The sequence below is a fragment of the Protopterus annectens genome, chromosome 16.part0 (assembly GCF_019279795.1).
Source record: "Protopterus annectens isolate FY-2018-M chromosome 16.part0, PAN1.0, whole genome shotgun sequence".
Taxonomy (NCBI): Eukaryota; Metazoa; Chordata; order Ceratodontiformes; family Protopteridae; genus Protopterus; species Protopterus annectens.
Window position 1 is genome coordinate 390,451,485 of NC_056750.1, and position 72,089 is coordinate 390,523,573.

A 72,089-nucleotide genomic window follows, 5' to 3' on the forward strand; every position below is an offset into this window, starting at 1 on the left:
CAACAATAGAACATGAACAAATGTGAATAAAACTTAGCACATAATATTTTAGAAAATTTAAATTAATCCTGAAAACAGAATTGGCATCTAGGAACAAAATTCAAGCTATAAACCAATTTGCTCTTCCTATCCTAACTTATAGTTTTGGAGTGATTGAAGGTGTTGAATAGATTAGACAGGAAAACAAGGATGCTTCATGCTCATCAAATGATTTATAAAAAATCTGTGCATACCAAGGTTATATATTCCCCATTCCAAAGGAGGCATGAACCTACTTGAAAATGATTACATTTATAGATCTGCAATAGTGGGACTGCAAACATATCTGCTGACCTCACAAGACCCAAACATAATGAAAGTTTTGAAACATGAGGAGAATAAATCTAAGATGACTTCCCTTCTAAGTCTAGCAGAAGCATATCAGCATCAAGCAGGAATGAAAATCAAACCAGAAGTAGATAAAAATCAGGCAGCAACTGAATGTCCCAAAAAACAAAAGAATATAAGGTGAAAGATCAGATGACAAGGCAAGAAATGTGGAAAATGCATAAATATAGTTGCAAGTATAGAAAACTCCTAGAAGAACCTATTGTTGATAAGGATCAAATGCAGGAATGGTTAAGGAGAGGCGAATTCAAACAAAAAGATGAAAGGTTAATATTTGGTGGCCCAAGAAAGTGGGCTACATACACATTGGTTTACAAAGTCCATTGAACATGAGGAAGAGACAAATAAATGTAGGTTTTGTAAAACAGAATTGGAAACAGTTGTACACATCATTGCCGGTTGTGACATATTAATAGCAGAAGGACTGTATACTGAAAGGCATAATATGAGGCAAGACTGTTGCACTGGGGATTGTGCAAACATTATAATACTGAAGTAGCTTAAAAACACTGGAAACATGAACCACAAAGCATCATGGAAAATGATGAAGTCTACATCACATGGGATCACCCATTACCAACAGTTCAAAAGACAGGAGAAAAAAACAGATACAGTGGTCCATGAAAAGACAAAAGTAGCATTGATAATTGAAATTGCCACACCCAGTGATTACAGTGTATTGCGTACAGAGAGAAAGTAATAGAATATCAGGATTTGCAGGCAAAAATGAGAACAATGTGGAAGAAAGATATCCAGACAGTTTCAATAGTAGTAGGAGCAATGGATCTTATAAAAAATAATCTACAATTGTATTTAGATAAGTTACCAATACATGCAACTCCATAAGAGTTGCAGAAGGAGTTATTACTGAGCCCACTGCGGGTGATGTGAAGAGCACGCCTGGCTGACATCAAAGATTGAAACAATACAAATTTCATGTACTTTAAACATACGTTACACCTTGGGAATGGGGTCCACTCCCGTCATGGTATTAGAAACCCACAAGATTTGGAGAAATTAAAAAATAGTGAGAGGCCTTAATTTAACGTCTTATCCAATGAATGGCATATTCAGGAGTGCAGCACCTCCACCCCCCTTTTGCTGTACCGCAGTGTCAGTTTTGCAGAAATAAATCAAACTATGTGGTGTGGAAACAGAACCTACAGCATTATATACACACACACACACACACAATCACACACACACACACACACAAACACACACACACACACACACACCATCAGACTCAGAGCATTTACTAAATTAGACAAGGAATAACCATACTTAAGACATCAGTTTCATTTGTCATTCCTCCAACAACCTAAACATCAGGACTGTGAAGTGTCAGTTCCCCATTAATTGCTGATCTCCCACAAGAATATAGAAAACAAATAGGTTTTTCTACTCCTCCTCCGCTTAGTAGATTACACAACTGTACTTTCCTCAAGACTCCAGTTATTAAAATCTTACCATAACAGTAGATGTCTTTTTCACTGTTACAGTATTCATCAACACTGTGATCATCTGCCAAGGATAGCTAAATATCCAGCCAGTATACCAAAGCCCTTATTACCCAGGGAGTGTTGCATATCAGACGTATGCTCCCCATGCAAGAGTAGGGCATAAAGGTGACATACATATGCTCCCAACTTAGAACTGAGGTGCCCTGGAAGAACTAGGACCTCCAGTGGAAAGGAGGACATGTCCATCCAGGAAAAAGGGAATGAAGGAAGAGAAGAACCTCTCAGCCAGTACTAAAAATATCACCCATGCAAAAGGGAGAGAAAATGGGCAGGGAAGGAGGGAGTGAATACTGCAACAGTGAAAAGGACATTACTGTTATGGTAATATTTTGAACAACTGTACTACATCCTTCCATATCACTGTTTCAGTATTCATCACTTCTTGAAGAGCACAAAAGCTTCAGTAAAGGCAGGGAGGAGGAAGGTAAAGAAAAGCCTTCCACAAACCCATGCAGGATAGCCTTGGCAAAACCTGCCCTGGCCCAGGAAATTATATCCAATCTGTAACATTTTGTGAAAGTGTGAACCAATCAAATTACAAGTAGTAGCTCAAAGGATGGAATTGGTGTCCAGACCTTTCAAGAAAGACCTCAGACAAGCCACTGTTCTAGTAGAATGAGCCCTCATGGAAGCAGACAATTGCTTGTCATGAAAGGAACAAAGAAATAAACTTGGAAATCTAGGAGTAGATGGTTTGCTTACAACTGCCAAACCCAATGTCCTGGCATGAAGAGACAAAAAACTGACCAGAGTTAAGAAAGGCCTTAGTTTTGTCTAAATAATACCTGAGCTGTCTATGCAAATTCAAAATATTCAGAACCTTCTCACTAGCAGATTGTGGACAAGAGAATAAAGAAGGACACTGGATAGACTAAGGGACAGCTGATTAACCAGTCTGGGTATAAAAAAAGAATTCATATGAAAATGCACCCTGTCTCTGTGAAAAAAAACAAAAAAGGAGGGACCACCATCAAGACCTGTAGCTCAGATATCCTTCTGGCAGAGGTTAAACCAACCAATAAGTGTCCCAGGTACAAATGTTGCAAATTAGCTGCAGCCTCAAAAGGGGCCTGAGTCAGCTTTTCAAGGACAAAATTATGATTCCAATGAGGAGGAATGGGCGTTCAATGAGGTCTAATATGAAGGATCCCTTTAAGCAACTGCTTGACCTCATACGCAGAGACCAAAGGAGAAGTAAGTGGCAGACAGGCAGAAATGGCTGACTGGTGGGCTTTCACATAGAATATGCCAAGCCAGCATGTAGCAATTTACACAGATCTGAAAGAAACAGGGGACTCTCACTGAAAAGGGGTACTAGTGACATTTAAGACACCAAACAGAAAATCTCTTCCATTTGGTCATGTATAATTTTCTGGTACTGGGTTTTCTGGCCTCCTGCAGGACCCTAAGCATGTCCTCAGAAAACTGGTGTTGGAAAGGAATCAAAATCCCATCATCCAAAGCATCAGTTGAAGGACAGTGTCTTTGTTCTCTGTGAAGAGATCCATGCAGTGAGGTAACTTGTGATGATTGCCCCTAGCCATATGAAATAAGGGAGGAGGAACCAGTGCAGTCTTGGCCAAAAGGGAATCACCAACAAGATTTCTGGAGAATCCCTCTCAATTTTGTGAAGGACCCTTAGAAGAAGAGTAAGGGAGGAAAGGCATACAGGAATATTCCATTCTAAGAAAAAGGCACAGTGTCCACCTTCCAAGCCAAAGGTTTTGGGATTATGGAAAAGAACTGAGGGAGTTGCCTGTTCAGAGGGGAGGCAAAAATGTGTAATTGAGGAATACCCCACTGATGAACTATGTCCAGAAACACATCCCTTTGAATAATCTATTTGTGAGGCTGTATTCTGGGCCTTCTGAGAGAATCTGCCACAAGATTTTGCTCTGAAGGTATACAGACTGCCTATAGGGTGACATGCACATCAATGGCTATTTTCTATGCTTGAAGGGCCAATATGCAAAAAGGGTAGGACCTCATGCCCCCTGTTTGTTGATGTACTGCATGACTTTGGTGTTCTCCATAAAAGTCTTCAAGGGACCTAGAACCCAGAGTGCATGGAAAGATTGAAAGGCCAGAGTAAGAGCCCTTATTTCCTTGTTGTTTATGTGATACATCCTCTACTGAGGGGGCCAAAGACCCTACACCTACAGGATGCCTAAAGTGTCCCCCCAGCTCTGATATGTCTGTGAAAAGTTCCTCAGATGGCTGTGGAGGGTGGAAAGGAAAACATGGATTGAGAGATGGCTGCCAAATCCACCAGTGAAATTCCAGTTTGAGTCAAGGCAGCAAAAGAATGAGATGGTCTAGCGAGTGCAGGTGCTGAAGCCAGACCGATTTCAGGTACTACTAAAATTCTTTATATGAAACCGGTCCCAGAACAGCAAGGGGATAATAAAGGTCATGAACCCCAGAGCCCTGAGAAACTCCTTGCTGGAAGACAGGCCAAAAGAAGCAGGGACAGGAAATATTTGTGAGGGCTAAAACCTTGGAGGCAGGAAGAGATCCCAGAATTGCAACCATCTGGAACACAATACCTATGAACACATAGTCCTGAGATGGAGTCAACATCGACTTTTGAAGACAGACAGTAAACCCCATGCTGAGCAATAGAAGCCCTGACAAACCATCAAATGGACACTTTGTTGAAAGGTCATATGATCAAAGCCATATGATTGAAAATTCAGTCCATTGAAAAAAAATCCAAATGAAAATATCCACATACAACAGAAAAAATGATTTTGTGGGGGGGGGGGGTTAGGAGGCAAGCACCCCTGTGCCCCCACACCCCCTGCTAATCTATACCAACTATGAGATCGCACTACAGTGGGGTAAACAGCAAATTTCCTGATCCCTACTGTAATGCAAACTTAGTCAGAGCAAGTCAACAGACTGAATTTTCTATCATATGGTTTTGATCACTGGGCTTTCAACAATCTGTTCATTTGATCATTTGATAGGAACCCAAAATGAAGATCTTGAATAGGATGGAGTCTGAAGCATGAAGTCATCCAAATAAGAAAGTATGTGTATGCCCTGAAACCTGCAAAAGGTGACTACAGGGGCTAGGTATCTGGCAATCACTCTTGGGCTACTGAAAGCTGAAAGGGCAAAGGAGAGAACTGAAAAGGAGAGGAACAAAAACAGGGAAATGAAAATATTTCCAGACTAGAGGGTGGATAGAGATGTGAAGGAAAGAGTCCTTCAGGTCCAATGAAACCAGAAAGGCCTAGTGGAAAAACAGAAGAAACAAGAGTCTGAAGAGAGATTATTCGGAAGGAAAGCACTATGAGAAAAGGTGTTTAGAAAGAAAAGATCTAGGATAGGACTCCAAGACTCCTCCTTTCTGGTAACCAGAAACATCTGGAAATAAAAACCCATAACACCTCTCTATCTGCAGAACTGGTTGAATGGTACCCTGGTCCAGCAGATCCTGCAGCACTCCTGAAAAATAATGAAGCTGTTCTGTGGGGGTATGGGTATACCAGAAAACATAGGGAAAGGTTTTCCAGATCATAATATAAACCTGACAGATAATAGAGAAAACCTAGGTGTCTGGGGTAATCACCTGCCAAACAGAGAGTAATATAAAGCCTGAGGGACAAGGGAACCTGGCAAGAGAGGAAAGGAGGGCAGACAGTCAGATGGGTCTATATAATTTCAGTGAACAGCCACATCACTGAATGGCACTGCATCAAAAATGCAATCCGAAGCACACACCCCCCACTAACTATATATACCAACTCCAAGAATGCACTACAGTGGGGGAAAAGGGCAAATTTCCTGATTCTCAGGGCACAATGGTTCAGACTGCATTTTCAATGCAGTGCCATTCAGTGATGTGGCCATTTACTGAAATGATACAGATCCCAGTCAGACAGCTGCATATCTGTCATTAAAGGACTGCTTCTGGGGCCTGGGCATCTGTGTAGTCTGATCAGAAAAAACATGCCTGGGAGCATTCTTATATATGAAAGACTGTCTAGGCAGTCTGCAAAAAAAGGCAGTCTTACTGGGATGGGTTCTCTGAAACTTGGGGGTAGGTGAGACAAAAATCTGCTTCAAATCCTTCATGAACTTATCTTGATCCTGTAATGTCATGAAAAGGTCAGCCACAGCAGTACTAAAAATTCTGGTTATCCAAGTGAGTGTCCAGAAGTTTTGTTTTGATATCATCTGGCAAGGCCTGAAAGGCAAAGCCAGGAATAGCGCCTCATCACAAAGCCAGAGCCAGCAGCCCTACAAGATGCATTAGCTGCATCATAAAGTACAGTTGTGTACCTACCATAAATGTAGCTGTCTGAGTGTATTCACTGTTGCAGTCATTACACTTGGGTTATCCTGCTGGCAGGCTACCCGCAGTCGGCCTGAATTCCAAAGTCCTGGTCTGGCATTGGTTGCTTTCGCCTCTTCCCTGATGTCAGTGCACCAGGGGTATAAAAGATGCAGCCAACACCATTTTCTTCAGTTTTTCTTGCCCCAGATGTCAGGTGCCCCCAAAAGGGTAGGCTAAAAAAAAACATTGCTTATAAAAGCATGCACTAAAATAAACAATACCTTCATCTACAAGCAAATACACCACATAGTTTGTATAGGCTAGAGAAGTACAGATAAGTCCCAGCAAAGAAAGGGGGATGGTGGGTAGGTAACCTGGACTGCAACAGTGAATACACTCGAACATCTACATTTATGGTAGGTACACAACTGTACTATGTTCATCGTGTTTCACTGTTGCAGTCATTACACTTGGGTTGAATCCCAAAGCTGAGGTTGGGCGGCTGGGTCTAAATAGAATTAGAATTAGGAGTGGCTATAAGCCCCTGCAGAACTGCAGTGGCAAAGCCTGCTCTGGATTTAGAATAAAGAGGTAAGTGGTAATGCTTAGTAAAAGTGTGCACTGAAGTCCAAGTTGCAGCCTCCAAAATATCTTTGGTTGGTACTCCTCTGAGGAAGGCTGCTGAGGTGGCTGCTGCCCTGGTAAAATGTGGTCTAATGCCCTTAGGCATTGACTTGCCATGTTGTGAATAGCAGAAATGAATGCAGTGTCCTATCCATTTTGAAACAGTCTGCTTTGAGATAGCCCTTCCTTGTGATCCTGCAGCATATGCCACTAAAATTTGCTCAGTCTTTCCGAAAGCTTAAGTTTTGTCCAAGTAGAAGCGTAGCTGTCTGTGTATGTCCAAAGAATGCAGAAGTCTCTCCCCTTTATTCTGTGGGTTCGGGAAAAAAGTAGGCAAATGAATGGTTTGGTTAAGAGTCACACTGGACACTACCTTAGGCATAAATGTTGGGTTTGTCCTTAGAGAAACCCTGTCCGGATGGAAGATAATAAAAGGTTCCACAGCCATTAATGCCTGTAACTCTGAGACTCTTCTTGCTGAAGTTATTGCTAGGAGCAGAGCCGTTCTCCATGATAAGAATTTTATCTCAGCTGTATTGGCTAGCTCAAAAGGAGGCAGTGTGAGTTTTTCCAAGACAAAATTGAGGTCCCATGCAGGTATTGGTGCTCTCCTTGGAGGTCTTATGTTTTTGGCCCCCCTGAGGAACTGCCTAAGCAATGGATGTGAAAAAAATAGGGGGTCTGTATTGTAATGAGCTGAAATGGCAGAGGCATGGATCTTAATTGATGAGAAGGATAGGCCTTTGTCCAGCATCTCAGTTAGACATTGTAAAATATGATGGAATATTTGGAACAAGCGCGTCAATTCCTTGTGCCTGGTTCCAAGCACAGAATCTCTTCCATTTTTCTGCATAAGATTTTCTGGTGCTGGGCCTCCTGGCCTCCAAAATAACATCCATAACCGCTTTAGAGAGAGGTGTATTCTGAATGGTTACACTATCCACCATGCAGCTAGATTTAGGGTTCTGAGTTGGCTGTACAGGATCGGATTGTTTTGTTGGGTCAGTAAATGAGGAATTTGAGGCAATGTCCAGGCTGGGCCTTGGGACCAGCTCCTTAGGATTGGGTACCAGTGTTGGCATGGCCAATCTGGGGCAATTAGTATCATTTGTGGCTTCTCTTGTCTGACCTTTAGGAGTACCTTGGGGAGGAGAGGCAGTGGAGGAAAGGCATATACTGTAAGGTTGCTCCAGCTAAATGACAAGGCATCCACTTTCCATGCTTGTTTGTGATAAGTCCTTGTGCAGAATCTCTAAAGTTGGCAGTTATGAGGGGAGACAAAAATATCTATGTCTGGGCATCCCCATTTCATTGTTATGTTGAAGATTTGTGGATCTAGTTTCCACTTGTGAGGATCCATGAGGTTTCTGCTTAGTTTGTCTGCCAGAGCATTTGTTTTTCCTGGCAGGAATCGTGCTTGCAGGTGTACTTGGTAGGTCAATGCTGTGTTCCACAAAATCATGGCTTGTCTGCACTGGGAGTAGGAATGTGTGCCCCCCTGCTTGTTTATGTACCACATAACTGTGGTGTTGTCCGTCTTTATCAGCAGCTGTCCTGGATGAAGTAGGTCCTTGAAGGCTGTCAGGGCATTTTGCACAGCTATCATCTCTTTTTGATTGATGTGAAGATGCCTTTGGCTTGGGGCCCATGTGCCCTGAATACATTTTCCTGCCATGTGGGCCCCCCAGGCATAATCTGATGCATCCATTGTTAGTGTTTGCCTAGCTGTGGGTAAAGTGAATGGCTGTCCCTTGTTGTGGTGACAGGCCTGTTCCCACCATCAAAACTCCTGTTGCAGGCAGGGAATGAGTGAAATTAATAATTCAAGGCTGTGGCAATGTTGAGTCCAAACACTTTTTAGATACCATTGTAGTTTCCTCATATGCAGTCTTGTATATGGAATTAGCACAATGCAGGAGGCCATGTAGCCCAGAGCCTGCAGAATTTTTCTTGCAGATAACTGGGTCTTTGTTGCCATGCTTTCAAAGTAAGAAGTCAGTTGCCTTTGTTTGTCTGGCGTGAGTAAAGCCATCTGGGCAGTTGTATTTAAGCTTGCACTGAGAAATATTATCTCTTGAGAGGGTACTAGTTTTGATTACTTTTCGTTTACTGTGTACCCTAGGCAAATTAGTAATCTTTTTACAAACGCCAGATGCTTTAGTAGAATGTCTTTGGTCTCTGCTTGAATAAGGCAGTCGTCCAAGTAGGGATATATTTGAATTCCTCTTTGTCTGCAAAATGCAATTACTGGTGCCAGGCATTTTGTGAAGACCCTGGGCGCAGTAGATAAGCCAAAGGACAGTGCAGAGAATTGGTAGTGCATTAAGCCAGCTATGAATCTGAGGTATCTTCTGCAAGATTGTCTGATTGGGACATGCAGGTATGCCTCTTTGATGTCCAAAGTTACAAGCCAAGCCTTCTTGCCCAGCATGGGCAGAAAATGCTGCAGAGTCAACATTTTGAATTTCGGAACGTCCAGAAAAGTATTTAGAATAGACAGGTCCAGAATCGGTCTCCATGCTTTGTCCTTTCTTGATATTAAGAAAAGTCTTGAATAAAATCCTTGTCCCTGCTCTTGTTGTGGCACTGGCTGAATAGCCCTCATGTCCATGAGAGGTGAAACTTATTTTTGTGCCTCTGCCCTTTGATTGTGCGGCAGGTCTGGCATACCTTTTGCCTTTGGAAGGGTGTGAAAGTGGAACCTGTAGCCCTGAGAGACTATATCTAGGACCCATTTGTCCTGGGTGATCGTGTGCCAATTTTGTGAAAAAAGTGCTAGCTTTCCCCCTAAGGGTGCTGCCAAAAGATAAATGCTTGGCATTGACAGAGGGAAGTCATTGGGACTATTTCCTATATGGCTGTGATTTGTCTTCTCTGCTTTTGGAGGTAGAAGCACCCCATTATTTGGGCCTGTATGAACCCTGGGGCTGTTGTCTGCCTCTAGGGCATCTGTATCTGCCTCTTAGTGGCCTGTCTGACATGGGAAAGGACCAATTCTTAGAAGACCAGTTCCTGCTAAATCTGGGTGGTTGTACCTGTAAGAAATCCTTCACTGTCTGCATAGATTTAGCTTTATCCTCCATTTTCTTCAACACCTCTTCTGCCTTAACATCAAACAAAGTATCATGTTGTAATGGAGCATCCATTAATTTTGCTTTAACATGATCAGGCAGAGTCTGTTCCTTTAACCAAGTATGCCTTCTAATAACAGAACCTGTTACAGCGGTCCTGCAAGAGGCCTCCAGTGAATTATAACCAAATTGCAAAGTATGTTTTCCCACTTGTTCAGCTGCATGCAATAAATCCTGCAATTCCTTGTTCTCAGAACATTCAGAATTTGTCAACATTTTCTGTTTTAACAGACATTAAGTATTGCTGATATTTAAGCATATGAAACTGACAATTTAAAGCCCTTACAGCCAAGGTAGCAGAAGTGTAAACTTTTTTCCCCCATCTGTCCAGTGCCCTAGAATCTCTATCTGAGGGGACAGGGTTTTTTGCAGTAGCAGCCTTGACCCCTTTGGGACCCTGAGAAATAGTTTCTGAGTCAGCAGCAGGGTTTTTATATAGACATTTATGAGAATCTGGAACCCTGTAGTATCTGTCTGGCTTAACAGGTGCAGGAGGTAAAGAGTCGGGAGACAGGCTGGACTCTAAAAATACATCATCTACAATGTCTAGAACAGGTGGAATAGCAAGAGGTCTGTGCTGAGGTAGTAGAAGAAAGTCTGAGCCTTTTCTTAGAATCTGAATAATAATCTTGGCTCTCCCAGTGGAAATGCTCCCTCATGGTATGCAGGGTTTCCCCAAATGAGTAATCCTCAGGAGGAGAAGCTGAAGGAATATATTCTTCAGCATCAGAATCCTCATAGGGAAGAATAGAGTATTCCTGTTCTGAAGAGGAGTCAGAGGAAATGGAAACCGGATCAGAGGAACCATATTCAGTAGCTTGCCTAGGCCTCTTATCAGGAGGGGGGATGGGCACCCCTGATCAAAGTAATTAGGTCTTCGGCCATTTTGAGCATCTGTTTCTTAGGCATGGAAGTCTGTCCTGGAGAATGCTGTACTTGTTTCCTTGCCTTCAAAATTGTTTTAGTCTTCGTCTTGAATGCTGAAGTTGGCTTGATATAAAGCTGTGTAGGCCTGAAAACACCCTCAGAAGCCGATGCCTGCTCAGCAGCGCTGGACCCATCTGAGGGATTAGTTTCCAAAGGCCCAATACCTTGAGTATCCAGAGGCCTAGTTGTCTCCACGTGGGAGTCGGAGGTGGCCTGTGGCTCTGAGGTAGCAGGTGTCAGGGGCCGCGAAAGAGCCTCACTGAGAACCGGCGAACCGGCAACTGGCCTAGAAGAGGCTTCGTCATCGGTTTTGGACCTCGGATGCCTGTCCTTTTCCCTTGCGCTTTTTATGAATTCCAGTCAGTTGTTCCTACGGCATTATATAGTTAAACCTTCGGCCAAAGTAATGAAAAGCAAAATAGTACCAACGCTTAATAGTGCGTTGGTTAAATCTAGTACAAAACCAACAACTAGCAATGTCGTGGTCAGGGCCTAGGCAAGGAATACAGTAAGAATGAAAATCCTTATGAGGTATTTGCTTCCCACAAGAAATACAATTGTTAACTTTTTCTGACATCGGTCTGGAGCAAGAAAAAAAGTTTCCCCAATGGGGTACTTAGCTTTATAGAAGACTTCGGATCTGAAATTCAATTTCGAAAATCTCAGGAGTCGGACGACCGGCACTTGCGAACTGCTTTTGCTTCGGGCACAGCGCAGCAAGAAAGACTGAAGAAAATGGTGTCGGCTGCATCTTTTATACCCCTGGTGCACTGACATCAGGGAAGAGGCAACAGCACCCGATGCCGGACCAGGACTTTGGAATTCAGGCCGACTGCGGGTAGCCTGCCAGCAGGATAACCCAAGTGTAATGACTGCAACAGTGAAACATGATGAACATCTGCTTTTAATAGACTGACAGGCAACCAGAGGGGTGGAACTGAGCCAGGAAAGAGCTGAGGCCTTTCCCTCAGACCCACACATAATCAGAAACAATCTTCCCAATCTGGGAAAGAAAGACAGGATGTACCATGTCATAACTGATCACACCAACTGATAGCCCTAAAGGCTAAAGTAGCCAAAGTGTATACCATTTTACAATCCTTTCCATGGATCTACCGCCTTTATCTGAAGGAAAGAGCTTGGAAGGCTTGTCAGTAGATATAGAAATCACTGCAGGATCAGAGGACAGGCACTTGTACAAAAACCCACAGGCATCCAGCACCTTATAGAACTTGTAAGGTTTCTTAGGAGCTGGAGGCCGAGATCCTGGTGTCAGGGAAGCAGCAGAGAAGGTATCCAATAGAGTAACCAGCACAGGAGAGATAGCTGAAGGTTTAGGAAAGTCAATTTACCTCTTTGGACAGCCGATACTTCAGAGTAATCCTATTTGAAAAGCTACATCATACACAGGACCGTGTCAAAAGAAAGCTCCGCCAAAGAAAAATCAGGACAGATGGATTCCTCCTCCATAGAGCCATAGTCTAAAGGTGAAGGCAACTGAGAGGAAAACACTAAGGAGTCCATCTCAGAATCCTTGTTCAAAGACTCAAGGTCTCTAGCCATCTTAGGGGTATAGTTCCAAGAAGGTGCAGGAACTGAAACTCCTAAAGGAGGCTTCAATGCCCTCAAGACATTGAACAAGCCTTGAAGAAGTCCTGTCATTCCCACTGCAAATTCCTGGGGACTGACACCACAAGTTTAATTTTCTGCCTTTTCTTCACTGGGGCATCCGCTGTGACAAAATGCAGAGGCACAGACCCCTGCCTGGATTCTACTAAAGTACCCAGCACCTCTTCCCTAACAAGGATTTGAGGAAACTGTCTGGACCCCTCATAAATAATAGCCATGGCTCCTCCTCAATGTACACACCAGACATCTGCAAGGCCTCCAACGACATGCAAGAAGCAGGTTCCGTACTGGCCTCGGAGAAGGTCATGGCAAAAGAAACTGAAGGTAACGCAGACTATCCCCCTGGGTTCTCACTGATCTCAGGAGATGTTCAGTAGAGGTTGGACAGCAGCAGACTCAGGCCTAGACTTCTTGGTCTTCTTTTTAAGTGGTGACTGTATCTTTGGGTGAGCAGATTCTGCCATGGTAACCCTGGCCCAAAAGCTAGAGACGTTGGTAAATGGAAAGTGAAGAAAGGTGGCTACACAAGTTCTTGGGTACAAAGGCAGGAGAGATGGAACACTGTGTGGTTGTGAGATGCACCCAAGCAAAACAAGCACCTATTGTGGTGGTCTTTATGGGGAATCTGCCTCTCACACTGACATTTCCCATTCTTGGAGGACATGTAACCCAGTGAGCAATGTAAGAAAAAGAAAAAAAAAGAACCCCAACAGGGTATTTATCTGAAAATTGTACCAGCAAATGTGAAGGGCATGCAGACCAACAAACACCACTGGTTTTAGGACTGAAGGTAATGAAGGTCTGAGATGGGAGTGTACGTATTTCAGGTCTATATTAAAAGATTGAAGATATATTTTATCAAACACCTCTTGGTCGACACAGAGCGAACGCACTAAAGCGCGAACACTCAAAACAGCGATTTCTTTCCCTGGGAAAAAAATCACTTGGTCATCCCTGTGTGTTTGCCCCTTTCCTCACTGCAGTGAGATCTCGGAGTTGGTATATTTTGTTAGGGGGGATGTGGGGGCCACAGTCCTACACGTTATGTTTGAAAGTGTGCGTGTGTGTGTGTGTGTGTGTGTGTGTGTGTGTGTGTGTGTGTGTGTGTGTGTGTGTGTGTGTGTGTGCGTATGTGTGTGTGTGCGCGCTAGCGATTTCTTTCCCAAGAAATAGCTGTTTTGAGCATTCGTGCTTTAGTCCATTCACTCTTTATGTGTCGACCAAGAGGTGTTCGATGAAACACCTCTTCGGTCTTTTAATATAGACCCCGTATATCACCTTTATGCCCTACACTTGAGCGGTGAGCAAACATCTGACGTACGGTACTCCCTAGGTAATAAAGGCTTTGATATATCCTTGGCAGAAGATCCAGAGGCGATGAATACTGCAAGAATGATATGGAAGGACATCAAAAGTTACCCATGGGTTAGAAGCAAATCAATGCAATATCTAAAAAAAAGGGGCATCATTCCAAAGTGGAACATTATAGACATTTTAGCATATGGAGTCACTTATTAATAATCAGCTGTTTAACAGCTATTAGCTTGTTACCTGAATTACCAGAAAATAGTGACTAAACATGTATAAATTTAGGCTGGGTTGCTGCTATATAACTGCTGTCACAAAGCTGACTACAAGTAAGCATGCATTAACAAAAGCTGCTATGGTGCAGAAACATATTTAATCTATATTCAGTCACCTGCATTACACCACATACTGAACTGGCTGAGAGAAGTCAGGATAATCCTGAGCTACAAGAATAAACAAACTTATTTGGATAAAAAATGTAAATAAATTACAGTATACAGAAACATTACTAGTTCATCTTCAGAGCTTAAGAATACAAGGAGATAATCTGTGGTAGCCATTAATAGTTTAACATTTCAAGACCGTGTATGACTTGTTATTAAGTAAATGCCCGAGGCTTTGTACAGGACAAAGCATCAATCATCACTTGAAATGAGAAGAACCATAGCACAGGCTGTACTCCATCCAAAATGGTTTCATGGAGTAACAGACATCACTAAGTAGTTTTGAGACACTGTAGCGGCTAATATTGTACCTTAAGGGCAGTACAGCAGTGAAACTAAGACAAAAGGATGGAAGAACCATGCAGGCAGACTAAATGCTCATAGCTCATTTGCCTGTAAATTATACCACCTATCTGCAAGCCCCAATTTACTATCCCTTCAAATTTTGAGGTAGCAGCACACCAGACAATGGGGATTTTCAATGGCCTTCCAGATGACCATAATCAAGGCCAGTGCCAAAACTGATGGGAGAGAGAAAAATAGAGAGAGAAACAGTGAGAGAGCAAAGTCCCTCACTACAAATCAAATGTAATTAGCTTATGTATAGGATTACAGGTCTTAAGAATCTTTATTTAAAATGTGCAGTATTTAATTAATGCTTTAAAGAAAAGTTGAAAATGTGTGTGCATATGGTATAATGCATACCATATATGCACAGACAGCTATGTCAGCCACTAAACCATATTAAACACATAATGTGAAAACTAGGTGTGCATCTTAAGTTACTAAAATATCAATATACCCTATATTTATTAATGTAGCTTGTCTCAAGAATACAATAAATACATTGACAAAGAAGTATTTATCAGGAGGACCCCGTAATCTTCTCTTTAAAATCTAACTCTACATTTACTCTCGAACTGTCCAATGTAAAGGCAGATCTTGGCGATAAGAATGAAGGGGGATGGACATATATATACTGTTATTTCTCCTACGTTGCACCGTCTGGAGCCATTCTTTATCCTGTCCTTTATTTTTGTTATACTTTTATGTCTGACTACTGCAAGCTGTATAAATGTTCAGCTTAAATTAAATGTTCCTTCTACCTGCATCTGAATAACAAAGTTTTTAAATTGCAACCTGCTAATTCTTGCCCTAATTACTGTCATACTTTACAATGCTTAGAATATGTTTCACTATGCATACTAGACAACTGGCTGACACACTGTTTTGACAATGTAGATTTCTTCTGCATTGTTATGCACTTGGCACGGAATGTTGTCGCAGTGTTCCTTTAAATGTATTACTCATATGTATACAAACTAGTGTGTAGTACTCTGACTGCAGTTTAGTAGGTTATCTGGTCTACTTTTGAAGCAACAGGCCAGGCATATGTAGCTTCACTGCATGTCATCTGAACAGTTTCAGGCCTTAGTTGACCTTTGTATAACACTGTGTAAGAGTATTAGTTGAGGTCTTCACCTTGTGTCACTTATGCAAATAGACTATGCCTAGCAGTAGTTAACCTTGCATCTCACCTCAGATGAATTGTTTTTATGGCTGCTTACACTATAATGCCTTCATCTATAAGAATCACATAGAACAGCTCTGGGGTACATGGGGATGAAGCCCGGACTTCAACTTAGCTGACCTGAGTTAACATAGCAGCGCTGTCAGAACTGCCCAAAGACAGGAATGATGTAAGATACATGCCAGGTGCAAACCATGTCTAGAATCTCTGGTACATGCTTGTTATCACCAGAGGCATTTTACCCATAAGGTCACAGCCATTAAGTGGACTGCACTCATGGGAGTAGGAGACACTGCATACTATCCCTTGAGATATGGGGACATATGTAGGTGACCTGTTAAGTTTGCATATAAAAAACAGACACAATGATTCCAAAAGGATGGATGATACCATTCATGCCTCTTGAATTTTGCTCCATGAAAGAATAAATGATCCAAATAGGACTGTTGCCTCCTAGGAGAGTGAATGGATCACATAAGTAAGTATGACAGGGAACCCTAATGGTCACCTAGGGACAAAACAAAAAAAATGCATGTCTCTTATGGTAATTGAAATGCTAGTACTATTCCAATCATATGTATAATGTATCGCTTGTACTACCTAATATGCATATCATAATCAACGGTCCTGTTGAACCTCACTGTTACATTTATGTTTGGTTCCTTACATGTGTAGTCATTGCAATAGGTCCTTTTACATCAGAATATTATTACTTTTTTGGCTAGGCTTATATAGGCCCTAGGGCCAATAGCCTACTACCTACCTATGGACCTATGTCAGATGAGTTTAAAAAATGCTGGTTAACAAAATATTATACTGAAACAAACAATAAAAATATCTAATATACAGAAAAAAGTCTTAACTAGGCAGACCAACAATCCAGCAGTCCCTTTTTTGGGGGATGGGGAAGGAAACATACACTAAGTAACTTATTTGGAGTGGACACAAAATGAAGGGTGATTACATGACAGTGAAACACAAAATTACCTTTGTAGCTCAAGATCTTAACTAGAATAGCATACTCCTCCTGAACTTTAAAAATGAAGGTCATAACACTACACACGTTATTGATTAATTTTTATTTCACAAGAAAAAATGTTAATTCCCCTTCCCTAGTGATATATTTAAAACAGTAACTTAGTTCCTAACACATCTGCAGTAGAGATAAGAAAGAAAAGAATTTGTAACCATACTGTAAAATAAAGTACAACGAGCCATGGTGGTACAGCGATTAGCGCTGTCGCTTCACAGCAAGAGTTCTCCCATTCGATTCTCGGCTGGAGCGCCTTCTATGTGGAGTCTGCATGTCCTCCCCGCAGTCGAGTGATGTTAAAGACATGCAGGTAGGTGCGAGCGTGAATGGGCGTGCCTTCGTTGAAGGTTGGGCATTGGGCTGGCAACTATGCACCGTAAAAATCCACTGCCAATCATGAGCGGACCGGAGTTCCGCTGTGGCGACCCCTAACCGGGAAAAGCCGAAAGTCTTTTACTGTAAAATAAAGTACAGATACTGAAACGAGGAAGTCTACAATGAAACATGAATAATTATAAAAATGTAACAAATAATGCAAGCCTGTGAACTTACTGTTTATATTAGTGAAAATGTACCATATTTTGCCTTTGTTTCATTTATGTAGAATGTAGAGAAGGCATACAACTAAAGAGAAGACTAAGAAAAGGTAAAAGAAGAACAAAGTGTGACAAGGATATACAATAAAGCTCACATGTACACACTATATGGTGGATGCAGTCCCTCTGAAAATGTGGGGGGGGGTGCTTTGTAAATTAAAAATACTCTGTGCCCACTGTAACATCTTGCTTGCAATACAGAAGTAATTAGCAAATCTGACTATTTATAGGATACATTTGCAATAAACACACCTGGATTTTTGTCAGATGGTGGAAAAAAGTTGCACTCCAGTTTATCTCCTCAACAAGTTAATACACATTGCAATCCTGACCATACAAAGTATAACGTAACTTTAAAAATCTCAAATGAAAGCAAAGGTTTGTTTTCATACACAGTTCATTCTTAGTTTTGGACACCATAAATTTATACTGGCAACAGTCTGTTTTCTGTTTGTTCATTTTCAAAACACTGGTGGCAGTCCTTTTCTGACAACACATCCTTCAGAAGTACAGATGAACGCAGAAACCACAAAGCAGAAGCAAAGAGCTATATCACATTAACCTGAGTGAGGCACAACTAAAAATTTACCAACAGTGTTCCTTATGTAAAATGGTTCTAATTAGTAGAACCAGATTACATTGTGAAGACTCATTTAAATAATCTGTTTCATCAACAGAGACAATCTTATCTTGGGATCCTTGGGGAATGCCATTGTAAATTGGTGTTCCAATGTCCATTACCATGACAATGAAAGAAGTGTTTACAGACTTATAGAAATCTGTTAATAATGAAACCTAGAAGGCAACATATGGCAGTGACATTCCATCTATATTCTGTGTTAACAGTGGCACTTAATCTCTGACAATACCATGCATAATGCTTACACCTAAACTGTCACTGTCATTTCAAGCAAGAAAACACATTTTCTGTAAATGTAAGTCTTCAAATTGATCCAGATAAAGTGCTGTCATGTCTGCATCTAGGTAACTGAACACATTGAAATAATCTGGTGCAAGATATTAGCAGTAAATGTTTAACTTTATTTTGTATATTTAAAAAAGGTGTACACTAAAATTATGACTGAGCAGCAACAGTGTAATCATCATTATGGTAAATGAATAGGTGCATGCCCTAAAATAAATATCTACTGAAATATGACTTTAACATAGGATGCTTGGTATTTTATCTCCAATACACACTTGATGGGGAACTTTTAGCTTTGGGTGATAACAATAATATGAAAGAACTCTATCATATTAACGTTGGAGCTACTAATTAAACAAATTCCAAGCCATATTATTTTGCTGGCAGTTCTTTTTGCAAATAGAAATGTTCAGGACACAGTTTCTTGATAGTATTTCTATCAAGCTTGCAATAATGACTTTTGAAAAACTACCATTATCCTGTGCTGCTGCCTGTACTGATATCTGTGTTGTTTTTGAAAAATGTAAATGAGGTATTTCACTCTACTGTTTGTTTGTCTTTCGGCTTTTCCCGGTTAGGAGTCGCCACAGTGGAACTCCAGTCCGCTAATGATTGGCAGTTGGTTTTTATGGTGTCAAGTTGCCAGCCCCGACGCCCAACCTTAAACGAAGGCACGCCCATTCACTCTACTGTGAACATTAATTTATTCCACACTGTTGGCAATTACAGCCATGAATCTGATGCATATTATGTCATTTACATTCACTTTAAGCAATAGGTCACTAGACCTGGTGTTGTCTCCATTCAAATGTTCAAGTAGTAAGTTTTTAGACAGAACTCATTCACACTTTGCTTTGTATGTCAAGCAGAGGTTACTTCTATGTCTGTAGGAACAAGCAATAGAGAGGTAATTCCTGCAGTCTGTCAGTGTATTTTTGGATTTCATAACCCTCTATTGTATTAGGACTTCCTGAACTTCCTCCAGCCCACGTTATTTGTTTTCAGGAAGTACAATGTGTTATTCTAATTTCTACAGTTAACCTGATTCAGGATATCCATAGGTATACAGTGACATTGCAGGATTTGTTGGTTATACCTTTGCATTTCTGGCATGCTAAAGAGGAAGCATTCTGACCTTGGTTGCAACACACTAAAATTTTTTTGTTTAAATCAATCCTAGGTCTTTGTCTGTCTGCTTTTAGTGTCTCTCTCGGATAATTATATAAATCAAGGTGTATGTCTTGTGTCCCTAAATTTGACAACAGAAATTGTGTTAATAGTGAGAAAATGGTTATTGCACTGGGTAATGATTTTCTTTCAAATATCTTCATGTATTTCTTGTTTTAATCCTTATTGGTGGTAATGACAGTGCCCATTTTGCAATCATGGATATAGCTTTCCATCCACAACTCCTCAACTAAACTCATAGTTCAGCAAACGAAAATGAAAACAGTAGTGGGCCCAATGCCACATTTCCTGGGACTTCACTGGGCATTTCAGCAAGCTCGGAGAGGCATGTGTAAACCGCACGACTACTGCTACTAAAATGAATGAGTGCAGTGCTTTTAATGTCAAATATGCTTAAATATTCAATCACAGTATGTGAGATCCCACCTACAGTCACTATCAATGCTACGTAAGTAATCCGATCAAATACCAGATTCCCTTTACAAAACCATATTTCCCCTAGGCTAAGAATTTAGGTCACCAGTATCTTTTAAGATAAAAACAGTTGATTACCTACTTTATATGCTTGCAGTGAATAGGAGTGAGGATGATCAGCCTGTAGTTTATTAGGTCTGATGTAGCACTCCACTTAAGTTTTTGCTGCTAGACTTCCACATATGTCCAGTTCTGACAAAATTAAAATAATACTTGAGGGGGGGGGGTTGTACACAATTACATATATTTTACAGGAAATTATTGGGTATGTACTCCAGTCCCATGGAGAGAATATTTTTTTTTTAATGCTTTGGTTACCATTTTATGTACTTTTTTGCACTCGGGGAGAGGTGTCATCCTTAGACAAGGAAGCAGCACTTCTAAATTTCCAAAGACGGTACAAAATGTATCTGCAAAAGTATCTGCTATAAACTGAGTATCATATTACTATTACTATTTATTGAAAGTCTACTGTAGTCACTGTTTTTCCCTTTAGTACTATAGCATAGCTAAAAGAACATCTTGCTGTTGCCCTTCTGTTTTCTTTTGTCATTTTTAAAATCATGTCTACCAACCATCAAACCTGCCCCCAAGTCCGAGACATACACTATCCAAAAGACCTCAGCCAAGCAGCCATGAGGGATGCTGCTTGCTCTTGTTGGCACCCAGGCAGTGACAGCTTTTGCCAAGGTGATGTGAGCTCTTGCATCACCACTAATGCTGTGTCCCCTAGTTCACACATGTGCTGCCAAAGATGCATAGGCAGTGACTACAAGTCACCAACTTGGGTGAGCATGCTCGCATCTTCGCAGTACCAATCTTCCATATTGTGTCATGCCTCCACTCTTCAGGAGAAGCTCATCAGAGCAGCGGCATGACCTGGGCAGGAACCACAGCTCATTTCCCAAGGATGAGCATGCTCATTCTCCCTGCCTGCACTGTCAAATGCCTGATCCGCAAGTCAGAGTCAGGGCTTGATCCCTCTACACCAGCACTGCAAAGCTTACTTTCTCTCAGTTTTAGATGATGGCCTCATTATCTAACTGAACAGACTAATTAACAAAAGATCCTAGTAAACATAATAGGGATTTATTTACAGAGTTAGGATTCATTTAAAATGGTATAATATCTTTTCTTGTTGTATAGTACATTAATTCTATAGTTCCACCATAATGATTTATAGTAACTAGTATATTGCTTGCCAGAAAATAGCTTTGTATGTAGCATGCAATAACGTTAACAAAAAGCTTCCTAGAGAGTAATAGAAGCGTGAATTAACAAGTTTCAATCTGCACAGTGTGGAGTGTGTATCTCTGTGTAGTCATCTTCAGCATAGTCAAGAAAGGAAGAGCCATTTAATTTACATGCATCTATTCTTAAGTTAGATAAGGTAGTCTTATATGGTTTAGCTATACAGGGAGAACTGTGAGTGTGAGTGTGTGTGTGTGTGTGTGTGTGTGTGTGTGTGTGTGTGTGTGTGTGTGTGTGTGTGTGTGTTGGGGGGGGACAATTACAAGGAATGCTTTTACTGTAATGTCAAGTATGTTGTTATCTCTAGCTATACAATGAACAACTAAGTTATTCTGATTAATGAAATCCAATAATAATTGGGAGCCTTTGCCAGTATGGTAATTTTCACAGTCTAATGTTTGCATGACTAAGTCAACAGTAAGACTGCTATTACTTTCCATTATAATATGGGTGGATTTTATGTCTTAGCCCTGACTGGAGAATGAAAATTCTTCAATAGGGTGCTAATGGCAAAAAATGTCCACCTCTTCAGGGCAACGTATTAAGGTACTATGAAGCCTGGACAGAAAAAAGCAAACTGATATTTTTTATGCTCACTAGACATGTTTATGCTGTTTTAGCAAGTACAAAATAATAAAAGGAAAAAGATAAAAAAGTAGTATGTGTGTGTGTGTGTCTCTGCACGTGACAGAAAGCAACAGACAAAGCATATATACACTTTGTACACATTGCCTAAACAATACGTAGGCATCTCTCAATGTCTGGGATTATTTCCCAACTTTGATCCTCTGTTTATCAGCAAATCAAACATTCTACCAGGGAGAGATCAAAACTATCAAAATGTTTTCTTTTTGTTTTGCTATCTTGCTCTTTCTGGAATCATTTTTTTCCCATTTTGGCTGTAAATTGTACTGGGCTGAGCAGCACTATTGTGCAAAAAGCTTTCTGTTCAGTACCTGTACTCCATGGGATGACATGTGCAAACCATTCACTGCTAAGTAGGCAGGCCAGTGAAAAATCATAGGCAGGGATTGCCCTGCTTATGACACCAGGTCCTAAGCCACAAATTAAGGTCTGGATTTTAGATTCAACTTTAAATGCAATTTGAGCAAAAAGTGGCATATCACTAAATCTGTGGGAATTTTCTGACATCCTCAAATTGCTGACCCTACTGTAACTTTAATGTATCACATTTGCCTTGGATTCTATTTAGTTTGTTATCTATTTCATTTAAATGTTTGAACCTAGCAAGTTACTTTAAGGTTTCTGTATGGAATTAATGATTATAAGTGTTTTATGGACTAATGAGTCACTGATCACAAAGCATATTGTTGGGGATGCCTAGTTTTAAAGCAAGGTTATTTTTGTTTTTACAGAACTCTCCCATGTTGCATTTTTCTGATTGTGTGCAATGCTTCCGTATGTAGACTTTCTGTGTTGGCCTGGGACTTTGAGAAGACTTTGAACTATGTGACTGAACTCATTTATATGGTCGAGGTTCCTGAGGTCTGGATGCATTTGGTGGGTCTTCAGGAAAATATATCTTCAGACCCTTGTCATATGGAAAACATACATGTTGATCTGGGGGGGGGGGTCACCAGCTGAGCATTTAATCTGAAGTCCAGCTGCAGTTTTACATCTCCGGATATATCAAGAGACATGTCAAAAAGATGCATGAAATCAGTGGTGTTGCTTAGGCATAGGCCAACTAGGCGACCGCTTAGGGCGCTGCTCTAGCAGGGACACTTTTCCAGTAATCTGGATGGTGTAAATAGACCAGGGTGGTGCTGTGGAGACCTTTTGCCTAGGGCACTAGTTGACCAAAGGCCGGTCCTGGGTGCTGCAGTTTTAATACTGCTTCAGCTAATCGTCATCTATGAGGCAATGAAAAGTACAAGAACAGTCGACACACACAGATCTATTCATAGAGTGTGATGTGAGGAAATTATTCCCCATTCCCCACCCCCATTTTTACAAAGCTATAGAAGTTATATCCCACCCATTAGAGACAAGACATTGACATTTCTTAGATATTTAACTAGTGCATCTTTCTTACAAAACTGAGTGATAAACTAAAAATTAATTTGTTTTTGAAGAAAGTTTCTAGTTAGTTTCACTAGACTTTTTTTTTAATTAAACAATATACCTTTTTGTAGTTTTCTCCTAGACAAGTTCAATTTTCCAGCAACCTACTTTCTTACTATGGATTTGTAGTGGCCTTTTAGAAAAGTTGGGAAATGCTAGTCTTTTGGGTGAGAATAGGTTTACACATTACCAATACCTCTGATATTTTTAGAAAATGCACATTTATGTAGAGAAGGTTTGCATTATCAATATACTATGACAGAATGTAATGGCTGCAGTATTCCTGTTTTGAGTGGTCTGTGTTTACTGACGGACTATGGCAGCAAAGAATTCTTCACAAGACACTCTTTTAAACCTAAGTATCCATCCAGTTTCTGAACACTTTCCTGTGTTCAATGAACAGATTTCATTAATTAGGAAACTGCATAAATGGCTGAAGACTGCGTCTCGACCACCAAATACGACTTTGTCACAGTGTAAAAAAATGGAAAAAGGTTTATTTAAATAAAGTGCTTTTCATCCCACACAACTGTAGGACTTCTTCAGATAAAAACAACTTACAAACCACTTCAATAAATATCTTGCACTCGTAATTACGGGTGCACAACTAGCCATGCTGATAGGCTAATCAATAGCATCAATTATATGCAGTCATCCTAAAAGATAGTAGAAATAAAAGTAAAATATATATATATATATATATATATATATATATATATATATATATATATATATATACACACACACATACACATACATGTTGTGCGGTCATCTATACATACATGCATCAATTTCTACAGAATAAATTGAAACCTAAAATACTGTGTGTATAATTAGATAATCATTTTTTTACAAGTTTTCAAACATTACAACATTTATATAAATGTATGTATATACAGTACTAGTTACATGGAATAGATGTTAGTGGATGTGTATGTATGCTAATATTATATGATTATCTATACATACATACATAGACTTTAAAATGACATGATACCTAAAATGCTGTGTGTGTAACTACATAGTCATTTTAAAAAATTTAAAAAGTACTAGTTGTATTAAATAAATATCTATTAAATAAGTATTACTATAGATATATATATATATACATGTATATAAATATGGTAGTACGTATACTTAATATAAGCTTATGTATGTGTCTCATGTTAAAACAATTTACCTATTTAAACTCTTCAACTTCAAAATACATTTAATGGAACATATTTCATTTAACCCTGGATATGAACATGCATTGGTACATAACTGCCAATAAAGTTCTAAAACTTCCAGGCGTATGGAGTCCGGGCCCCCCCCCCCCTCCCATCTGGGTGGATACAATCTACAGCTCTAAATAAGAATTTGTGGTTGGGGTTCTCTAACGTGTGTTTGGCCAAGGCATTCTCCAATTTACCTTTTCTAATGTGGTAGACCCACTCACGTAACTTCCTCTCTTCCCAAAATAAAATGCTACACGTTGTTGGCACTGCGCTAAGTAAATAACACCTTTTGACTGACAGTTGAATATGTATTGTTCCTAATACAAAAAGTTTCCCTTGTAGCAATGAAGGGACAAAAATTACACATATTGCATTGGAACATACCCTTCCTCCATGGAATTCCTTGGACCTGGCTTTCAATGATTTGTTTTAAATTTTTACCCCTTCTCCACACTATCTTTGGTGTATCTGGTAGTTTTCCCCTCAAGTCATTATCATTGTGTATTAGGTACCAGTTTTTTTGAATAATTAATGAAATGACTTCAGTGTTAATGAAAACTATTCAATAGACATGGGCTTGAATTACTAGAGTTAATGTGTAAACATTACCAGAAGTTGTTCGATGTGTTGGTGGAGGAGGCAACTTTGTTAGATGAATCTATTCAAAGGAACACTGATTTTTTATGCTATAAATATGACTATGGGCATATATTTGGTAGTATAGACCAATACCTTTGCAAAATTAAGGATACCAAACTTAAGAAACTCAACAGGGACCGCCAAGCCTATAGCAATGGCCGAGCATACCTGAAACCTCCCCCTTCCCAAACGGGATTGCTCATTGGCCAAGACTCGTCCAACGGCAGAGAATAGTTTAACCAACATGATCGCAGTGTACAAAGTGACAACTCGGTTCAGCAAGGAGCTTTATTAGGGAACATAAATAATACTGAACAAGTGAATACCAGAAATTTGGATTACACAGCGACTACTTTAAACCATGACCAGGTTAATGAACAGTACACATAACACCGAAATTTTTGGAACAAAGCCTCTTATTACAATCTGAGGCAGAATACCAGCTGCCTGAACAACTACAATTACAACAATTTCAACAAACGGGGGAAGAGAGGGAGGTAAACATAACTGACTACATTAATCAAAGAGACTGATGTATTATGTTCAATGCAAATAGAGACCAAGATCTTTAACTACACCAATGTAGAAATTGATTCTGTTTTAATTGAGTTACTTTCTAAAGGTAATACATTTGTACATAGTAGTAAAGCTGACTTAGTTAAAACCATAATTGACTTGAAACTCTTCGTTAGGAAATTGAATTTGGAACTACTTTTTGGGGGAGATATGGTCAATCTTCATGTTGCTAGTACTTTCTTACCACCAATGCACCCTGCTTTAATCTTGTTTGACAAAATGTGTGAAATAGACTTACGGAACATGTCGTCTTTGAATGCACATCAAAAGAAATGTGATACTTAACATTTCTATAGATGAAAAACAAGCTTTACGTTCTATTAGAGAAGCAGGGGTTAGAATCATGCAACCTGACAAGGGTGGTGGCCTAGTTGTTATGCTAGAAGAGCAATACACTGTAAAAATGTTAAGAATACTTGGCAGTAATACATATCAGGAAAAGTCTAGAAATGAACTTAACCAAGCATATTCTAGGATTCGTTCATTTTTTAATGATTTGTTTATAGAAGGAAGAATTGACGTGCCAACTTTGAATTATTTGGCAATGCTCACACCTGGGATCCCAATACGTTTTGGGATTCCTAAGATTCACAAATCACTGACAGACCCACCCGTGAGACCCTTAGTCGATGCTAGAAACAGCATTACCTACCCCTGTGCAAAAGTAGTGGATAACACTCTCCAGAAATATGTGGCACAGGAAACTGCCATCTGCAAAGATTCATGGTCATTCCTTGAAAACATTAATGGCCTTAAATTTGATGAAAATTTGAATTTTTTTAACCACTGACGTGAAAGATTTGTACTCATCTATACCCCACGAGGAAGGCATAGAATGGCTTAACTTCATGCTCAGGAAAAGGGGAGCCTCTCATTCAGAAATAGGACTAGTGGAAGAATTGCTAGACATTGTGTTATCCTATAACTTCCTGACCTTTAATAACAAAATATACCTCCAGAAAGTTGGTGTTGCCATGGGTTCCTCGTGTGGGGCAAGTTTCGCAAACTTAGTCATGGCCTACTGGGAGCAGGAAGTTGTTGGGAAGAATTGTCAGGTGGCGAACCAGATAAAGTTTGACACACATTTTCTGGATGACATTTTTATACTAATAGAAGGAGACAAAAGAACAGCCACTGAACTAGTATCATTCTTTAATTCAACTTCCAGCTTCTTGTCAATTTACGTATACATACAGTGCTGACAGGATATCTTATCTTGATGTAGACTTATGGAAACACTATGGAAAACAATCTTTCTGTGCAAAAATTTACAGAAAGGAGACTTACTCCAATAGCTTCCTACAGTACAGTAGTAACCATCCCTGGTATCAGAAGAGATCAGTAGTGAAAGGCCAGCTGGTCAGGGCTGCACACATGGTATCAAGAGACGTGGACTTTCTGGATGAGTGTCAACTACTGAAGGGTAAGTTTATTAGACGTGGTTACCCCAGACAACTTATTGATAATCTTATTTAAAAAGTGATGGGGAAGAGAGACTTGGGGATATACCAACTGATTCCTGGAGGTGTATCACACCCCGTAACCCAGAATCAGAACAATGATGACACTATACCATGGTTGAAGTTTATGACACCCTTCAGCATTGACAGTGAGGTCATTTCATTAATTATTCAAAAAAACAGGCACCTAATACACAATGATAATGACTTGAGGGGAAAACTACCAGATATACCAAAGATAGTGTGGAGAAGGGGTAAAAATTTAAAGCAAATCACTGAAAGCCAGGTCCAAGGAATTCCATGGAGGAAGGGTATGTTCCAATGCAATATGTGTAACTTTTGTCCCCACATGGCTACAGGGGAAACTTTTTGTATTAGGAACAATACGTACAAGGTAAAATACAAACTTAACTGTCAGTCAAAGGGTGTTATTTACTTAGCGCAGTGCCAAAAATGTGTAGCATTTTATTTTGGGAAGACGGGCAGGAAGTTACGTGAGCGGGTCTAGGAACATTACTCTCTCCAATAGCCAAAATAATGGAAAAATGCATCCACCAACAACTACTTGACCACCTTCTCCATAATAACTTACTTGCTGTCAGCATGGTTTCAGGCCATTTCATAGTACCACCACTGCCCTGCTATCCTTTTCTGACTGTATAAACAAACATCATAACAAAAACTCTCTTTCTTCTGCTCTGTTTATTGACCTTTCAAAAGCTTTCGACATGGTTAACCATCACCTACTTATGGACATATTAAAAGCCCTATCCCTTGACCCACAGACATTACTTTGGTTTAAATCCTATCTAGAAAACAAACAGCAAGCAGTACTCTGGGATAATATCCTCTCTGCACCTCCCTGTTAACAATGGAGTACCTCAGGGCTCTATTTTAGGCCCTCTTCTCTTCTCAGTTTTTATTAATGATTTAAATACCAAAATTCCACAAGCCACCTGTATACAATATGCAGATGATTTTACTTTAATATGTTCAGCTAAGTCCCTAACCTCTCTCCAGACCCTCACCCAAACAGTATTTAATCTTGTTGAAAACTGGTTCATGCAACTTTGCCTCCTTCTTAACCCCCCAAAAAACAAAATTATTGCTTTTTGCTCCTACTCAAAAAAGTCTCCACAATTTCACTTCACAGTAACATCCAACAATGGAACTCATAACTCCAGACACTACAACCCGACTCCTAGGAATTACAATAGACAACAACCTTAGCTATGATGATCATATTAATACTACTATAAAATCTGTCAACAGAAAACTAGGCTCCCTTTACAGAATCAAACCCTTCCTTACACCAGAAGCTAGAACTACTATTGCCCAGACCTACCTTATCTCTACCCTGTTCTATGCTTCTGCCGTTTATACCAATCTATCTAAAAGCAGCCTTAGCAAACTTGCAACCAGCTATAACAACAATGCCAGATTTGCCACTGGTACCCCGTTCAGAACCCACAGCTGTCTCAACCTCAAACAACTAGGAAGGTTAGAACTGCAGAACCACCTACTTTATCAACAATACACCATCACCCAAAAGATCCTTTACCACCCCAAGAATACCCCAATCCTCACTAATCTGATTACCCCATATAAAAATCTGCCAACACTGCGCTCAGCTAATAAGCTTCTAGTTTCCACTATTAAATCAAACAACCATGTAAGGGACTCACTATTCACTAAAACAGTGGGAAAAACCTGGAACCTGCTTCCAAGGGAACTCACATCTCTTTCTTCCACACTGCTTTTCAAAAAATACCTTAAAGAATACCTTACTACACACTGGCTATGTTCCTGCTCTAACCCTGACTAATATCTAAATCCCCATCTCACTCTCCCTAGACTTTTCTGCACTGTTGTTCTATTACGTTTACCTGGGGTAACCAGTAACCTTGCATCTAACTAGTATTTAACAAGATTTCTTTATAGTACTTTATAAGAGTATTCTTATTCTAAATATGCTATCCTCCACTGTACTAGATATAAATTATAATGTCTGTACATCTGTAAAAAAAAAAAAATTTAACTTTATATTTCTGTTTGCTATTTGCATGTAATATATGATATGTCACTGCCTATGCTTGGAGCTTTTCTCCCTGGGCCTCTACTGAAAATGGACACATATCCAGTTAGACTAGCCCGGTCAACAAATGTAAAATAAATAAAAAATAAAATAAACATTTGTACCATATTAGGAAAGGTAAACTGGAGAATGCCTTAGCCAAACACACGTTAGAGAACCCCAACCACAAATTCTTATTTAGAGCTGTAGATTGTATCCACCTAGATGGGAGGGGGAGCCCTGACTCCGTACGCCTGGAAGTTTTAGAACTTTAATGGCAGTTACGTACCAATGCATGTTCATATCCAGGGTTAAACAAAATATGTTCCATTAAATATATTTTGAAGTTGAAGAGTTTAACTAGGTAAATTGTTGTACCAGGAGACACATACATAAGCTTATATTAAGTATACATACTAGCATATACACATATACATATTTAGTAATACTTATTTAATACATATTTTTATTTAATACAACTAGTACTGTGTACATATCCATATGAACTGTCTTAATTGCTTTTTAAATTTTTTTAAATTACTAGTTACACACATAGCATTTTAGGTCTCATGTCATTTTAAAGTCGATGTATGTATGTATAGATGATCATATAACATCAGCATACATTCACATCCACTAACATCTATTCGATGTAACTAGTACTGTATATACATACATTTATATAAATGTTTTAATGTTTGAAAACTTGTAAAAAATGATTATCTAATTATACACACAGTATTTTAGGTCTTAATTTATTCTGTAGAAATTGATGCATGTATGTATAGATGATCGCACAATATATATATATATATATATATATATATATATATATATATATATATTTTTTTTTTTTTTTTTTAACTTTTATTTCTACTATCTTTTAGTACGACTGCATATAATTGATGCTATTGATTAGCCTATCAGCATGGCTAGTTGTGCACCCGAGATTATGAGTGCAAGATATTTATTGCAGTGGTTTGTAAGTTGTTTTTATCTGAAGAAGTCCCACAATTGTGTGGGATGAAAAGCACTTTATTTAAATAAACCTTTTTCCATTTTTTATACTGTGACAAAGTCTTATTTGGTGGTTGAGATGCAGTCTTCAGCAGTTTCCTAGTTTGTATTTGTCTTCCGTGATACTTAGATTTCATTAATTGTCAGAGCTGTCAAAGAGGGGTTTTCTCATTACCATGGAGATCAGAGTGGTGAATCAAGACTGCGTGATGATGTTACACATAGTACTGTTGCTCCAGGTATGGCAACACAACAGTTTTCAGCTTCGGCTGTTTCAAACCATGCTAGCGAGGGTTTTTTCACTCAACGTGTGGATATGGACAACAATTTGGTATGGGACATTTTTGGAGTTGTAGCCAATCCATTTCAAGGATACACAAACATTTCATCTGGTGCCCAAGTACACAAAATGTGGTTAGTGATAACACTAACACTAATAGTTGTAAGCGTGACATTTTTCAACTGGAAAAACTGGCCATTAAGACAGTTTCATTACAATTGGAGATCTTTTATTTAGAAGAAAACAATAACTTGGGCTGTGTTCCATTCGGATTAAGGACTTTTAAGTTTCCCAGTTGTGTTAGACAAGGGGATTCTTTGTAAAACCAATTGGTGGATTTGTTTAACAACACAGGATTGACTTTTATGCGTTTATTGGTTGAACATTACAAACTGGAGCTTGACAGACTGAGAGCAGAAATGGAATAGTTAGATGTAAACATTAAGACTTCCAAAGCTTTTACTTCTTTTTCTACTTTATATTATGGTAATGCAGCCAAAGTCAGTAGGCACAGAGCTTCAGTCATTAATAGAAAGAGGGCTAACCTTTGGAGAGATTTAGCAGCATATGCAGCCAAGAATGCTTACCCCATTAAATTTGTTATAGAAAATTCTGAAAGGTCTATCCCAAACTCGGTCAACACAACACCTGGGACACCTACAGTTGATGGTTCTCAGGAATTTCCACCTACCATTATTACTAATGGTGGGGCATCTAACACAGTAGATAAGACAGACAACAATGTTGTGCCTTCCACTTCTGGGGTTTCCCCTTTAAAAGCTTCAGGTCCTTTTTTAATGGACAGTTCAGGGAATAATGAAACTCCAAAATGGACAAACAACAATCAGAACAAGAACAAGGGGGGCCAGAAGGGCCGCGAACAGAATTAGACTTTCAAATTAATGTGCTGAATTTGTGTAGAGTACATCCTGACAATGACATCATTTCTTTGCTTAGACATCGTTTTTCTTTTATCCCTAGTGACAGTGTAAATATATCAAAGCTTATTGTAGATTTAAAGTTGTATTTAAGTTAACTTAATCTCAAATACATTTTTGATGGGGTACAAGGTTTGAATAACACTGTACCAACAGTTAGGAAGAAAAGTTTGTATAATCCAATTTTGCATCCCACTTTACAGGTGTTCGACAAGCTTTGTGAAAAACAATTTAGATGCTTAGATAGTAATTTTAAACAAACACAGAACCTGCTAGATAGCGAGTTATTGGCCTTGACTGAATTAACAAATAATAAGGATTTACAAGTTATGAAGAATTGGAGTGCTATACTCCTGAATACACTGATCAAAACAATGACTGCAGTTACACATATAAATCTTTTCATAAACATTTGAAATCCTGTCCGTGATGCCAAAATAATGTATTGCCTAATGAGCAGGATTTGACATAATTACTTCACACTAAAGAAATTATAAGCCGTGGTGGTACAGCAGTAGCGTTGTTGCCTCACAGCAAGAGGTTTTCCTGTTCGAGTCACAGCTTGAGTGCCTTCTGTGTGGAGTCTGCATGTCCTCCTCATGGTTGAGTGGCCTCCAAAAGACATGCGTGAATGGGCGTCGGGTTGGCAACTCGGCACCATAAAAAAATCTACTGCCAATCATTAGCAGATCGGAGTTCCGCTGTGGCGACCCCTAACCAGGAAAAGCCGAAAAGACAAACAAACAACAACTTCACACTAAAGAAATGATTTGGGAACAAACTATTTCTGTCACTAAATGGAAAACTAAAACTATGTAACTGAACAGTAAATCACACAAACAGAAAACTAAGTAAACTCTATTCAACTAAAATATGAAATTAGACAATACATTTAAAGAAAAGGGTAGATATCACTGATAAAGAGAAAGCTTCATCCTGTCTTCAGTCTTGACTGAGAAGCCCTGTTGCAGTCAGGCAGGAGTCTTCATCGGGAAAACAGTCCTGGGCAGTGTGTCCACTCCACAGGCAAGGCTTCAGCCCGAGTGCAGGGTGCCCCAGCTGTATAGGTTCATAGGTTGGTACTAGGCTAAAGGCCCTAAGGCCTATGCAAGCCTAGCCATAGCAATTCCCTGGAAATTTTTTCCCACAATATTTACTTCTCTGGGCCCCTGTCTAGCAGGGCGACAGACATGATCCCCAGGGGTGAATTTCCTATCTCCCATCCAATCATCAAGGTTCTTTTTGAAGAGGGCCAATGAGGTGCTCTGCTTGACATGTATGTGCAGTCTATTCCAGAGTTTGGAGAGTCCCTGGGTCAGGAAAATTTTGCTACATTATGAACTACAAACTTTCATGAAGTAGACATTTTACTATACACTGCTCAAAAGAAAGAAAGGATATGATTTCTTATGTTCAGCTCAACATGCCTCAGTACTGAATATATTCTATTCATCTATTGAGAAAACACAAGCAACTCATACAGGTGAGCATACAAATCAACCAGTCCCAATACTCAGTAGGACTCTGAATGCATATGTAGACAAATGAGATGGTTTATCACACGCAGGATGCTGGGCTATGTGAGTTCAGTTTTCAAAGTAAATTTACATGTTTAACAAAGTACAGTGATAAAACACATGGCTGTCATCATTTCAAAGAAGGATTTTCCCATATGAATGAGATTTTCCAGTACAGTCTACACAATCAACTAATATAAAGTTGTTCATTTCAAATTACCAAATCAGTGACTCAGTATTCCTTTTTTACTTCATCTTCTGAGTACATTGTTATTTATTTAAATGACTACATATTTATTTGTTAGTTAGATAACTGGGTAGGTGAGATGGTCTACTGAGCCCTTCAGACATGATTTGAGGCCAAATGGCAAAAATAATAAACATACAGTAATTTGACTGCATAAACATAAATTTGTGAGAAGTTCTTAAAACTAAACTAGGACAGTGATAACGAAGCACTTCTGGCACAGATACAAGCCACATAAGAGCTTTAACTACATAATACACTAACAAAATCACAAAAGTAAGACAATTAGCACATGTATAACCACGTAAGTACTTCATATATACAGTAAGGATCTTCTATCTAGGATAGTATTATTCCTAAATGATCTCCTTGACCTAATTTAGGGTTAGAGAGGAGGCCAAAACCTATCCATGCACTCAAAGGACATGAAGCAGAGAAATTGATTGTGAATGGAGTACCAGTCCATCAGACATATACATCTCTCAGAGACCGCCACTCCTCTGGAATAAACTCCGAAATAATATACCTCTCAGCTGTACAGATTTTCACAGAATGTCCAGATATTTACCTCATATCTTTGGTCCATTTTTCATAAATTTGCTGTTTTCTACCAAATCACTGAAGATCTAAGTCAGAAAACAATGACAGACATTTGAGTTTCAGACTACATAGCCTTCAGAAAACCCATGCTAATGCAACAACTGTTGTTCTATCTACTTTCTAAGATTGTAAGAGCAGTATTTAAAAAAATGTCCCTATTTTTGGACCTATGTCCCCCTGTTATTTATAGTTTTGTCCAGATTTCTTCTTCTAAGAGGTTGAGAGATATGCAGTCCACATTCAAGTGAAATAAAGCTTCTAAATTACCCTATTCAGGCACAACCTAGACAATTGGATGGGAGACCATAAATTCACCCTGGGGGTGGCAATTATGTCCCTCATGGGCAGGGGAGTTGGTGCTGATCATAGACTCACTCTGCGAATAACGACCATCTAACCAAGGTCAATTAGGGAACATGGGTATAACATGGACATTCTTGTGAAGGCCTTAGGGCCATTAGCCTGGTAACCTCCTATGAACCTATGTACTCACATGCATATGCACAGCAGCACACACCATTGGTCACTATGGGGAATTACCAATTCACATACATCTTAAGGCTACGAGAATCAGCTGGAAGCACTAGGTGAAAACCCACATGGGCACACCAAGCACTGTTTCCTAGCAAAGCTAAAAACTGCAAAACTAAGCTGCCCAGACTCAGTATTGTAGTTTTTTTCATAATTTTAAATCACATTAACGTGTTTTGATTATAATCATCATCCTTTTCTGCAGTCTCAAGGGAAATGCTAAATGATATAGCTCTCATTTACTAAGAAAAGGTTAAAATCTAATCAACTGATGAAAATATGTGTTTGTTCCAAGGATATGAGTTAGGATGCTGTTTATTATTACTGCCTTGCTTCATAACTCCATATATTTACGGCTTATGATTACATGTAACTATGCTATTAATAAGGATATGTATGTTACTGTTATTCTTGAATCTTTGAACGTTTCTATTTTGTCTCTTTCCTCTTGTATGTCTATGCTTCATACCTGTCAACGACTTAGTACAAAATTTCTATAAAAAAGCCTAAAATAATAGGGGGAGACAAAGATCCAAAATAGCGACAGCTTTTAAATATTGCTCGTATTTATTTATTTATTTTACATTTGTTGACCGGGAGAGTCCACTGGATCACAAGTCCATTTTCAGTGGAGGCCCAGGGAGAAAAGCTCCAAGAAGAAAATGTTTACAAAACATAGCTTTAAGGACAGACTTTTGACATACAATTTCCATTAAAAGCTGTTGGGTTGGGAGGGTGGCCTAATGGTTAAGTTGTTTGCCTTGCAAACACAAGGTGCAAGGTTTGAGTCTCACAAGGGATAACTGGCTAGGCTTAAAATGGCTCGCAAGGGGAGTTAGCTTAGTACTAATTGATGAACCTAAGAAGAGACTTTGACATACATATTCACTAACAGACAGGATACATTCATTCCCTACAATATAATATTAAATTTTAGAAGATATTCCAAGTTTAGGATTCCTATGATAGATTTACTATCAGAGTAAAAAGCAGAGAGATGTAGAATAAGGCTCTGAGAGAGCAGATGATGCTCGCTATAGTTGAGAAGGATAAACTGATTCACTATAGGTCTTCGCCTAGCTTTAGCTGAGAAGGATAACAAAATGATTTACAATATGTCTTCTCCTGGTTTTAGTTGCTTATGGGAAGCTCAGCATTGCTGGGGTAGTTTTCCCTAACTCCTAGAGAGATGGGATGAGCAGTAGATTAACAGTCCTAAGAGGGTACAGTACTACGATTGGTTGGCTTAGCAGAGTTACTTAAGTTAGGTGAAGTGTTCTAATGAGACGTTAGCCAGGGGGGGATACATGAGCACAGTTAATTATTCAAAAAATGAGTTTTAACAAGTTTCTTGAACTGTGATGGGGATTTGTTGCCAGTAACGTGGGCAGGAAGGGAGTTCCAGGTTTTTGCTATACAGTGGCTGTAGACAGACTTACCAGCTTCACTTTTATATTTGGTTACTTTGAGGAGGTTTTGTGTGCTAGACCTCAAGGGCCTGGCAGTTGTATAGGGTTGCAAAAGATTTTGCAGGACTGGGGTGTTTTCAGAGTTATGTATTATTTTGTGGGCTAGTGATAGTTGATTGAGTTGAAGTAGTAGTGGTAGTTCTGGCCAACTGAGTTTTTTTTAGGCATTCACAGCGATGTGTTCGGATGGGAGAGGTTGTAGCGAATGTATAAATTTAGAAAGTTGCTACAATAACAGGGCTTGTGTTATAATGCATTTTCTGAATGGCATGAAGTCTGAAACTCAAATGTATGTCACCATTTAGTGACTCCAATCCTCAGTGATTTGCCAGACAAACAAAAATTTTATGTTGAACTGGTCAAAAATATGAGGCAAAAAAAATCTGGACATTCTATGAAAATCTGGACAACTGATAGACATGTTACGCTTTCAGTAACACATGGAATGGTTAAATACAATACCTTTTTATTGTTCTGCCTCTATAAAATGTACCTATTCATCATAATTTTGTGCTTTTTCTATCAATAAGACTGTTTTACTATATATATTTGCTGTTGCCGTATGTCTTAGATAGTGGATGAAAATAAAAATAAATAAATAAAAAGCCCCCCCCCACTAGCCTATATATATATATATATAATATATATATATATATATATATATATATATATAATATATATATATATATAGATATATAATATATATATATATATATATATATATATATATATATATATATATATATATATATATATACATATAATATATATATATATATATATATATATATATATATAATATATATATATATATATATATATACACATAGATCTCTGTCTTATGTATGCGTATTGTTGATTATATAACCAAGTTGTTTACCACAAATCATGGGAATCAGTACTTTTCTAATGTAGGCAGGGACTTGCTAGAGCATTCTGTGGTGTTGACCACCCACCCCAGAAGGAACAGCATATCCTGCCAAATACAATGATTTTGCAATTTTCAAGTGTTACACTGGAATATTCCAATGACTGCAAGTTTTAGTACTCTACTGGTATACTCCAGCACACATACACATATTTCGTAATCAAATGTACTGAAATCACTAGAATGCTTAATTAAATGTAGTGACTTTACTGAAATCACTTGAATGCTCCTAGAACACAGCATCATCTCTTATGCCTGCTGAAACTACTAAGATGTTCCGGAACATGGCATCACTTCATAAAGAAAATAAAGAGAATGTTGAGATATAGTGAGGCAACAGTCAAATAATCACACTCACTCAATGTACCCCTCTTTCGTATCACATACATATCACAGGTATTAACATGTTGCTTCCTGTGCCCAGGTTACAGTGTTTGATTCTAACTGCCTTTATTTTCCACTGTGTGATTCTGAGCAACTCACTTAACCAGACAATGCTCATGGGTATTCCTTGAAAAGAGAAACTCTGTCCAGTGGACTTGGTCAACAAATAATTACTGGAAGTGAATTAAAATAACCACAGAAAATTAAATGTTAAAGTGTGATGTATTGCTTCAGCACTGCTGACACTGCATAAGCAGCCAAAATGATAACTAGGAAAAACTTTTCCAACACAGCTTTGAAACTGCTACTGTGTTTGTGCAATGTTCCAACTGGAGAATTTACCTAGTACTCTAAGTGAACTGCGTTGGTAAGTGAGTGCAGTACCAGAAACCTAGACATTAGTTTCACAGGAAAGGTGTAGTATCCACTGACAGGTTTTATTTAAGTAAACCAAATGTTCTTTATTTTGAGGGTTGTAGTGTATGTTGATATTTTTTTGAATGCTCTTTTACGGAGCTACTACTTAAGCTGACCTCATGGGGAATGCCCATGAGCCAAAATACAAAGACGTCTAGATAAGAAGTTGTGAGTAGCCATGTGGTATATTGCACTACAGAGACATAAACATTATCAGTATGATTAACATGGAATAAGAATGAAACATCTTTATTTTATTTATTTATTGACATTTGTTAACCAGGTTAGTCCAGCTGGACCAGGAGCCGTTTTTCAGTGGAGACCCATGGAGAAAAGCCCCAGTTACAGTCAGTTTAAGTATACATAGCAGTTTAGTTTACAATTAAAAAAGCAATCATTAGTAGCAGTAAAATTTAAAGCAATCCACAATGATAAGTTAAGAGGCATAACAGGGATAAGATCAGTAACACTAAAAGTACAAATAAATACTGTACTTCAAATATTTTTTTTTTACCTGATGTGGTAAGGTGTATAGCAAGTGCATGAATGGGGTGGAAGGGATATCCGGAGGTGTAATGTGATGTCAGAGAAAAATATGTGGGAGATAATATGTTGAGAGGATTATATGAGATTGTGGTAGAAAGGAATAATATTGGAGTGGTAAAAAAAGTATGCTGAGAAGTTGTATGGAAATGTGTAATACAGAATAGTACTGGAGTTAGGTAGGATCATGACAAGTACAAGTTTTGGTTCTAAAAAGTGTAGTCAGAGTTCTTTCTTAAATTATATAGGGTGTGTAATGGAGGGTAATTGGGATGGGAGGTTATTCCATGCCTGGGATAGGGTGGATTTATATAGTAGTCTTCCGATAGTTTTTTGGGGTTGATAGATGTCAAGGAGTTGTTGGTTAGAAGTACGAAGTGTGCGAGTTGGTGTGTAGATGGATACCAAGGAGGACATGACAGGGCAGGAGGATGGTTTATAAAGTACAGAGTGAATAATTTGTAACTGGGACAGAAGGAGTTGTTGATGGAGTTCTAGCCATTGTAGTGAGTTGAGTGTGAGGCAGTGGTGCGAGTTATGTGGAGAGTTTGTGATGAATCTTTCTATTTTGTGGTAGGTTTGTTAGAGTTTGGCCAGGGTAGTGGATAAAATATTAGTTAGTACTGGGGTAGCATAGAAAATGGAGGGGAGGAGGGGAGAAGAAGAGCCTAAGCCAGGGACAGTCTAGCATCATAGGTCAGGAATCAACGGTTTCGGTAGAGCGTACCCAGCTTTTGGTGAGTTTTTTTATACTTTAAAGAATGTGTAGGTTAAATTTAAGTTCATCATCAATGATAGCTCCTAGAAGTTTTGTGTGGGAGTCAGGTTGTATGGTGGTGCTATTGTAGGATGAGATGAAAAAGGTAGATTTTAGGTGAGAGACAGAGTCTGTGGGAGGAATAGCAGGAGTTTGTTTTTTTTAGAGTTTAGGATGAGTAGATTATCAGCTAGCCATTTTTCAACAGATTAAAAAGGTGTCCTTGGTGAGAGTGTGAAGGTCAGAGATATTGTTGGAAGTGCAGATGAGAGTTGAATCATCAGCGTATTGGATTAGAGCAGATTGTTTGCAGGAGGTATGAAGGTCATTTGTAAAGATATTGAACAGGAGGAGTCCCAAGATAAAGCCTTAAGGCACCCCAGTTGTCACTGGGAAGTAGGGTGAGCAGGAGGAGAGCCATCGAACAGATTGCTGTCTATGAGTCAGATAACTAGAGAAGAAGGCTATGGTGGAGGGAGATAGGCTGAAGTTGGAAAGTTTAGTTAGAAGTAAAGGGTGACAGAGAGTGTCAAAGGCTTTTGAGAGGTCGAGGAAAAGGCTAGATACTAGAAGTTTTTTGTCACAGGCCTCAGCTATTGTATGTGTAATTGACAGGAGGGCTGCAGAGGTGCTGTGGTTAGGGCAGAAGCCATGTTGGGTGGGAGTGACGAGGTTGTGTTAGAGGAGATAGTTTAGATGTGAGTGTATACATTTTTCTTTAAGTTTGGAGGGAGGATGGCAATTGGACAAAAGTTTATTGGGTCGGTTGAGTGCCCCCATCTTATAACAATTTCAATTGATTTTTTCACCCCTATGGGATTTTAAGTGCAAGTTTGTAATTTTATATTGGTGGCTAATACTTCAGTTTAAATTACACTGTTTTGACCATTATCCTTTTGTGGTATGTGTTATAGTGATAACAGAAGTCATAAATACTGGTTAACCATATGAAAGAGACAATACCATGATGGCTCTGCTTTCAGAACAGTCATTTATCTAAATCGTAATAGATTGTTTTATAGTTTTCTTTAAAGCAGTAATGTCCACTTAGAGGGCCATGATGAAAGTATTGTTCAGATATAACAGCTATAAATCCTGGGTTATTACACAAGCTAACTACATCAGATGTTTAGAAATCTCAAGAAGCAGTAGTAGTTTATTATTTAGTAAAGTTTAGAAGAAAAAAGTGTTATCTAACTGGAACAGGTTCAGTGGACAATTTTGTTGCATTTCTGCTTTTTAGAATTTTTTTACATCATTGTTTAACCCATGGGTTCCCAAAGTGTGCGCCACAGCGCCCTAGGGAGCCGCGGCTTTCTCACAGGGGTTCAGTGAACTAATAAGCTTAGCTGCGCAATATAAACTGAAAAGTAATGCTAATGGCTAATGTTATTCTAATTACATGCTGACACAGTCAACGCATGGTAGTTCTGGTGGCTCTGGGTTTATATTATAAACTACAAATTCAACTGTGTCCTATTCAATGCTGCTTATTTATTACCTATGACTAGAACATTACTGAAACTCTTTATGTTCATATAAAATAAATGCTACCAGGTACTTTGCAGTAATAATGAACCAAGATGATGATATAGTGTCTGACCTTAAAGTTTATTACTACTACAAGATGGGGTAAATTCCATGCAGTCATTTAAATTCTCATCAGTAATACACTGTGATGCAAGGTAAAGACCACTGGCTAATCCTGATCAGAAGAACTGACACAGCCTGCCAGTTTTCATTAACATTGTTAGTGCAGGGATCCTTGGAGTCAGCCCGCCCATTGTCTTCACCTTCAACTTCTTCTCTTGCATCCTCAACATCTCCAAATCCTCTCTCAAGCAGAATGAGTTGCAGCATGGCACAGAACAAGCATGAGATGGACCACATGTATTCTCCACCTCCATACTCTTCTTGTGGGAGCTTTATCAAGACCCTTCAGCTTTCCTTGCAACTTCAAACGGATCAGTTTTAAATTCCCCTACTTCCTATCCAACACCCAAGACAACCCCAGACAGAGGTCTATTTCTGATGATCCAGGACTACTCTTTGTTTCAGCCTCTGTGTCAGCGGGACCTCCATAGTGTCCCTGAATGTAAACCATTCCAATGTCCAATAGAATCCATTCGGGTGCCACCACCACTCACCCCTCTTTCAACAATTCATAACTTCACCATGGGAGCCCTGATGAGGGATGTGACCCAGCTTCCTGGTGCATACTGCCCACAGAGCATACCGTTGAGACCTATTTTTCGACCCAGAAAGTATCCAACCTGGCCCAGCAAGACTCCAATGCATGAAAGACCTTACCCCTGTTCAGCTGAAAGGTGTGATCGTCGCTTTCCATGATCTGATGAACTGACATGGCACATCCGAATCCACACGGGCCACAAACCATTCAAGTGCCACATCTGCATGAGGAACTTCAGCAGGAGTGACCAACTCACCACACACATCCATACTCCTACAGGGGAGAAGCTGTTTGCCTGTGATTACTGTGGGGGAAAGTTTGCCCAGAGTGACAAGAGGAAGTGACATACCAAGATCCACCTGCAGCAGAAAGAGAGAAAAAGCTCTGTCACCTTGGCCACTACCTCAACAACAACTGCAACCTCAGAGCAGTGTGCTGCTGGAAACCTTAACTTAGTCAACTCATCTGCTGCAGGACCAGTGGGGACAATGTGCCTGCAGCAGCAGCAAAGCGCCGGTCAGCTGTCAGTGGTACATCCAGGACAGCGTGAGACAGAGCCACCACAAACACTACTGCACACTTCTTATCCTTATCCCACCCAACAGAATGTAACACTTTTATGATATTTAGATAAGAACTCAGTGACTGAAAGAAAACCACACACGCAGCAGATAAATTGTAAAACCACACTATGTGTAATACTGTGCTGTCGGTTATTAACAGGACGGTGTTGACATGACCAGTAATGTAGAGAGGCTCAGAATGCTAATACACACAAACACACACCAAGCACATGCACACACCACGCACATGCCACACATGCCACGCACATGCCATGCACATGCCACACATACGCCGCACATGCCACACACACACAAACAATGCACACTTTTTTTTTAGGGTCTGCAGTAAGGCGGGTATTAGCAACACTGGTAGGTGGGGTAACAGGAAGAAAACTTGCTGTTTAGGGCTGGGGAAAGTGGGAGTGACTTAGTGAGTCCTAATCATGAAAGCTGTTTTTATGCTACTAGGAGGATTCTTTATTTAAATGTTCATGGTTGAACATTTAACAAGATGTCTAAGAAAACAGAAAAGGAAAAACAAGGAAGAACAGGTTACTATGTCCAGTGCAGTTAATGATGAGGCATCAAAGCAGTACAGTTGGGACAAATGGGAGAAGGTAATGAGATTTATTCCTTTTAGGCTGTCTTAAACACAGTTCATATATAAATATATGTCAGTATCGCATGATCTCAGAGCTGAATTAGTTTTCAGAGTTTGTATCAACTGAATATTGTTGTGATATTAAGTCAAGTGAAGTTTTTGAAGTATTTCTTCTCCTATGTATGTTTAAAAATGGATCGTTTTTTTATTAAACAGTAATAAGCGTTGTGAGAGTGAAAATAAAGAGGGCACACCATCAACCAGTGGCAACTGTGTGAAGAAGCGCAAATATAGAAAATATGATGACAGTTATTTTGACTTTGGTTTTACATCGTCAGAAGTCAATGGTAAAGAGAGGCTTCAGTGTTTACTGTATATGAACATTTTGGCACCAGAGTGCATGCTACCAAGTAACTTGAAATGCCATTTAGAAACTATTCATCCCAGCATGGTTAGTAAATCTCGTGACTACTTTACCAGAAAGTTAAAAGAGTTAAATCAATGAAAAGGTATTTTTTATAAGCAGGCATCACTACAAAGCAATGCTTTGCTAGCATCTTACAAGGTGGCACAGAGAATCACAAAATGTAAGATGTACCATCGCAGAAGAACTCATTCTACCAGCTGCTGTAGATATAGTGAACATTAAGATCAGTGAGTCTGCTGGGAAGCTGCTTTCAAAAGTGCCTTTGTCCAATAACACCATCAGTCGTAGAATACAGCACATAGTGGGGGACCTCAATGATCAATTAATTAAAAAAATAAAAGGGAAGGAATTTGGGTTGCAGCTGGATGAGGCCACAGATAACAGTGATGCTCACTCGATTTGCTATGTACAGTTTATAGATGGTAATAACATTGTAGAAGACCACCTCTTTTGTAAAAGTATCACTGCTGGTGTTAAGGCTCAAGACTTGTTAGAGATACTTGACACTTTTATATCCGAAAATAATTTGGAGTGGACTAAGTGCGTTGGTGTCTGTACTGATGGTGCTCATTCTATGTCCGACTGTTAGGGAGGACTGCAGGCACTTATTCGAAGTAAAGCCCCTGATGCACTTTGGACCCATTGCATTATTCACAGGAAAGCACTTGCGTCAAAATAGCAGAGTCCTACATTGAACCAGGTCTTAGAATATGTAGTGAATGTCAAACTTTTTTCTCTCTAGTGGTAACGTTTTGTCTTGTAAGCTTGAACTGCGACAGGAAATTTATATTTTTCTTAAAGAGGAAGACCACAAATATAGTGAAACTTTTGTGAATGAAGATCTTTTGGTAAAAATAGCATACTTAAGTGATATTTAAAAAAAAACTGAATGCTCTGAATGTCGCCCTGCAGGGAAGCAACATGCACCTTTTAAAGTCAATTGAGAAAATTTCAGCTTTTATAAAAAAAAAAAAAAAAAAAAAAAAAACAAACTATGGAAAAGAAAAATGAATGAAGATGTAGGTAAAGAATGTTTCCCCCTGTTGAAACAGTTTTCCTCCAATGGACTTGATTTTTTCTCAAGGTATGAAATCCATTTTTGAAGAACAATTATCACAGCTTATCACCTGGTTTGAAAACATTTTCAAAATATCGATAAATTTGCATGGATTCAAGATCCATTTAATGCCAGTGCTCCATCTGAATTTACTGCTGCAGAAGAAGAAAATCTTATTGAGTTGTCTTGTGACAATATGTTGAAAACAAAAGTTAGCAACTGAATTTTGGATATCTGTAAAAGATGAATAACCCCTTCTGAATGGTAAAGCTCAGAGAATTTTAATTCCATTTGGGACTTCTTATTTGTGCGAAGCTGGGTTTTCGGCAGTCGCTGTGATGAAAACTTAAGTATCGAGTGAAATTCAGTGTGGAGAAGGAAATGAGGGTGCTGTGTCCAGTATGATTCCAAGATTTGAGAAAATGTGCAGTGATCAACAGGCTCATCCATCCCACTAATTATAATTAGTTGAATTTGTTCAATTACATTTTTTTGTGATCTTAAATACCTGTGTTATGAATTTGTTCAATTAAATTTTTTGTGATCTTAAATACGTGTGTTGTTTATTTTTACCTAACTAACCCTTTTAATTAAAAAAAAATTATGATCTATTTCACAAAGTATACTTATTAGAATTTGACGGGGAGGCACCTTGGGAAAACCTGGATTCAGCATGGGAGCTGAGAATCGAAAAAGTTTGGGAACCGCTGGTTTAACCCATAGATGTATACAGTGGATAAAAACTTATGATTAAACAAAGAAACATGTAATAAATGTCAATGTTCATTAAAATGGACAAGGTAGTCAGGGTGCAAAGTGCATCTTTTGATATGAGCAACAAAGTAGATTCTGACCACCTCCGGTGTTAAGGTAACAACTGTAAGTCAAAATTAGGAATGATTCACTCCCTTACACCATATTTACAAAATATATACAACTGGGGATTATCATAGAACAACCAATTGAAACCATATAAAACACATGGATGGCTACTAAATGTAATAAACATACACACAACGAAAATACTGACATTTAACTGTGTGTTGCAGGTTGATTTAACACTACTAACACCTTTTTTTGCAACTAGATTATTGCCAGATGCCTTAGGCAGTGAAAGCTTAAGAACAATACAACTGCTGTGTTTAATTTAAATAGGGAAGAACTAAAATATGTTGAAATCTTGGTGACTGCAAGAAGTAATGACATAATGAAAACTTGTTAAAATTACTTAAGGATGTTTTTGGAATGTTTTTCTTCCAGAAGCAACTGAAGGATTTAGGGTCAATTTTTGCATCCTTTACACTCCCCCATAAAATTCAAATGCATCATTACAGGATACCAGTAATCAAAAAAGTGCATTAAGGAGACTGGTCTTTAACTGTGTGAATAAACTTGCCTGTGGGAGAACTTTACCCACAGAAACTATTACTTCAATTTCAGCTTGCTGCATCAAAGCCATTTTTAACAAGATTCTGGCAGCAAAAATCAGTAAGGAACTTTTATCATTTTTAAGGCTTATCAAATCTACCTGCAGTTAAAGAATGAACCAGCTAGGTAGTTAAGTGTATGCTTGGCAATGCATGCAGTGTTAACAGGAAAGTCTTCGATTAACAAAATGTACTGCATGAGGAGAATATACAAGTGGGGTTGTTAACTTAAATTCAGTTCAGTTTATAGAATTTATCATTACATATCCTGGCTATGTAGATTATTATAATCTTAGGAAATACCAATCTAATGGCTGTTGTTGTGTCTTTCGGCTTTTCCCGATTAGGGGTCGCCACAGCAGAACTCTAGTCCGCTAATGACTGGCGGTAGATTTTTACGTGCCGAGTTGCCAGCCCTGACACACAACCTTCAACGGAGGTACACCCATTCATGCATGCCTCCACACAGAAGACGCTATAGCTGAGAATCGAACGGGACAATGTCTTATTGTGAGGCGACACTGCTACCATAGCACCACCACCGCATAGTTCATATTTATGAAAGTAACTGGCTCGGATCTAAACTGAGGTTGAATTGTAAACTATTAGAAATAATTTCAGCAAATACAAGGATGCATAAACAAGATCTCGCAGCTGTGCATTTCTATAAAAGGTCCAACACCCTCAAACTAAATGACTTCGCTTTAAAATCAGACTTTCTCAGTATGTGAATAATGGCAATTCCATTTTCTATGGCAACTTGCATGTCCCATTAGTATACTGGATACATTCACCTCTTCCAAAAAGTTACACATAATGAATTGTTGGTTCCCCAATTACTATGTGGACACCGAAGATTACACCAGTCTGGATGAAATTCTAAGCAGTCCAAATATCAAGATTCAAAATACAAAGTTACTTCATCTTTGGAAACTGCAGATCACATCAATATACTGTTATAAACGTAAAACTACTGTGCTTCTGGACCCAGTCGGCTGCCTCTAAATTAGGGTACTATCTTTAAAACTCCCCACTTGGCTACAACCTTCAATAACTACTATACAGAAGGTTGCTATACCCTCCACGAGTGCACAGACAAGCTTAATCCATCCCTGCCACTGCAAATATTAAAGTCTGCCAAAGTTAATACTTAGATACTTTAAAGTAAAAAATTTAAAGCAAGCGTACTGGGTTCAAAGCATGGCAGTATACCACATAATCCTAACTAATTAAAACAACTCCCCTAGATAGCTCTAGCATATATAGCAGTTTACTTTAACAGTAGGGAGATGGAATAATCATATGCTTGGTGAACTACATAGAAGTATAACAAGTTCCACTAAACACTTACTATGCATTCACTGGCCCTTGGAAAGTTTGGTGTTGGTTTAGCCCCGCTGGGCTCGGGCTTGCTCTGTGCCCTACCCTGCCCCCATATCCCACCCGCCCCCAGTAGTGCTACATTTATAATAATAAATCCCCACCCCTCCATATCCTATCCATACAAAGGCACTGCCTGAATATTACCCCCGCCCCTTCCACTATTTACCAATTTAACCATTAATATCCCTCTAAGGCAATGAATACCATCTCACCCACTATTTTAAAGGTAAAACTCAAAACCCTATCTCTCATCCTACCCCTTATAATTATGCCATACCTCCTTACCAGATATGAAGGCCAGCAATGCTCAGGCTTCCACTACCCTAAATACCAAACCAGTACCCCCTTAGCCCCATTCACTGCAGAACACTCTACTTATTATCCAGCCTCTAATACAACAATCCCAAGCAACCTTTATCTTAATAAGACAAAACAAGTTCACCCTAAATCCAAATACTACCAAAAACTGTTATATAAACTCATGAAGTTATTAGCTAACTTACGTAAAAATATAACTAAGGATGGAGACATCCATCCTAACCCAGGCCCATCCTCTGCCCCAAGCTCTACTAGCCCAACATCTACACTCGGGCCTTCTAACTCCCTCCGGATTTGCCACCTAAATATAAGAAGCCTAAACAACAAGGCACATAACCTGCATGCCCCATTAGCAACCTGACATACTGTGTCTAACAGAAACCTGGCTAAAGCCATCAACCAAATAGAATGAGTTCTTGCCACCTGGGTATAATATACTCAGGGCTGATCGCACTAAGACAAAGGGAGGTGGTGTAGCCATGCTATATAAAAACACACAATGTCACAGTCAAACCCATTCAACCATCCCAAGTCTCCAATGCTGAAATACTGTCTATGAAACTACAATTTAATATACACAGAAGTGTAAAAATAATTGGTATTTACATCCCCCCTGGCAACAACTCTGACACACTGGAGGACATTCTTAATTGGATATCTACCAACTACCCTCAAAAAACTATTGTTCTGGGGGATGTTAATGTTGACTGGAACTCATGTTCATCAGACTCCTACTCCACCCATATTAACCTCCATGGATTCTCGCATACCATATCTTCCTCCACCAGAATAGGTAAACCTAACCAAAAAGAGAGTATCCTAGACTGGATACTTATCAATAGTCAACCCCATATGTACCTGTCAGGGACCCTCCACAATGACCTTAGTGACCATCTCATCACATAAATAATTAAATACAAGACAGCACTCAACTGCCCATCAGTACATCTGTCAGAAGCAAGAGGAATTTTGAACCCACAAAATTCCAAACTGAACTCAAATCATGTAATTGGTCAGATCTAAATCACCTTCTCCTTGATGAGCAGTAGCATATTTTAATACCAAATTCCTTACCATACTTTATTCTCATTCTCCGAAACAGTCAATCAGAACTAAAACAAAAAATCACCCCATGGCTTTCAAAAGACTCCAAATCTAAAATCATACTCAGAAATAAAGCATGGACCAAGTGGCGTACTACTAAAGCCCCCCTAGATCATATTAATTTCCAGCAGCTAAGGAATGTGACTAAAAAAGCCATCATACTTGACAAAAAAAACTATTACTGCCATCTACAACAGAAACATCAAAATAACCCTCAAAAGTTTTGGACAGGTATAAATAATCTTCTCCACCCAGGTCAATCCTCCACTCCTACCCCAGCAGCATTCCATCATAAACGTTCGGAAGAATTGGCAAATACCTTCAATAGTTTCTTTACCGAGACTATCCAGTCCTTGGCCAACCAACTAACTACTACATGCTCTTCAGTAAATGAGCCTATACCCAACTCGCTACTTTCCTTTAACCTCCAACCAGTCTCCACATCCTTCATCCAATCCTTACTGAAAAAACTAAAGCCAACTACCCTCTCAGCAGACCTTCTCCCAGCTGAATACCTGCAAAACGCTGCAGATGCCATAGCATACCCCATCTCGATCCTAATCAATTGAACCATAACAAAAGCCACAATCCCCTCAATCTGGAAAATATCCTATGTTATACCACTCCATAAAGGAAGCACATCTACAGAACTATCTAACTATAGACCGATAGACATATTGTCACCACTTGCCAAAATCATGGAGAAGTGTATGCACAAACAGCTCCTATACTAGCTCATCCACAATAAACTCCTGACCAACTCACAACATGGATTTAGACCCCACCACAGTACATCTACTGCCCTCCTCTCTTTTACCAATGTGATTAACCAAAACTGGAATAACAGGAACATATCTTCAGCCCTCTTTCTGGACCTGTCCAAAGCCTTCGATATGGTTACCCATCAGCTACTCATACACACTCTGAAAACCTTATCCTTACATAACTAAGCTCTCCAATGGTTTCATGCCTACCTCACTGGTAGACAACAAGCAGTGCTGTGGCAGAACAAGCTCTCCTGTCTGTTACCTAATACCATAGGAGCTCCTCAAGGCTCCATATTAGGACCTCTTCTCTTTTCAGTCTTTATTAATGACCTCCATACAGTCATCCCAGATGCCACTTGCATTCAATATGCAGATGACTCCACACTAGTATGTTCTGACATCTCTCCAATAAACCTATCAACAACCCAGCATGCATTTACCATAGTTGAAAATTGGCTCTCTGATCGTCACCTGATCTTAAACCCAAACAAAACCAAACTACTACACTTCTCCCCAACCCATAAATCCTCTACAACATCCTTTACCATAAAATCTAACAACGGCACTATCATCTCCCCAGACCCCTATACAAAACTTATAGGAGTAACTATTGACAACAATCTTAGATTTGACACACATATTAACCAAACCATTAAACCCGTAAACAAGAAACATGGGTCACTTTATAGGATAAAATCTTTCCCAACTCCAATGGCTAAAGCAACCATTGGAACCAAAGCAACCCACTCGCATCTCCTCTCTACCCTTCTTTATGCCTCTCCCATGCTTACTAACCTTAACAAATCTGGACCTTAAACTCTCTAGTTGCTATAATCATATCGCCAGATTTGCAACTGGCATGCCCTATAGGACACACCACTGCCTTAACCTAAAAAACCTTGGCTGGATTGAACTGCCAAACCTTCTCCAGTTAAACCAACTTATAACCTAACAACACCTCTGTACTGAAAAATATAATCATGCCTTACACCAATCTAGGCTTCCTTCACTCATCAAATAGGCTGCTTGTCCAAACAATCAAGTCCTATAATTCAGGGGGTGAGTCACTGTTTGCCAGTGCCATAGGTAAAATATGGAACTCCCTCCCTCCCAACCTTACTCTTACCACCTCCTTAGCCCTATTCAAGAAGAGTCTAAAACTTCATTTTAAGTCACATTGGCTTTGTCCATGCTCCAGCCCTGATTAGCTCTTTTCCTTTAAACCCGGGTATAAATTTCATCTGGCTCACCCTGGAAGAGAAGCTAAACCTTTTAATTATGGAATTGATCTAACTCAATACTTGTTTGACTGAATCTGACCATAAAAAGATGCCTTTAAATCATTTTGTAAATGTTCACCTGAGGTAAGGGGCCTGTAACCCCAATAGGATCTATGGATAGAAACTAAACTCATAATTTATATTTGTCATATCTTAAGCTAGCATGTTTGTAAAAGTCTGTAAAAGAATTTCTGTATTTATTGTAGCTATATCTAGGATGTTTGTAGAAGTCTGTAAAATTGTTTTCCTCACAAATATTTTACTATATGTAACATTCTGCTACTGTATCTATGTTGGAGCTTTTCTCACTGGGCCTCCGCTGAAAATGGACATGTATCCAGTCAGACTATCCCGGACAACAAATGTAAAATAAAAGAAAATATAATGTGGCTAGTGGAAAGTAATATGAAACAAAATAAAATAAGATTAAATCAAATTTAAATATTCTATACACGAGGCCATTAAACTGACCTATCAAGTAAGGACTGAAAGCATGAACTATCAACATTAAATGCAAAAACTGTCAGACAAATGTTAGGTCATCTGCTTATACTGAAACATGCATATCTGTGTCACATGATCTATAATTTAAAAAAATCAAAACCACCATGTTCGAACAGAGAACTTGTTAGGAATTTTTCAGGATAAACAGCATCCAAATGTTAACAGTATATCACTTTCTTCATACATACATAGTAAGGCTTGTCAGGGACAGCATGAAATCATTTTAAAGTATTTATCAGGAACTCCTGTGGAGGAAGTTCAAACAATATTGTATTGAAGAAAAATAGCAGGTACAGATAAGTAATACTACAGTCAATACGTTTCCTGGTCACTTTTCTTAATAGGTAATCACAAATGCTTATGACTGCAATCAAGAGATAGTACCATAGGGAAAAACTGCTTTTTAAATTATGGCAAACTGAGAAAAGAACCCCTTAACAAAATTAAAAGTGAAAGTATTACAGTTCATAGGAGAGTACTAGGCTAGTGCCCCTGATGCCAATACAAGCCAACCCCAAGAATATTTCCAGTCATCCTGCCTGTTGCCGGACATTCGTTCCTTGTGCCCCTATCAAGCAAGGCTGTTGAAATGATCCCCGGGGTGAATTTCCTGTTACCCATCCACTCGTCAAGATTTTTCTTGAAGAGGGCTAGGGAAGTTCTCTGTTTGACATGAATGGGGAATTCCAGAGTATAGGAAGTCTCTGGGTTAGAAACCTGTCCTTCCAGCAGGTTCTTTTTATTGTGGTGATGAGGTTGAGGTCTTTGGAGGGTGTGGTGCTGAGGGATTGAGACTTTCAGATAAAACATGTCTAGCAACACTGAGTCAAACATGGCTTTGTATGTCAAGCAGAGATTGCATCTAAGTAGGTGATATGAGATGGAGCAAAGCTGGAGTTTTAGAGTCTTTCTGTATAGAGCATGTGTTTGAGTACTAGGATCCTCTTTGTGAGGAATTTTTGTGGCCTCTCCAGTTGTTGTAGGTATCTAATGAGGTACATGCCAAATGGGGAATTGTACTCTATAATGGGTCTAATGAGGGGTGAGCAGAGAGGGATTATGACTTCTTTCTTCCTGGATGAGAAACCTTTTGTAATGAGGTGTGCCACGTAGATGGACTTTCCGACAGTGGCAACATGGTTGTTGAAGGAGAGGTTGCTATCTACCTGTGCCCCTAGATCTATTATCACACCTTGGAAGTTAAGTGGGCTACTGTCAATGTGGTAGTTCATGGGCACAGTATTTTTCCTGAAGGGAATGACTATGCACTTTTTAGCATTGAGCTTAAGACCATGGTTCTGGCACCAGTCGTTGGTCTCTGTGAGGCCTTTTTGTAGGATGTCTACATCAGCTTGAGAATCAATAATGGCTCCCAGTTTGCAGTCATCTGTGAATTTGTTAACCAGAGTCCCTTTGTGTTGGCCTGAACTTCAGAGAAGTAGATGTCAAAATGGAGGGGACCCAGAACAGATCCATGTGGGACTCCACTTGTGACTGCCCAATAGTCAGATTTGGAGTCTGCTACTTTCACCGTGTGGGTTCTGTCCGTGAGCCAGTTGGCAACCCATCTTATGATGTAGGGATCAATGCCTAGGTTAGTGAATCTATCAATGATCCCCGAGTGAGGGATGGTGTCGAAGGCCTTAGGCTAGATCGAGGTAGGCTGTATGGACTACCTTGCCTTCATCCACTGCTCTGGTGACAGATTCGAAGAAGTCTATCTGGTTGAGCAGACATGATCTGCCCTTCACAAACCCAGACTGCACGGGTTCCAGGGCTTGAAGGTTCCCTATATCCCTATTTATAAGGTCCATAATAATGCGCTCCATGGCCTTACAGATCAGAATCATCAGGCTGATGGGGTGGTAGTTTCCAGGGTCAGTATTCGCTCCCCCTTTGTGGAGTAAAATAACTGTAGCGGTGCGTCATTTGCTGGGAACAAAGCCTGAAGTGAGGCAGTGGTTGAACAAGGCTCTCAGGTGTGGTGCCAGTTCCCTTTGTAATTAATGTAGAACACAGCCAGGTATATTATCAGGTCCCATGGAAGCTGCATTTTAAGGCTTTGGACAGTGCAATTTCTACCTGATATTAGGGACTTGGCATTCCTCTTCTATTGGGATGGGCCCCTTATAGTGGGTGAAAGGGGGGGAGTTTGCACTGAACCTGTTGGCCAAAATATTGGCAATACCTGTTGGTTCAGTATAAGTGGTGCCGTTGTGCAGTAACTCAGAGCACATCTTATAGGTTCATAGGTTGGTACTGGGCTATCTGCCCGAAGACATATATTAGCCCAGCCACGTTGTGCGGTATTCACCACCCCTTTAGTAGTTCCCTAGACCCTTGTACTAGCAGCTAGTACCCTTGGCCCCTATCTAGTAGTGCTGTTGGTGTGATCCCCGGTGTGAACTTTCTGTTACCCAACCACTCATCAAGGTTCCTCTTGAAGAGCGATAGTGAGGGGCTCTGTCTTATGTAGATTGGGACCCTGTTCCATAGTAAGGGAAGTCTCTGCTAAGGGAATCTATCCCTCCAGCATGTTCTATTCATTGTTGTGTTGAGGTTTATACCCCTAGAGCGTGTAGCTTGAGTAGATTTGGTTTTGCTAAGATGGAGCATGTTCAACAATTCTGGGTTGGACATGGCTCTGTACGTTAGACAGAGATCACCTCTGAGAATGCGGTATGCAACAGAGAACAGTCTTAGCTTTTTCAATCGTGCTGCATAGGGCAACTGTTTGAGGCCAGTAATCCTCTTGGTTAGGTACCTTTGTGGTCTCTCCAGCTGCTGGAGATGTCTAGCCAGGTACATTCCAATTAGTGCATTGTACTCAATAATGGGTCTGATGAGGGAAGAGTAGAGGGGGCACCATTACATCCTTAGATTTTGATGCGAACCCTTTCATGATCAGATGGGTCACATAGAAGGATTTTCTAACCACTTTGGCAACATGGTTATCAAAGGAAAGCTGACTATCTACTTGGGTCCCTAGATCCCTTATTTCTTCTTCAGATTTCAGGGGATTACCTCCTATGTTGTAGTTTGTGGGTACTCTGTTTTTTCCAAAGGGGATTACTACGCATTTTTTTGCATTTAGCTTGAGACCATGGCTTTGATACCATGCATCAGTCTCATTTAGGCCCTTCTGGAGGATCTCCATGTTGGCCGGAGACTATTATAACACCCAGTTTGCAGTCGTCCACAAACGTAGTCAGCCACAGCCCTTCCGTGCTTGCCTGTACTTCTGAGAAGTATATGCCAAGCATGAGAGGCCCCAGGACAGAGCCCTAAGGCACACCACTCATTACTGGTCTGGATTCAGACATAGATCCTGCTACTCTTCCTTTATGGGATCTGTCTGAGAGCCAGTTTGCGATCCATCTTGTGACATAAGGGTTTATGCCCAGGCTGGTGAGCTTATCAATAATACCTGAATGGGGAATGGTGTCAAATGCTTTAGCAAGGTCAAGGTAAAATGTGTGTACCTTCTTTCCCTTATCTATAGCCTGAGTAACTGTCTCAAAGAAATCCTCCAGGTTCAAGAGGCATGATCTGCCCTTGACGAAGCCGAACTGTGTGGGGTCCAGCGACTGGGTTCCCAGTCTCTCCATTTATGAGTTCCATAATGATTTGCTCCATAGCCTTACAGATCAGACTGGTCAGGCTTATTGGTCGGTAGTTCCCAGGGTTAGTTGTGGCCCCACCCTTGTGTAGCGGGACCATCATTGCCGTGCGCCATTCTATGGGCACATATCCTGTGGAGAGGCTGAGACTGAACAGGGAATTAAGATGCGGGATTAATTCCTTTTAGAGCTCACGTATGACACAGCCTGGGACACCATCTGGTCCCATGGAGGCAGTGCTTTTAGCTTTAGATAGAGCCTTGTTAACCAACATATCGGTAATAATTGGACTTGCACAATCCCCTAGAATGGTAATAGGCCCTGTAGGTGGTGAGAGGGGGGAGAAATTTGCACTGAACCTGTCAGCCAAGATGTTTGCAATGTCAGAAGGGTCAGTGTATTTTGTTCCATTTTGTACTAGCTCCGAACAGACCTGAGCGTTGCCATTTAGGTTTTTGACGTAGCCATAGAAGGCCTTATGGTTATCCTTGGCAACTTTCTTTTCAAAATTAGCTTTAGTTGACTTGATGAGGGCCCTCAGTTTCTTACTAATGCTGATCAGAGATGATTTTTCTACTTGAGATTTGGCCTTTTTTTGTACAAGTCTCCTCCTTTTATTGTAAAGTTTGCTTATGGCCAGGGTCCACCAGACTGGTTTCTTCTTGCTTGAGGAAGGAGTCTTGGTTTTATTTGGGATAGCACGGTCCATGCAATCCTGAAGATACATACAGAGTGCCTTGGTGTAGGATTCCGCATCCTGGATATCATTATTCTTCTGCAAGGTAATAGTGAAGCTTTCCACTTCGGATGCAAGTAGTTTGAAGTTTGCTTTGGAAAGGTTTTTGACTATGGTTTCTTTGATTGGGTATTGGGTAACATCTGCGTATTGTTATGCAGATTCTTGACATAGCTAAAGAATGCCTTGTTGTTATCTTTAGTATCTGTAGCAATTTTATTTTCATAATTAGCTTTGTACAATTTAATGAGGGATCTCAGTTTTTGCAGATATTTACAAGGGAACTTTTCCAGTCTTGGGACTTTTTCTGCAACAGTTTTTTTCCTTCTGTTGTAAAGTTTGTTAATGGCAGGGGACCACCAGATTGGCTTCCTTTTTTTGGAGGACAAGATCTTGGTTCTGTTTGGTATGGCCCGATCCATGCACTTGTGCAAATGCTCATACAGTGCCTTGTTGTATGATTCAGCAGCCATACACCCACTCTCCATTTGCATGGATGACGTGAAGTTTGTCACTTCTGCCTTTAGAAGCTCAAAATTGGCTTTGGAGAAGTTCTTCACTGTGGATTCCTTCATGGGGGGAGTGAGGGTGGGATATGGATATAGATTGTGATTAACTTGTGGTCAGATCTAAATAGGGAGTAGTTGATTACTGGTGTGGAGCAACGGTCCCCCATGTTTATAATGACCAGGTTGAGAATGTTTCTACCTCTGGTAGGGGTGAGAATGAGTTGGTCCAGGGCATTGGAATTACTGAATTCCACAAATCGTTGGGCAAATGAGTTGGAACAGGAGTAATTTTCTCAGCTAATGGAGGGGTAGTTAAATTCTCCCAGTATAAGGGTATTAGGTTGAACCTTAATGCTTTCCAGGGTGTTCAAGAATGCGGAGTGCAAGTCTTGGGACATTGTGGGGGAATCTATAGCAGACTACAACCTGGATTGCAGTTTTATCCAGAGTTAGTTGGACTGGAAGTATCTCTGATGCATTGTGTTGGGCAACTATTCTGGAGGTGTGCGTATCTTTTATGAAGACGGATACACCACCACCTTTGGGGCTTCAGTCCACACCTCCTTCAGGGCTTTGGTCCAGATTTAGGAGCCGAAAGGTGAGTTATCCATTTAGCCTGGCAGTGCTGGGGTGCCCTTCGGAGCCTTGAAACAGGTCTCTGTTACTGCACAGGAGGTCGATTTTCTCCAGTTTAAGGAGTAAATCGAGCGAGTGCATTTTGAGATTTAGACTTCTAGCATTGAGTAGCATAACCCACAGGTTGCATTTGCTTGCAGTTGTTATGGTGCATAAAAAGGCACTATAGGGATAGCAAGAGCCTTGGCCAGTATCCGGAATCCAGGGGAGACAGATGCAGGTCTTCTCTGACAAAGCATAGAGGTCCGTCGATCATGTCATCCCAGGCAGGCAGATACTAGATCCCTTTGAATGACACTAGAAACTTAGCCAATTGTTGAAGTCAATCATTTTCTGCTTGTACTGTGATATCATTCTGGGTGACAATAGGATGCTACTCAGGACTAGGTCATACCTACCTGGGCTACAAGATCAGAGAGCTCCTCCATGTCCTTTTCATGTAGTCCAGGGAGGTACATCTTAGGTCATTCACACAAACATTGACAGTGTCATATTTGTTCTTGTTGTGAAGAGACCCTAGTGCATGCATTATGTGGTGAATCCTGGCACCCAACAGGCAACTGACTGTAACTTTCCTCTTATTCAACCTAGTGAGCGGGACATCCATATGCCTTACTATTGAGTCACCTATGACTAGTGTATTGGGTAAAATGTTTTGCAGTAGGGGCTTAGGCTGAGTGGCACACTGTTTATGTGGGCTGTGTGTCTTGGGGATTGTATTTGGATGAGATCGTTGCTTGCATTTTGTGAAACAGCTTGCAGTTCCCAAAAAGCTCAGAGATTTTATATCAAAAAGCATTTTAACATCTTTTTTCAACTTACTCTTGAACAATGTTTTGTTCCTTGTTCATGAAAAAGGGCATCCATAACTCCTACATTTGAGGGAAGAGATGATAGACTAATAGCCCTATAGTTGTCTGATACACTAACAAGTGCATTATGGGAGTCTTTTAAATAGGCATGTTTGAAGATACTCTAAAATGTAATTCTGGTCATGGATACCGCTCAACATGGCTTTACCAGATGGCAGTCATTTTTAAACAAAACTAGATATTTTACACACCTGTGGAAATATTTGATATTCTTTTGACTCTCAATGTTATTTATTTAGATGTGGCCAAGATGATTGATTCAATATCCCACTCCACTTTTGTTCAAACTTAAAAATAAATGGCTTAACACACCAAGCTGATAAAATGGATTACAACATGGTTAAAGGAGTATGTAAGTTTACAACCAAACAATGCATTTAAGATACAGCTCTACAGTCAAGGGACCAGAAGTGTCAGTGATGGGCCCTTTCTTGTTTAACACTTTTGGGCCAATAATACTGCTAACACAATACAGTTTATGAAGTTTGCTGATAACCCTAAGGTAGCTACTGTACTTCAGCAAAGGAGCAACAAGGGAGCTGTATGGCTATGCATACAGGTTAATTAACCTGACAGAAAAAAAAACACACCGAAGAGGTGGTAGATTTTACACATGCAGATTAATAATATCAACTATCCACACAACAGAATCAACATTCTCCTGTTAGGTTTTACTTAGTTCAAGGATGTGAGTTCTGATAACTTAGGATTTGTTCACTCAATCGTTAGGAAATTTTACAGCATAAGAAATATTCTAAAAACAATTATTTCAAGACAAACTGTAATACTTCCAATATTTAAATCATTAATTAGAAAACCCATACATTGATATGCTAGTATCTGTATATATATTTCCTTAAACATTACAACAAACCGGAGAAAATGCACAATTTTTTAATCAATATCTTATATCATTTTAATCATCCAGAAACCTTACCCAATCTTTAATAGGATAATTCAAGGAAAGATCTAATTTTGACTTTAAGTGCTCAGAAGACAAAATGCTGACAGATATGCTAGGTATCTAATTTATTCAATATAGCATGGCATCCATGAACAACATTAACATAGTCATGGATTGACATTACACCAACATCAAGGGGTACTTTTTTCCAGCTGAGGGTTCCAAGAACATGGAATAAAACTACTTCCATATGTAAAAACTTAGTTCTGGGCCTTTGTCTTTACCTGAAAAGATTTCAAGCCTGCATAAACTAAAACACTGCTGGGGATTCCCTGCCAGTTTTTCTCACCACCCCCTTCTTTGACCTGCTTTTTAAAATTTGTGATTTTAAGCTGCCCAACCCTACTGTAAATTGATCTTAATAAACCCCTCCCTTTCTATACTGCTGCTGATATCTTGAATTATTTATTTGCCTTTCCTTGTGCCTATATTGAAAAAGTCAATTTTGCCTCTTATTGTCTATTCTATTTATTTATTTGCTTGGAAGTCATTATCTAGCTAGTTGTTGAATAAAACAGAGTCTTTTTACACTCTAGCAAGCACCAGGTTTTACATAAAAGGTCAGCAGAGTTTCCATCTACTGCACTGGGAGGTAGCCTGGTCTGTTTAGGTTGGGGGAACACTTGAGATTTCTGCTTGTCGTGTTACTGACTGGAAGGCTTATTAAATCAGCTTGCCTTGTTTTTAGTGTCTTTATAAATTCTGTAGAATCAAGTGGCTCTTGGCTCATTTTACAAAGCAAAGACCCTTACTGAATGATCACACTTTTATAAGCCATTTAAAAACACTGTTGTATCCGTATCTTTCAATTTGGTTGTGGTAGCCTTTTTTATTATTTATGCTCATTTGTGGTAGCATTTCACTCAGGACACTCCTTTACTGTGCTTTTACAGCAGGAGGGCTAGGACTATTCATCTAGTAGCAGTAGTGTTTACCTGGTCTATCTGAAGCTGGAAAGCATACACAAGAGCTTGAAGTATCTTTTTGCACTTCTCTTATATACAGTTACTGCACTTTAGCAGTTTAAAAAAATTTATTGTCTGCTGCTACTTTAAGTAGTTACTTGCACTATATTATACTGCATCTGTTAGTTGTACAGCTGTTACAGTTAGTGTGGTTTTGTTACACTTGGGCTCCAAACCAGCTATTCTTCATTAAGGAGGTGTTTTTCTATACACTTGTGGTGCTGCTCTAACCTGTCAAGAGTTGGGGATTGCTGGTGGAAGGCTTATTGTGTGCTTTCCTGACTGGTAGTTAGCTTAAACCTTGTTTTTCTTTGCTCATATTTAAAGCCTTACACTTGTGTGGTGCTGCTCTTCACACAGCAACAATCAGCAGGACACTTGTATAGACACAAAAGCCTAGAAACTCAATTATTCTCTGAACATTCCAAGCTTTTCTGCTGTTCTAGTATGAACTCAGTTGAGCACTGTGCAGTATTGCCTTATTGATCAACCTTAGCCTACGCAAAGTACAAGTCCCTCTTGTAGTCTCAATGCAACCAGCACAGTCCTGCCAAAATTAACCAATTCCCTTCTCTAATAAAACATACAGCAAGAGCCTGCTATCATGGATGGGCAGTTTTCCCATCATCTCTCTGGCCAGTCTGACAGACATGTTCATTCTGAGGCAATGTAGCAATTGTCTCATATATGCTGACAACCCTGTACTCCTGAAACAAAAAAAATACTTTACATGAGAGATGTAGTTACACTATGAAATTGGAGGCAACCTTCTCACATAAGGGTAAACTGAATGCCAAACAGGTTGTCAGCACACATGCACACACACACGCACACCAGTGTCTCAATAAATAAGCCCATAAGATGCAACACCACTAAACCTAACATCTTTGATATAGGCAACTCCATTGTGAGCGACACAGATGCTCCCCTCACCAGGCTGGATGGAGCAGGTTACAGCTAGCTGCCTGTCAGGTGCCAGGATTCTTCAAGTCATTCAATTACTAAAAAGTCACTCAACCACAAGTACTGGTATGACTCCATCATAGTCCATGTGGGGGTGAATGACTTCAGACATAGATGGCTATATGAAAAGAGATATGACTGAGCTCTCAGATTAGGTGTCACAGGCCGGTATAAGCTTAGCCTTAAGTAGCATTCTACCTCCTCCAAGGATGATGGCACAATACAAACAAAAAATGATCGACTAACAATTGGCTTGGATTCTGGTGTCAGTCCAAGGGGATCCAATATCTGTCAGCCTGGAAAAACATGGTCATCAGGCCATGCTGTTTTGCCAGAAATGGTCTGCATCTGTCTCCTCTTTCAGATACTGGCAAAGACATTAGCCACTACTAGTGTGCCTTTTTTAGGCAGTGTCAAAATAACCAACCTCGCAACATAACAAATTCCTCTCTAGATAAACTCAAGGTACTGTTGCTTAATGCTAAGAGTCTAAGCAAGAAAATGTACTCCATGGAAACCCTCAACTATGGAAAATGCTGACATCTTTGCAGTCACTGAGACATGGTTCAATGGCACATAAAGCACCCTGTCTGTGCAGGACTACAATGCCTTCCATAAGTTCAGATCACAAACTGAGCATGAAAGAACCAAAGGAGGAGGTGTATCCATCTTCATTAAGGATAAGTACACTTTCAGCCTGGTCAAACAGTACGACTCTCTTGAGCTACTCCATGTTTAAACTATAAGCACAAAGCCTCCTACCACATCATAGCTAGCTATAGGTCCTCCAACAGGAACAGCATACTCGCATCCCTGGACTTACTGGAGTCACTTGCCATACAGCCCAACTAACTAATGGGTGATTTTAATTATCCCACCATTGACTGGGAAACATACATGACCAAAAACATGCTGGCTCAGAGGTTCTTACACTTTGTCAACACAAATGTTCTGGAACAGCTAGTCAGTACACCCACAAGAGGCTCAAAATGTCCTGGACATTGTACTCATTAACCTGGAAGAGCACTCCATCCACCCCCCCCCCCCATGATGCCCTCCCTGGTAAGATCAAAGTATATAAATCAGTCTTGTTTGATGTAATTAGAAGACCAAATACCAATACCCAATCACGCTCTAAAATGCTTAATATTTCAAAGACAAATTACATCCTATGTGATGGTATAAGAAGTTTCAAAGCCCCCTTTAACACAGATAAATGGACTCCTATACAGAGGTGAACACCAATGTCCTGTATAACCACTTCAGTAGTTGTATAAAATTGGCTGTACCTGACTGGATTAAAACCAGATCTTGCTGAAAAAAGCAAGCCACCCTGGTGGACCCCTAGTATAAACAGGCTATACAACAAGAAAAAGAAACTAATGTCTAAGAACAAGATGTTACTGACTCAGCAGAGGAAGAAATCCCTCTCTAGCTTAAAATAAACAGATGACAGAACCTGTCCAGTCCTCCAAAGCTAATTACAAAGCAAAAATAGCCTCCCTAGCTAAGGATAATCACAAGGCATTCTTTAACTACATCCAAAATCTAAAAAGGAATACCTAGCTATGTGCTTAACTGGTTGTGGATGGCACCACCCATATACAACTGGAGGTAATAGCCAACCTGCTTGCTGACAGATTTGGAGAAAACTTCACCTCCCTGTCTTCTCCAGTCATCCCCCAAAGTATACCTGCCACCATTCTTCAGCCCATTATCTCAAGACCAGGTCATCTCAGTGCTTTTCAAGGCCAAAAACACGGCATCAATGGGACCAGAGAGCATCCCAGGTTGCCTCTTAAACAACTTAAAACATGACCTAGTAGACCCAGTTGGATACCTGTTTAACCACAGCCTGAGAACAGCCTATGTTCTAGTGGAATGGAGAACAGCAACAGCAATCCCTCTGCACAAAGGGAGACCCTAAACCAACCCAAACAATTATAGGCCCATAAGCTTGACAAGCCTCATCTGCAAGGCCATGAAAAGAATCATTATGGGCATTGTTAACAAGGACATAGGTAATCTTCAAATTCTAGAACCAATCCATTTTGGATTCATTAAATGTAGATCATGCATGTTAACATGGTTGACGTCTTTGACAGTCACCAAAGTCCTCAATGAGGGAAAGAAATGCCACCTATCCTGACCCTGCCAAGGCATCTGATAATTGCACATTCAGGTATTATACAGAAACTCTCCCAATTGGGAATTAACTCCTACATTACCAGATGGATAGCCAACTGGCTCAACAAAATGACACATACTGTCAAAGTAGGTGACTTCACTTCTAACAAAAGACTAGTCACCAATGGCATACCACAGGATTCTGTGCTGGACCCCTTACTGTTCAAAATTTATTTCTCAGAACTCCAGGCAAACTTGGACAGCATGTGGCTGACTACCAACTTTCCTGACAATTGCTAATTGGGATCAATCACCAAGTCCCCCAATAATGTTAAAATACTGCAGACAGGGATAATGCATACAAATGATTGGTGTCAAAGCCATGGGTTAAAGTTAAATGCAAAACAAAAAAAAAAGCATCATTATTCCCTTTGGAAAAGCTGACATCCCTTCTAATTACATCACAGGCAACACCCCCATAAGTGTAGATCCAGTGGTACATGATCTGGGTACTCGGGTTGATAGCAATCAGAGCTTTATCCACCATGTATATGTATCCACAGTAATAAGATGTGCCACATAGGATTTCCTTACAAGTAAAGACATCACATCTAGATCAAAGGCTGTTACAATTCCATTATACTTAGCCCCCAGACTAACAGTGGAGTAAAATGCTCATCAGACAACTGCAGACCACAGAGGTTTCTCACCAAAAAATTACAAGGTACACAAAACATGTCTTGTGCAGAAAGACTGAAAGCCCTGTCACTGCATTTTGCCTCTTACAGGTTGCTAAGGGATGACCTGTGCCTAACTTTCAGGGCAGTCTCTGACTCTACCCTGATGGAAATGCTACACATGCTTAAATCAAACTGCAGGAGGGTCAGATCTTAACCTAGCCTCTGATATGAACAGGTCATGCTGGAGAGATACATACAGCTCCCAAAGACTGACACTTCTCTGGAACAAGCTTCCAATTCACGTGAAAAAAGAAAGCCCCTTCCTAACTCTCTTCAAAACACAACCTAGGTCGATGGATGGGAGACTTCAATTTCACTCCTGGAGTGGTGCCCATATCCTTCCTTGACAGAGAAAGTCAGTATTCATTACCATAGACCCTTACCTCTGCGTACTTCACAAATCTGTAGACCCTTACCTCTGCGTACTTCACAAATCTGACCACTGACAATTGGGGCATCTCAGGTAAATATGGCTGGGCTTGTCAGAGCTGTAGGCCATTAGCCTAGTAACCTCCTAAGAACCTTTGAAGAATTAAAAAAAAGTTGACATTATACTACGAGCACAGTTCAAGGCGAGTCAGGCATAGAGATGTCTCCTTCATGACCTCCTGTTGGGTTATAAACCCAGAATAAACATGGAGGCATTTGTCTCCCATCTTGCTGTAACCAGCCAACTACCACTAGACTGGAATGTCAAGCCAATGCTCCACATGCCATGCAGAGAAAAATAACCTTTTCATATATGTTAGGGGATTATGTGAAAGTTACCTCCCTCTTTTCTAGAAACCTACTCAGGATAAGTCCAAAGAGAAAAGTGCTTAGGCATAAGTGAGCAGTACAACAGCAGACTGATGGAATCAATTGCACTACTACAGGAGGACTCTTGTTAACATCTCATAGCCTTAAAACTCTGTGCTAACCAGTCAGAGAGCTATAAACTGCTGCCAGATTACTTTTCAAACTGTGATGTCTGCAGCTCTGTGTGCTATGGTGAAACATTATTCTCAGCAGATTACATTTTTAATTTAATACTAAAACAGCCACCCATGACTCAGAGTCACATGACACCTTGAAACTTCATATCTTGCTTCAGACATTTTCTACCACTGGTATTTTCTATATTTACAAAGTCAGAATTTCCACAAACCTGCACTTTTAAAAATTTTGCCCCAAGTTGCTAAACATTGCAGTCCTAAAAATTTTTTTTTAGAACCAAGCAACAGAAATGTGCAACTTGAAATACACTATCTATTAGCATGATACTTAGAGAAGCCAATAGCCATCCTCGTATACTAGATAAGTTATTAAGTCAGGCCACAATGAAAATAACTGCTATAACAAAAAACATCTTTGGCAAACATATTCCAGTAGTAGATATTACAGAATAGGATGCCAGTTTTTTTTTTTTTCCAGATTATTTACAGCTGTCTTTTCTTTCTCAGGCCAGATACCTCCAATGATTTGCTTTAATTTTCTAGATGCAAGAGAAAAAAGTACTTAACTGACAGATTATGTTATTCAAGGAATAATACAGCTGGATGACCTGTTCAGAGCTACATACTCAATACGGACTTTGACAAACTATAAAGGTAAAGATATTATACGGCTGGTGCAGTGGTAGCATTGTCACCTCACAGCAAGAGGTTTTCTGGTTCGATTCTCGTCTAGAGTGCCTTCTGTCTGGAGTCTGCATGTCTTCCCTGTGTTCATTTGGGTATCCTCCAGATGCTCCAGCTTCCTCAAACATTACAACGACATGTGTCTGGAGCATTTCTCCCCAGGCCTCCGCTGAAAATATGCTTGGTTCCATGTCAGACTTTCCCAGTAAACAAATGTTAAATGAATAAAATAAAAGCATCTTTGAAAGGTTTTGGCCACCCATTTGACTCAGCAGCTTTCATTTGTCATTTAAATACCTACTGATGTTTAGTACTAGGCTAACTACCCTTGTTGGCCATTTTAAGCCTAGCCATTTACCGCATGTGATAATCAAACCAACCCTGCACTTTATGTCTCTAAGGTAACACCTTAACCATTATGCCAATTATTATTTTAGATTACATTAAACAAATGTTATGTCTGCTAGGGACTCAAACCCAGGACCTGCGAACCTTTAGACCGTCACTATCCATTTAGCTACTTGGACAGCAGTATACATTTCCGAAGTGGTAGAAACAAGTTCATCTCAGATATAAAATTAAGAAAAAAACATAACACAAGTAAAGTTTAAATTAAAATTAATGATATACACTCAGTGAAATAAATCTCTTTTTTGTCACTTTATTATTACTTCCTTTCATATTAGTGTACATGCATTTAATCATACAATCTGCACTCAGATTTAGATTTTCCAACCTTTCTAAACAGGATAGCTTAAGCCAAAGGGCAAAGGCTTGATACTGCAAAGATATCATACAATTATGCAAACTGTAGCGGAACAAACAACTGAAGAATCAGTTATAGCAAAATATTAGGCATGGATGACTAGACCAAGCAGGACATCAGTAGTGACTGCACCAAACACTAAAGGTAACTTTTACTCTATCCTATGATTTCTGCCTGGAGAGCTATTTAGAGTGCATCCTGTGTGTGGACTGTAATCAACTTTGAAACACATGCTTAGACTGGGACAATGTGAAATATGAAACTGTGCGTTACTGACTGATTGCATCCCACAGTAACTTATGAGAAAAATCAAAACATTTTCAGGGGGCAGGACAAAAATATGAGGGTAAATTAGGGACATTCTACGGAATTCTGGAAAACTGACAGGTATCATACAAGGCACTCTTTAGCAATAAGGAGGAGGACAAAGTAAATAAAATACACCTTAGCTTAGTAAGTCATTTTAACCATACAGAAGGGTGAGTGACCTACTCCATAGGATGAAAGGTTATGGAAGGACAGTGCCCCACTCCCCTGGTATTTCACCCCTACGTCACACAAAGTACATCTTCATAACAAGCACATAAAAAAAGAGCACAAAAACATGAATGGTGCAGCCTCACACCTAGTTATGTAGGGGCACTGACTGTCCTGCAAATACAGGTGCTGGCTCACTGTTGTCAGTTCTGTGTATTATGCACTCAGACTGTTAAAATCAATTACCTGTGCATCACCATGATGTGTTTTAATAAATCAAAACAGTACCAAAAGAAAAGAAACATTTAAAGATATGGGAAATGATAAAATAACCATTTCCTTTTGTTGAGCACTAATAAAATAAACCTGCTAAAGTGAAAGAGATACGAGTTAGTGAACTTATAAGCTACTCCATAATTGCACACTCTTAGGGTCGGTAATATTAAAATCAAGGATCCAGAAGACACAGCTCATTTTAATTGGGATAAAGAGATTGCCCCCATATAAAACATCTTATCTTTTTGTTTCCATGCACACAAGTAGTTTCATTTTAGTATGACTCAGTGAAATGGGACATGAAATATCATATAAGCACTGGAGGTCCTGGTCCACATGGATATAACCGAGGGAGCTACAGGCCAAGTGAAACAAGTAAACTGGGTAAAGAGTATTCCCCATAATGGTGCAACCTGCATTTATTTGCAGTCCAAATCTAAAATCAAACGCTGAAATCTTTTCATTACAATGTTTTTAAAAACATCATTTTTACTGTCAAGAGCTATTATAGCAATAACCACTACCAAAGTGCATGACTCATAGTAGTTTAGCCACATCAGGCGCTATACCACTAAGGTCAAAGCTCAGGTGGATATATGGCACGGAAACAAATATGACTGATTGGCTTGGAGGTGATATATTGACATTTTATGTTGGCAATGTTTACAAAAGGTACCATTTCCCTTTATAAATCAAATCCACTGCCAGCAACATTTCTTACATCTGCCCTTTCCTTATAATTAAACTCCGCAGGAGATGTACTGCATCTCCCCATGTAAGAATGTTCACATATGCCCTAAATCATAATCACTAGTGTGCATTTCCTACCACTAAACAAATGGAAATCACCCGAGTATTTACCTACAGTTATATTCACATTAGTGTAGATGCCAATAAAAATAGTAAAGTTCACTGTACTACTATCCAAAAACAGCAGTACTTGAATAAGTTACATTTAGTTTCCTTTCCAAACCTGCCACCAGTCATAATGGCAACAAGTTCATTTGTGTATCATTTGCTCAGCTAAGCAGATTTTTTTTCTTGTTTTGCAGAGGTTATTGCACTTTTTTTTATAATACTTTGAAGAAAATAAGTTACCAGTAATTCCTCGTCATTTAGTGAAATGGCCACACAGACCACCAACAGCATTACCTGACGTTAGATCGCCTCCTAGTGGCAATTTGACATCACTTTGAAGAATTATTAAATGCAGCTGTAAACAAACAGTTACTGCACATAAAGTGCAAGAATATTCCCAAGGAATAACTCTCAAGCATTTCTAAAATAAGACATGTGATCTTTTTATGAAAATAAATTCTGAGCAAATTATGGAAAATTTACTGTAGCTGCCTTCCTGACTACTTACAAATTGAATTCAGGGCAATCTTCCCAAATTAAATTTCCAAAATACAAAATGTATACAAAAAACACAGTGTATATGTATATCTCAAACACTTTCAGCCTAGTATATATTTTAGGGGATAGCAAAGGCACTATTCTGTTCAACAAGCAAAAATTCTACATGCATTTATTATTCAACAGCTTCTAAAAACATAAAAAATCATGTTTGCTTGAATCAGTGACAAACTCTCCTCGAATCATTTGGAATTGTAGCCATCTGTTTTTCTTCTGACTAGGCAGACACCAAGGTTAAATGTTTACATTTTTACTATTGCCATTACAAATAGATCAGTGATAAATTAACTTTTGGCAGGCATATCTGCAGAACTGCAAGCATTTCCCAGAAAGAATACGAAGGTTTGTGTACTAATGATACCTGCCTATAAGAGAAAGTATATATTTTGCCACAAAACATATAGATTCATACTGCTCAATCTGCCAACATAGAATATTTGGCAAAGGCTCTTGAAAACTAGGTGCACCTAGCCAAAAATCTGGATAGCTACTTATTTTGAATAGTGCAACCACTTCAGTAGGATAGTTGAAAATTGAAAATAAAAAAAATACAACTTTTCATCATACTTTGATCTTTTGCAAAGAAAATTTTTAATAAGATAGGTATGGTGCACAGTGTTGACAATTATTCAGGAACATTCTAACACACAGACACAATATATCAGTTTATATTTTGTGCTAGACAAGTTCAATAAATTATGAAAACATGCAGTGGCAATGTATGTCCAGGCATGAAACCTTTCACCACCTGCAGCACACTACCATTTTCCCTGCATAATGTACCAGTTAACTTGCGGTTCCAATCTGTAGTGCATACTTGCCAATCAAAGATTTATACCTTTGCATACAAATCGGTCCAGATTTATACCTTTGCACACAAATCGGTCCAGTCAGTCAAGAATCAACATAGTGGTTAATTAAGCTAATGAACACCTGGAAGTTACCACTGTGAATCTATAACTTAAAGGAAAAACAAAAGAAAAAAAAAAAAACCAAAACTATACCATTAAAGAAAAAACACAGCTGCTGGCTAAAGAAGCACCATATTCGTGACAGGTTAAATAATTGAAAACGACATAAGAAACTAAATTGGTTATGCAATAACTATACCCAGCATGAAAACAGGTGGAGAGCATTCAATTTTACATCTTGCTATTTCTGCCTTAGCAAGCTATATACAGTGGATATAAAAAGTTTACACACCTCTGTTAAAATGCCAGTTTTTTGTGATATAAAAAAATGAGACCACAATAAATAATTTCAAAACTTTTCACACCTTTAATGTGACTATAACCTGTACAATTCAATTGAAAAACAAACAAATCTGTTAGGAGAAAAATATAAAAACTAAAAAAAAAGTACAATAAGCTGGTTGCATAAGTGTGCACACCCTTAAACTAATACTTTATTGAAGCACCTTTTGATTTAATTACAGCATTCAGTCTTCTTGTGTAGGAGTCTATCAGCATGGCATATCTTGACTTGGCAATATTTGCCCTCTCTTCCTTGCAAAAATGATCCAAATCTGTCAGATTGCGAGGGCATCTCTTGTGTACAGCCCTCTTCAGGTCACCCCACAGATTTTCTATTGGATTTAGGTCTGTGCTCTAGCCAGGCCATTCCAAAAATTAAAATTTACTTCTGGTGAAGCCATTTTTTTAATTTGAATGTATGCTTGGGATCATTGTCACGTTGAAAGGTGAAATTCCTCTTCATCTTCAACTTTCTAGCAGACGCCTTAAGGTTTTGGCCCAAAAGTGACTGGTATTTGGAACTGTTCATAATTCCCTCCACCTTTACTAAAGCCACAGTTTCAGATGAAGAAAAGCAACCCCACAGCATGGTACTGCCACCACTATGCTTCACTGTGGGGATGGTGTTCTTTTGGTGATGTGAAGTGTTGTTTTTGTGCCAAAAGTACCTTTTGGAATTGTGGCCAAAAAGTTCACCCTTGGTCTCATCAGACCATAACACATTTTCCCATATGCTTTTGGGAGACTTTATGTATTGTTTTGCAAATGTTAACCTGGCCTGGATTTTCTTCTGTGTAAGAAAAGGATTCCGTCTTGCAACCCTACCCCATAGCCCAGACATATGGAGAATAGTAATGTCTTTCAGCTTTTCCCGGTTAGGGGTTGCCACAGCGGAACTCCGGTCCGCTAATGACTGGCTGTGGATTTTTACGGTACAGAGTTGTCAGCCAGACGCCTAACCTGCAAAGAAGGCACACCTATTCACGCACGCACGCACCTACCTGCATACCTGCATGTCTTTATACATCACTCGACCACAGGGAGGACATGCAGACTCCACACAGAAGGAGCTCCAGCCGAGAATTGAACAGGAGAACCTTTTGCTGTGAAGCGACAAGCAAAGACATATGGAGAATACTGGAGACATTTGTCATACGTAGCACACAACCAGTACTTTCCAGAAATTCCTGCAGTTCTTTCAGTTTTGCTGTAGGTCTCTTGGCAGCCTGCTTGACCAGTTTTTGTCTCGTCTTTTCATCAATATTGGTAGGACATCCAGTTCTTTGCAACATCACTCTTGTCCCATATTTTCTCCACTTTTTGTTGACTGTCTTCACGGTGTACCATGGTATAATCCAATGCTGTGGAAATGTTTTTGTACCCTTCTCCTGACTGATACCTTTCAACAATGAGATCCTTTTGATGCTTTGTAAGCTCTCTGTGAACCATGGCTTTTGCTGTAGCAGGCAACTAAGAAAATGTCAGGAAAATCCTACTAGGACAGCTGAACTTTATTTGGGGTTAATCAGACTCTCACTAATTGATGGCAAGTATGTACCCAAGAAGACAATGCTGTAATTAAATCAAAAGGTGCTTCAACAAAGTATTAGTTTAAGGGTGTGCACACTTATGCAACCAGCTTATTGTGTGTTTTTTATTTTTTTATATTTTTCCCCTAACAGATTTGTTTTTCGATTGAATTGAACAGGTTATAGGTCACATTAAAGGTTTGAAAAGTTTAGAAATTATTTATTGTGGTCTCATTTTTTATATCAAAAAAAACTTGGCATTTTAACAGGGGTGTGTATATCCACTGTACATCAAAGTTAAAGAATTCTAGTCAACACTATACCAAATAGTAGCATCATTTTATGACTGTTCCAGAAAATAAAGTAAAATTAAAATAAACATACATGTTTCATCTTCTTAATGAGAGGACCGCTACCATGACTTCAGCATTTCGGAAAGTGAGGGTAATTCAAATGAGCATTGTACAATTCTCATTTCCTTATGTTCAGTGTTCCTTTTGCTAATCCCTGGGTGTCTTAAACCTAATGTGGTACTTCTGAAACTAACTTCCCAGTTGGTTTTCTACAACTGCTTTGGCCACACAATAAAGCTGTTTTTCCTTCCAGTGCAGTATACGTTAACCATGTATTCCAATACCTGTAACACCTTGTATATGAAACTGAAATGTGATTACATACTGATTACTTAACAGCAAACAATTGTTGCTTTTGGTCTGCTTTACAACACAAATGGCAAATAAATTATGATGGTCACCCAACCAATTTGCTTATCTTCTCCATGGGTCTTAGTCTTGCTTTCTTGTTGCAAAGATATATTAACTACTACTGCAAGTTACAACTACCTTGCTTGTAAATTTGTATTAAAAAGTGTTGCCGCTATGATGGCGATACTGATAACACACAAACAGTGTAACCACGTATAATCTTTGTACTCTTAAGTATGTTTTCCTGGGGATCACTTAGAAACACAAACTTTCAGGCCATATTATGCCTAAAAAGCTGTTAATGTTTCCAGCAACTGGTGCATAGCCTGGGTACAGACAGGATTGCTAATCTAAATATTATAGGTAAAAATGATGCATCAATTTATTGAATACTTCATGTGGGCAACATTTTGCAAGATGTGCCCATTTCTTCCATGCAAAGTGGATTGGAGAGTAACAAAAAGAGAGTACAAAATAGTATTCAGTAGCTATAACACAGACACACATGCACACAGACACACACAGACACACACACAGACACACACACAGAGCGCATGCATGGCTGTGAATGATTCTGCACACAAAAGATCTGTGCACAAAAAGCATAGCACTCCAAACTCAGCACCAGGTGTTCAGGCACAAATTATGCATATAAAAAAAATTAAGAACATGGAAGACAGACTGGTTTCAGCTCCTCAATGTTTTCTTCAGTTTAAAATTAAGTGCGGAAACCAGTTTTATTTTCTAAATCCTTAAATAAAGTTTACATACATTTCGTTTCACAGTGTTGAGATGTTGGAAGTTGAAGATAGTGCCATGTAAAATAAAAAAAAAAATCATGTTTACTTGAATGATTTGATGTAGTGTAACTTCTGAAATATTCTGTCCACTCCACATACGCACAAGCACACACATGCTGAGCACTCACATACTTGAGAGGGAATTCTGCATAAAAGTATTTGTGATTAGCAGCTTCAAACTTGACTTATACCATTCAATTTCTGTTCCTTCAGAGTCCAAAAAAACTATGTTGTGTTTTCGTAAATGCCATACAGTCAGTGACTGAATACACTGATGTGGCTGGCCTCCATCTCGCTCTAGTGACATTGATAATTCCATGAAGTGATGGCTGTATTGGATGGTAAGGAATCAAAACTGTAGTAAACCACAACATAAAGGGGATACTTGGAATCTCATGGCACCCTAAAAGCTGAAATGTGGTATTTTCTGCCAAATATGGGGCAGTTGAGAGGCATGTATGGATTATTTTCATTTCTATTACCAAGTATATTTTTGTTTATTGTCAAAAACAGTATGATGAAACATCTTAATTATGTTTTGTAAAATCAGGGTAAGTTATT

General features: G+C 39.4%; 1 pseudogene; it reads left to right on the forward strand.

Moving 5' to 3' along the window:
- The first annotated feature begins 12,722 nt into the window (after nt 1-12,722).
- LOC122790601 lies at nt 12,723-42,794 on the forward strand (annotated as a pseudogene).
- The last annotated feature ends 29,295 nt before the right edge of the window (nt 42,795-72,089 follow it).